Source organism: Ammodytes marinus (genome assembly GCF_949987685.1).
Source record: "Ammodytes marinus genome assembly, chromosome: 13".
Lineage (NCBI taxonomy): Eukaryota > Metazoa > Chordata > Actinopteri > Uranoscopiformes > Ammodytidae > Ammodytes > Ammodytes marinus.
Window position 1 is genome coordinate 25,894,698 of NC_137217.1, and position 51,040 is coordinate 25,945,737.

A 51,040-nucleotide genomic window follows, 5' to 3' on the forward strand; every position below is an offset into this window, starting at 1 on the left:
CGTAACATTCCTAATAGTGTTCAAAGTATAGTCTTATAATAATCTAATTAAAACAAAAGAAGAAGAAACAGTGAACTTTTTAAAGTGTATCCCATGCAATATCTCATTACGCATCCATTTCAGACATTACTCCAAAGCTTTAAGTTGATGTAAAAAATGCCTGTAAACATATGCAAACATAATTTGCCTGTCCAAAATACTGTGGAATCCAACACCATGACTACTTCAGAAAGAGAAATACATCTGAGCTCATTCCTATATCCCCCCCATCTCCTGACAGCCGGGGTAATACCTTTTGTGCTGATACCACTATTATGGGTGAGACACGAGCTGTATATTAGCTGTGTAGTTGTTAATGTAGGTTTGAAGAAAGATGTGGTACAAAAGGCATGAGGAGCATTGTATGTCAGATGGAATAATAAGACTCTTTCTGTCAGCCATTTTTGACAAGCAAGTATAACCTCAGAGCGAGAGAGAGAGAGAGAGAGGGGGGGGGGGGGGGTTGTGAAGTCAGCTGAGAGAGGACAATACATGCTCCTGACAGTGTGCTCCCATAAAGCTCAAAAAGCACAAAGGTACGACCAGCCTGCAGGACATGAAACCGTCGGCTTTCCAGCAGAATGTGTTGGGCAGCAGCGCAAGTTCAGTGAAAAATCAGTCAGCCGAACACAAATTAAAGGACTTGTTTCCAATTCACAGAGGATTCTACAGCAGGTGGCTCTGTCCTACCCTCCAGGCAAAACATGGAATCAGACATTTTGCTCAGTAGCCACCACACATCAACCTTTTTTTTTCCATCTCCATTAAGTATAATTTCAGCGTTAACAATTTATTGCTCATAGTAGGAGACACTTTTCCGTTTCCAATTAAAATATCAATTAATTGTAAATGAATTATCTGCACAGAGAGGTGAAAGTGTCATTGCCCGGCACACACTTCATATTACATTTGTTAGAAGAGGAACCCGAGGTGTCGGTATGCAGTTTAGGATTTCCTTTCCAAGCTGATTTCATTTCCACTTTGGAGAGATCTTACAGTTTTTTTGGGTGAAAGAGGCGGAGAGGCTGGCAGAGTAAGTATGTACCAATCAGAGAGATACGAGGGTTCAGAGATCAGTCACTTCAAACACAGACAGGGACACACGGACGCCTGCCTGGCTAGCTGTGTGTGTGTGCGTGTGTGTGTTTGAATGGCAGCTTACAAGCCTATAGGACAGTGGAGGGGAGACTAAACCAAGGTAAATTTAACATGTCAGTCTAATGAGTACTGACAGATTCTCTGAACTATAAATAGGGTAACTGCTTTTGGACGTATACAGCATTCCAGTGACTCTGCTCTTGAAAGATAATCCAAATCATGGCTGCTGCCTCTTTAAGAACAGCAGAATGATGCTAAAATGCCTTGACCTGCAGAGTCAAACTCAATCTCACTGAGGGCTTAGATGTGCCTTTTACCCACCATTGATCTTTCTCACCCAAGGTGCCCTCTGTGTGTTCAAACTACATACTGGTTTCAATTTGATCAGTGTGCTAATCATTCGGCTTTATGAACTAAAGAGTAGGCAGAAGGTTTACACTTTCTCCAAGGACATGCACATAATCCTTCAAGTTTGTTATTCAATAACAGAGGATGTCTAAAAAATGGACCTGCATTGAATTAGTGAGTCATGCTGATGTTTAAAAGAATATCAACATACCAATGTCCAGGAATATTGGTGTTTTGTACAATGGGTATTGGTGCACATTTTCAAAAGGAGTCAGACCTTCCGATTTGTGGCCATTTAAATGTATCATGTTGCTGCAGGGCCATACATAGGTGTAACCCCCTTCAATTTCTTCCCCCAGATCCCTGACTAAATGTGCTATTCAAATATAAATTTGGTCAAGTGTGGCAGCTCATCTCAAATTGGCCAAACCAATAGGAAGTTGTTTTAATATGTTTCTGTGTCATGTCGGATGCTTCTCATGTTTATTTCATGTTTTTTTGCAAACGGACTGTAGCATAGATCCCAAGAATAATTTCCCCTCTGTGACAATACTGTTTATTCTGATTCTGAAGTGCTGGGTGTTTGTATGAATTTATTTTTGATATTTGTGTTTTTGTCAGTTTTAAATAGGGTAGGGTCCTTTTGAAAAAAAAGTGATGTTGCATATGTCTGTTTACATATCAGGATTTAGCATTATTTTAATTAACAGTTGGTTAGTTTTAAGCGTTACCAGCACTGTTAATCAAATCTGATCAAACCACACCCACAGTCCTGTTTAAGATGATAAGCTAGTTTTTGATTGTTAAATCTTAACACAATAAAAAGGTGTGTTAGATGATATTCTAGTAACTAACATGAGACAACACAAGGGACTGTAAACCAATAGTAATCATTTTTCTATACGCCCAAGATCTACAGACAGACAGGTTATCAGCCAGTGAAAGTTTTATTTTCCACCATTTTACTTAGAAAAGATGTCTTACAATCTAACCTGAGAACAGTGAGGCTGCTACAGAGAGAAAAGGAGTCTTTTTCGTCTTTTGCCATTAAAAAAAAGAATTAGTCACGAGTGACCTTTTCGTTTGTGAACATCCATCTTCCAAAGCACTTTTCATGTTTTCACATTCACATTCTCTGCTCTCCTCTCACTGAGGTGTTAAAAAAAAAAATCTACTGCAGAACGTCTATCACTCAACTTTGGCTATGCGCCTCGTTTGATAGATCAGACACTATTCATATCAGGTTTGAATCTAGCAGTGGAAGCAGAACAGCACTTCCAAAAGCACAAGCTGTTAACTTGCACAGTCTGAGATATTAAAATGTGATAGCGTGCCTGATTTTGCCAGGGGTCTGAGTGTTGGTTTTGCTTTGCTGGATCCCGAGCTGTTGACACAGGGAGAAACAATCGCACTCTAATAAAGTGGTTCCGATGCTCGATATCTCTCTCTTCCACTTTCACTCACACCGCCAAAAGCAGAACAAAAAATACATCATGTATATTCATTCACAAAATCGTCAACATTGTTAATATTAGCTTTTTCTGTGTGTACAACCAATTACCGTTTACTTATTGTTTGCCTGAGTGGGTGGAAAAATGTGTGAGATCATTACCGGCTATCCCACTTTCCAACTATTCTGCCTTTTTCGCGGAGAACGAGTTGTGCTCTACTAAGACGTACAACACAGAATATCTATGTACTCCTTTTCCACAGTGAGCACAGAGTCTTTGAGTAGCGCTCTCCAGGGGGCCTCCTGTCCTTGTGCGTTGAGATCCATTTGAAGTGTTGCAATACCGAAATAGAGCAAACAGCTTAGAAAAAGTGTGGATTACTCTTACACGTATTAAGACACCGGTATCACGCATAAATGAAAGAAGAAAATAAAACCCATAATACCTAATGTAGCTTTTGGCAAAATTGGTAATTGGACCTTCAACACATCTTCCACACTTGTACTTTTCAATTTGTAATGTAATAACATTTGAACAAATATTTATACTTTTGAGTATTTTTTTTTGTTAAGCAAATGCCTAACAATTCAAGTATACCCCTCTTTTTTTCCAAATCAAGCTCCAAGATTGCACACGTCATGGTAATTAGAACAAAGGGCCAGCTTAAACTTAATGAGAAATTGATTGTTTACTCCCAGAGATAATCTGCTGTAACATTCTATGACATCTCTATTTAGACATGAGAAGTCATAAATCGGGCCAGAAACATAGGCCATTACAGCTTCTTGTTTGCCTTTGGGCCTAGGTAAGCTATGTGTGTCACATTATTCCTGAAGAATCATAATGTTTTGCATTCATTTGATGTTTCCACACTTAAAATTCAATCTGCTTCTCTGGGGTTCCATGAGCTTCAATGTAACTGGTCTCCATCAAGGCGTCTGTCAACATGCGCACTAATAAATTAAAGCAGCTAAAAACAACATATTAATACAGAACTCAAAAAACACAAACAGAATAAAAGCATGGACTAAGTCCAAATTAATAATTAGGAGGAAAACGCACTGAAAGGGAACAAAATTAAAGGACAAACACCATAGTGCAGGAGTGAGGCTACATAAATACAAAACAAAAAGAGCAGTTCAGCAGAGGGTTTTTCTTCATGGTGAGTGCTAGTAAAGCACTCTGAAGGTGGTGGGTGGGCATCTTTTTCTTAAGAGCACATTTCTACTGAGTTGTAATGATAGGTTATCTCAATAGGATTGGAACAGTCAAGTACAGCCGCAATTGGCCGGTGAAGGGATCACAACCTGGGAACCCAGGGGAGGATGCATTCACTAAAGAGAAAGTCCTTTTTTCTTCTTCTTCTCCATCATCTCGCCTTCTTTTCCACCGTGTGTGTGTGTGTGTGTGTGTCTGAGTGGTGTTGCCCCTCCCTGTGCATCTCGTCTGTGCTTCACTGCGGTGGAGTCTCTCCAACCATCTCAATGCCATGCTGCTGGAGTTGTGCTCGGAGCAAAGCGTTCTCATTCTTCAGCTCTTCAATCTAAGGAACAAAACAAATACGGGGAAATAAATATCTCATTATCAACATCTTCATCCCCATGACAGCTTAATATAGCTGCAGGTTTACAAACCAAACTTTTTCTTTCATTTGAAAGCTGAGAGCGCTGGCTGCGTGCAATGTACACACAGGGCTATTATATCCCAGGGATTAACGAGTAGTATATGTGCAGTCCTTTTAAAAAAAACATTCCTGTGCACAACCGAGTTGATAATCAAATCTTGAGGTATGTCATCTCCGCTGTATTCCCCTTATAATCCCCTTAGGTGAATCCTGAGTTCAATGCATCCCACCTAGTGGAATGAGGAAACGAGGTTGAGCTTTGAGCATTAAAAAAGGATATATTGCGAAGTGCCTTGCTGTAATATTTCATAATACTTTTAGTGCATTAGCATGCAGTTAGTTCTCACACAAACCCTGTGTACATTAGTCCGAAAGACTCTCAAACCACAGACCCATACTTCCCTGTTATTTAGTATGGTAGAAAAAGATTTAGATGTATGTGGTGAGATGCAGCATGCTTCTAAATGTGGTCAGGATTTTTAGTGTTCCAACCAGCATGCTTTTTGGGTTATTCTGACCCACAATCCACAGCACACCGGATGTGACGTCACATTGACTTACGCGCCCCACACACATCCTGCGTCTACCTCTGGAGCGCGTCGCCTTACCTTACTGCTGCCTCTCTCGGACTTTTCTCGGACACACATGCAACGTCTCAGCAGCTGCTGCTGCTTGTTGGAAGTTTTATTTTGAAGGGGACACACCAGGAAATGGTGAAACTACAGCGAAAGCTGCCAGTATGAAGTCAATATGACTCTCAGCAGAGTATTTCAAAAATCACTTTACTGATTTATACGGGAGAGAGAGAGGGGGGTGTGGTCGGGGAAGAAGAAGGCCGTAGACACATATAGAGCAACGGAAAACTGTTGCGCTCATCATGATCTTTTTTATTTCTTCACTATATTGGATCTCTATATGTGTCATTTATCCAAAAATGAAATGCCAGAACTAATTGAAAATTAGGTTTTGAATCCCTCGGATTTTGATTGCACAATTACATCGTGAAATAAAGGGATTATTTGCGTATACGACTGAGGGATGTTTTATTTTGAAATAAACACACCGGGTAAACGTGTAACTAGAGTGAATGCTGCTGGTATGACTGTCAGCAGAGTATTTCTCTATCAGTTAAAGCACAGAGACGCGAGAGAGACGCGCTGCTCTCAGAAAAAAATAGGCGAGCCTCCTGAGGTGAAGGGGAGCGGCGCTGCAGACGTGCCTCCGACGCGCCTCAGCAGTGCGTCTGAGGTTGGATGTGTGCTCGCTCTACGTTGATTTCACAGTCTGTGACCAAAAGTCAGACGCAGACGCGAGGTAGACGCGCAGTAGAGGTAGGATGTGTGTGGGGCGCGTTAGCCTGTGAGTGAAAACAACCAGCAATGCAATAGATTTATAAAGCGAAAGAGGCAAGTTCAAGGCGCCATGTTATGATGAAATAAAGAAGTGAAGTATGTCCTAATTGGATGCCTACTGCATGCTTACTACTTTTTATGTTTAACTGTAGTGTAGAATAGGAAAAAGAGCACACTGAAATTTGGAAAGCAGCCATTATTTTCTTCGATGATCAGCTACACAGGTGAAAGTCTCAGGTGGTTTGTATCAGAGCAATAAAGATGCGCACAGGGCTAAGTGGATTTTTAAAGGAGCAAGTTAAAGGATGTTGCAACTGACTCCAAAGCAAACGTATCTATTCAATTCAGTGGCAATCTTCACAGACACATTCTCAGCCCACTGTGGCCGCATTATTACACGCAACTGTATTCATCTGCTACACTCTCCCACCTCAAAAGGAGGATTTTTGACATTATCATTCATAGGCCTTCTTTAGCCATTACTGAACTTCTTGAAACCTCCCTTGACACCGATATTTGTATAGGCTAGAGAATAGACTGATATATTCATACCTGCTGCCTGCACAACTCATTGTCCACTTGTATCCTCTCCACTTCCTTCAGACTCTCCTGCAGTCGCTGGTTGCTTTGCCTCAGCTCGTGGATGTAGTCACAGGCTTTGGACAGGATGCCGCCTTTGCTCTAGAAGGACAGTGAGGGTTGAATGGTGACCCGTTTGAAACAGACACAGTCAAAGATAAGCCAGCAGTGCAGTGCAGTCAAGTACGGCCGCTGCACTCACCGCTCCAGTCTTCGTGCTGTCCATATTGCAGTCTGGGATGATCTTGGAAAGTGTGACAATCCAGTTGTTGATCTTGTCTCTTCGCCGCCTCTCAACTGAAGCAATATAATAAATACACACGTGTATATATATAAAATAAACTGATTTACATTTCCATACATCTTGCCATTTCAGCATTTCAGGAGTTGCACCACAGGTACCAAATACTGCCCGACTTTGACAGCTCAACAGCAGCCTCTAGTGGCAAGGCTCTGAACATCTGCTATATAGTCTAAATGGAATATTGTATTTGCTTTTTTTTATATCAAGTCAAATGCTCCATTTAGGCACCACACTCAATTGTGTTGCACTTGTTGTCTTTTGAAATTAAAAGCCACCGTCATAGCTAAATCGACTTTGAGTTTCTAGAAATGCGCTATGTAAATACAATATATTATTATAAATGACCCACCTTCATTATGTTGCGCTCTTCTCCTTTCATCTCTTGGTGTTCTCGGCCCATCCATTTTCCTGTAGACAGACAGACAAGAAATCAAGCACTTTTCATACATTGTAATATCTCCCATCTCCAACTACCCATCAGAACAAAACCACCAAATTCACCTGATCCTCTGCCTATTAAAACTATTCTTATACCCCGTTATCTTTAAATTCAAGCATTTTGTAATCCCTTGCCCCTAACATTGTGCCATTTAAAAAGAGAGCCTTTGGTAGCAATACTGAAAGCTGCACAGTCATATGAAGCCGCATACAGTATGCAGTCCTGATGCCCTCAACGGCCTGAAGCTTGGGGGGCTTTGACTGGAATACTGAGAGCCGTCCAACCTTCCTATTCTTATTGGCTGTCCTCTTCCCAGGTGTGGCCCGAAGGGAGCTTTCTCTGCTTTATTATGCTGTAAAATGACAGCACTGTAGGAACACCAGATGCTGGCTATTGGAGTCTGGGCGTACGGTTAATGACACAACTGTCTCCTGTCTGTGTCTTCCCTGAGGTATTTTGTTAATTAAGTCCCTGAGATGTGACAGTGAGACTTATCCAACCCCCCACCATGAGAGACCGATAACATTATTGTATAGGTGGCCTACTAAGTAGCTCAACCGTGTTTCTGTCTCACTAAAATAACAGGGAATACTTCACTTTTTAAAATGAATCAATACCATGCCAAAGAACGGGAAAGGTGCAGAAAAATATTTTAAACAAAATGAATGATGTAAATGTTGTTTATTGGATGCATTTCCGCCATTCCGCCTTAAGTTAATAATGCCCTGTAGGGTTATTATTGTTCCTTGTCTGACCACCTCTGATACAACGTTATTCTAAAGCAGTGAATGTGTGACCCATCAACACAACTCGACTGCTGATATCTCAGTTTGAGACAGCCAAGCCGAACTGCAGTCTCTCTTGTATCGCAACGCATCTTAATGGGATTTCAGCTGTATAATGGATCCCGCCCAACAGTACTCTTATACAGTGTTGAAAAAATATCTGGATGACTTCTATGAATAACTAAAAAGGTGCATGCTTAGAGGAACGTCTTTTTCCACTTTCTCCAAATGCTGAAGTGCTGTATCCATGTAATTTACAGACTTGGTGTAGAAGAGGATTTGTGTAGTCTAATATTGATCCTCCAAAGAGAAATGCAATAGTCACTCTTGCCCTCCCCTATCATTACGCTACATGATTACACCAAGCCAGGGCCTGGAGAATGGCTCAGTTAGATGACTGTCGCTTGTCGGGCTTGATATTTGCTCAATGGATGATATAAAAAATATCAGCCTTGAAGTGAAGCGAATAGAAAAGGTGACACTGGGAACACATGGCCTTCATATAATTATAATAATACCATTATGTAAATACCTAAGAAATCTCTCCATAACCGCTTTAAAAATAACTCTTTTCCAAACTGGGCTAAATGAGAACAAAACTCAAACAGGAATGACAAAAGGACACTTTGAACATTATACTAAGTGTGGAGCAAGCCATTTGTTTCCAGATGGAGAACAATGACCTGATTTCTAAGTCCTAACGGAGAAAGACATTTGCCACAAGCACAAACTAACAACAATGGATCAGGGTCGGCACTGAAGACGCGCTACATTGGTGTCTCACATCAAGAGCAGGGAATCACCAGGGAGTTATGGGAGGGGAGGGGTGGAGAGGGGGGTGGTTGGGGGGTGGGTAGAGGTTTGTGTGCTTCTTCTTATGGTGTCATTTGATTAGTTCATTTGCTGTAGGAGAAGTGTGGAAGAAATGTGGAAACTGTCCTCACCAGTTTAAACCTTCCTGCTGCAGCAGCTCGTTTTCATCTCTGTCGAAACGGCAGACAGGGGGGCAAGTTTTCATTCATTTTACTCACACGTCAACCATAATGTCACTGTTCATTAGTTAACACCTGAATAGAACTATGAGAATTGTGTCAAAAAAATTATCATAAATTATTCATGTAGGAGGACATAAATAGAAACAAACATATAGCAGATTCTGAGAGATGAAAAGACAATTCACTTTGCATTTCAACACATGTAAAGGCTGTGATGTACACTTCAACAAAGCTCGTTCGTTGCGCTTGACTGGAAAGAAGTGTGTTATATGCTGTGAATATCAAGCAACGTCAAAAATGACTTCTGCCAACTTTCAAGACAGATCCAAAACTCCCTATAATCATGCTCAAAACAAAGGAGCTTAAAACTTTGAGAAATCTAAAAGTTCTTAAAAAAAGTTCTACTTCCTTGTTGTCGATCCACACACTATATATACATACCCAAACTAAAAACTGATCAATGAAAGGCTGAGACAGTTGATAGTGTGGTGTGTCTCTCCGGTTTGGGTATTTTTATTTTATTTCTTATAACAATCATAATGAGGATGAGATTTTGAGGTAATGTGCTACCTAGAACAACTAGTTAATATTGTTTTCCCTTGTGTAGAACAACTGGTTGTCACTCCTTATACTGTAGGCGTTCTAGCTAACTAACTAAAATGCAGTCTGTTTCACGAGTTAAAAGGTTAAGTATAAGCCTGGTGGAAAATGGAGGAATATTCACTTAGGTCAATGTTAACTCAATTACATCATGGGTCATGTGTTGTTGTTTTTTGGGAGACTAAACTAGCAAATGGATGTGCTTTAAAAAAAACATGCTTACATGACCTTAAATAATATAGTATCCCTAAGCACAATGGCTCATGCATGTGTGGTGAACTGTGCTTGTTGGAATTCTTTTTCTGAATGAGTATCCGTAGTCGGCCATAGCCAGGCTGGGTATCGTGTAATTAAGATGACAGCTCAGTTTGTCTTTGCTCAGGTGAGTCTGCTGATGATCTTAATAACAGCAATCACCAGCATGTGGCTAACAGTTGGAGAGAGTCTGAGATGGAGCCCCTTTTTTGATGCATGATTATAATGATGCATGTTGGGAAATTTTAGAGATAAACAACATCAAAACATTTTGGAGAAGGGAGAAAACAGGCCAGCCAGGATGTGTATAAATAAGTCTTATGATATACAATCAAACTCAAGAGAGAATTGAGGAAGACTCCCAGAGCAAATACACAGTGTGTAGTACCGGATATGATATCTATAGTAGCACTACATGTTTCAAGAACTATAGTTTAAAGTTGTTTCAAAGTCACGTCAATTTAACATCCAGTCATTGATTATTAACTAAGCAATACAGAAAGTGTCAGCTAAAATCACCAAACGGCCCATTTTAAGTTGCATTTACATGGAGGATGAAACATTTTTTTTTTTTAAAAGGTACTGACATGTGGTCAGTTTGTTTTCAGAAGTCAATGACATTGCTTGCTGTCTCCTTTCCCCAAACATCAACTAATAGAGGTGATACTCACGCAGGGTAGGGCTGTGTGCGTGGGGCAATGGATCGCTGCGTGCCTGTCTGAATGACATCAGGGGGGGTCATCATCACATAGAACTGACCTGTTGACGGCATGGGAGTCATTAGATAGCAACGAGAAAAAAGACAGTGGGGCATCATGACATGAAAAACAAAACAAACAAACACACAAAAATACTTTTTTACCCCAAATCTGCACGGACACACACACAAAACAAAGTTTCTTGCTCTCATGTATAATCAAAATGTAAACAGAAAAACGCAGACTCCTTTCTCCCAGCTCATAAAATACATAGCAAAAAAATAAAATATACATAGGATAGAAAAATGCTACCCCATTGCAGCTCTGCCACAAGGCCTGTGAGATACAAACAACTCATCTTGTTCCTGCGTGTCAGCCAGATAACCAACCTGGCCTGCCCAGACAATTATTTTACCAACGCAATTTTCTTCCATTTTAAAACACATCAGCCCAAACATTAAGGTCCCTTCCCACAAAAAAACATCCACAGTAATACGGAAAAATGGTACATGCAGCTCCCTGACATAGCCAATAACTGAATTGTTCTTTTCCTATTTGTTGGGGTGGAAAAATACAGTTTAAAAAAAAGTGTTATCTAAAAATGATGATCCTTGCACAAGGACAACACTTCGGTATTCCCTAGAAAGGTCGAGCACTTTCCGCTACTGGATCTAGTTTTGCCATAGTTTGGTTCACTAGCAGAACCCCGGCACTGTCCTCCACCATCACCTCATAGGAGATGACAGCTTGGAAAGCACTCTCCACCTAATGCACAGACAGTATGTCATGCCAGCTTAAACTGCCCAGGATCACAGAAGAGAGAGAGAGAGATAGAGAGAGAGAGCCCACTTCCTCCTGAAAGGCCCTGGTTTCAGCCATAACCCACAGCAAAGAGACCTCTGGGCCTTCATCCCCTTCTGTGGTATCAGTACGCAGCCGCTCACAACCCATACAATAAAACACACAACAAGCACCCAAAACAAAGCAGTTTTTCCTAGTTTTCTGCTGATGTGCCTGAAGTGTATTATACAAGTTATAATTGAGGTGCGCTTTAATCTTGATACTCTGTGTGAGTCATGTGGTTCAAACACACAATGCTCGAGGGGCGACCCAGACAGGCAGGGTGTGTGGATGTGCTGTATAAAGCGAAGCGTTACTGATGCAAACATGAGAGAAACCTTGTGTATTTGCTGTTCAGCTACATTTGTGTCGTGCCCAGCTCTCGGCTTTTAACTGTGTATGCCTCACATAGAGCTGCAATGAGTCATTTGACTAATTGTTTAATCAATTACTATTTTGATATTTGATTAATTGTTTGTTATTTTTAAAGGCAACGTGCCAAATAGTCTCTGGTTTTACGTTCTCAATTGGAAGTATTTGCTGCTGTTTCTTTTCATATGTGAAAGCCATTCAAAAGGTTTGGCTTCTTTAGCCCGACCAAACAAGCAAGTTGAATATGTAATGTGAGCCAAATAGCTATTGACACCTTTTTTTTTACATTTTATAAACAAAATGGTTAATCAAGGACAGAATCAGGAATCGGCGCATCAATCGATAATGAAAAGAATCATTAGTTGCAGCCCTTGAAGTTGCTTGCCCTTAATTATTTATTTGCCGCAAGCATTCCCCACTGTTAAAAAGTAATAACTCAAATATAAAATCAGTTTAGATTTGGGTCTTAAGATGCAGGTCTGGTTTACCTGCCAGTGCTGAGCCAACAGTGCAGTAGAAAGCACAGACACCGGCAGGAACAGCGGGTGATTAATAACAAGTTCCTCCTGTAACCACTGTCCAGGCTCAACGCGCTACCATTAAAGCCACAGAGAACACCGACAATCCTCTCCTTAAAACTGTCAAGCGGTGTGCCAGAAGAAGCAGATGCTGGTTGTGTATAACAGAGCCAGAGGGCTACATCCAGCCCTGACCACCCTCACTGACAGCGATATACTGTAGAGTCAGTCCACCAGCCTCCTCCACTGGATCACCACCATGAAACCGCCAAGGACAGTTAGCACAGCCAGACCGCAACATATGGCAGTCAAGAGGAAGAGAGGCAGAGTGGCTGGACATGTGACAAGTTGACAAACAGTCAATATGACCAGCGTGACTAATTTGATTTTGGCCTGTTATAATGTTTGACTTGGGTCATTTACAAACTGTTTAGAGGAAGCATATTTTAGCAATGACAAAAACATTATTAGTGAGCAGGGAAACAGACTATGTTGCTGGATTTGTAAGACAGAAATGTTTTCATTATCTTCAATGAAGTAAAACCTCAGTTAAAGGTGGAGTCAGCGATTTCTTTAGAACGCTTGTTGTGAAAATACAGTTTTTCAAAATCAGTGAATATCTCCTCACAATCCGATACCTGTCCGTAATGTTTGTGTGCTGAAAAAAATATCAAGTGTTTATACACAGCCTAGGCTCTGTATGGCTAGCTATGGTGGGCCTACTTTGTTATCATACCAGTTTACAGAGCCTAGGTTGTGTATTAACACCAGAGTTCACACAGTACGGAAGGGTAGCAGATTGTGAGGAAAAGTTCACTCATTCACAGAATCGCTGATTCCACCTTTAAGATAACTTGAACACCCCTTAAGACACATTTCAAAATGCTGACGTACTAACATCAGCCAAAGCTGTGAGGATCATGGTTCCGTCCTAATACTGAAAAAAGGGGCTGTTGTTCTCTCACTCCTCAACACACTCCTGTTTGTCTCCCAAAATGATGGCTAAATTAGCCAGTCGGCCTGCAGCACTGTGGTAAGCCTCGACCCAAATTAAGAGTGAGAACTGACTCACCCCCTGCCTGTGTGAGTGTGGGGTCCGTAGTGGCCTGCACCGACACAGTCCCGTCGCTCACTGCGGTCGCGGGGAAGTAAGCGAATCGCGTCTCCCCTCCCGCCGCCTCTCCTGCTGGGCTTCCTCCATTACTGAAGGGGTTTTGGATCACAGCCTGTGACAGATAAAAGAGAGAGAGAGAGGGAGAGAGAGAGAGAGAGAGAGAGACGCACACCTTAGTCTCTGTCAGACAGACTTAATACTGGCGTCCCCTCTAAACCTCCTACGCATGACACAGTGTAGTTTGACAGCTGGGATAAAAGGGATGAAAAAGAAGTAGTAGTGAGCTTGTTAGAAAAGGTAACGGCAAGATCAGTAAAGCCATCACTATACTGCAAATGAAAACGAATTTGGTCTGTTCTTCTTGCAGAGAACAAAAAAAAAAAATTTGAATTTGGTGATGAGCATGAAACTGTAGTCTAAAATAATGTTTATATTGCTTTGCTAGTAGGGCTCAACCGTTCAGTGATTTCAAATTAAAATCACATTTGAAACAATGTGATTTGCAAATTGCAAAGGATGCGATTTAGGATCCGACCGAGGATTGAAACTGTCATTTCAATGGTTTTACAACTGAATGCCTTCCTTGACAGTCGTGCTCATCAATCAGAAGTGGCCCAAAGCGAATGTGCTTTACGCCCACCTACAACAAGCATGTGAAGAGCAAAGAAAACTTCACATTCACGGTGCAAAAAAAAATTCTCTTCAGAAAGTCAAGTGAAACGAGGCCAGAAAGTCAAAACCAGAAGATGGGTTTCAAAAACGAACACTGGATAAAAGATATGCAATGCCCTCTCGCACTTACTTCAGTCAAGTTGCCCTCCCAGAACTAATAGAGTATACAGAAAAGTTGAGATGATCACTCAGAAATTACACAACCCCAATGTGTGATGAAGCAGGGCAACCGTGCCTTACCCCAGTCTCACCCGTACACTTCATAAATGATGACTTTCAGTTGAAGAGTGGCTGCCTGAAAAAGGCAATTTTCCAATGCCCATTCACCACGCTAGAGAGAATATTGGCCAACAAAATCAATATACCAGGCTGCAGTGTTTTTTTGCCAGGGGCTGGCAAATGGTAAGTCTCTCTCATTCTCATTCTCTCTCTCTCAAAAGCTCTACTTTAAAAAGTTAAAAGAATTGAATCGCAAATCACATTCCACATGCAATATCTATCTAGAAATGTTTTAGGTATTCTCCCCAAATTTGTTTAACAAGCACAGATGATTTACCTGGACTTCAAGCTTTAATCCCAACAAAGAAATATGTCATCCAGTGCAATAGCATGGCTCTTTGACACATGTTTAAAAGTGCTGGGATAGAATTGAAGTTGTCAGGAATGAGCGACATCAGGCTGTGACTGCAGAGACGAAACTTTGAGCTGAAAATATCACTGACATAATCCTTTAAGACTGTGGCATTACTTCCAGAGTCAAGCATGCAGTAAGTCTTTAAAAGAGTCCATATAACCAGCGGGTTTTCTATGATCAATAATAAGGAGGTGGATGTTGGTACCTGAGCCACGGCCTGAGGAGCCCCAGTGAAGGCGGCTGTAGAGACAACACTCACTGCTCCTCCTCCATCATCTCTTCCCTCAAGTTGCTGATCAGTCAACTGAACGACACGATACGTCACCTGCAAGGTAGGAGAGAAAGAATGAGAGGGTAAAAAAAGCTGTTGCATTTTAAGAAATGTAGTATAGTCCCTATGACAAGTGTAGCGTGCCCAGGTCAGACCTTACCTGACTTGTAGATTTGTTTATCATCTCTATTTTGTTCAGTATAGCCGAGCCTAGAATCTGACACTAAGGGTGTATTCACACTGGGAAAGTCCGCTAGTGCACTTGCTTTGGTCCAGACCAAATAGAGTTTTGATTTTTTTTGTTTGGTGTGGTCCACTTTCATATTGCCCCTTTTGCAAGTGAACCAGCATTACGAAGCAAAACCACACGTGATCTGAGGTCATTCATTCATTGGACAGACATTCTGGGGTGGAGAGAAACAGGAAGCACGAAGTTTAAACTGCGAAATATATATCATTGATATAATATGGGGTTAAAAATAATAAAAGGGCCTACATCTAACCTATAAATAAAGAGGAAAAACATCAAATTATTGTTGTTTCATATGGTCATAATGTGTAGCCTTATGTCAATGCCACGTTATGTGGCTTGTAGCCTACGATGTGAAACATCATTTTTACTGTATTTTTGGTGCTGGATGCGCGTCACGCGAGAAGAATAGGCTCAAGCTGACACTCAGCTGATTAAGCTGTGTATCAGCTGGGTCGGCGCAGTTCAGCTCCAAACTGACACGGGGATAGTATTGACGGTCCCGTACATGGGAAGCAAAATAAAAACACACACTTCTTGCGCAGCGTGAACCTGTTGGCACTGTGCGAGAGACGCTCCCCTCTCCTTCATCTGATCGCTGAACACATTCAGCATTTATATTGTTCTGGGCTCCCGGTCAAACCACAACTAATCTTCCTAATAATGGTGACAACAACACTTTCCCATAATGTGAATCTGACGGCTATTTATTAAAAAAGAAAAGAAAGAAAAGGCACAGTGCCTCCTGCATTTGGGTCGGATCGAGTCCGAACAAATTCACACCACAAACGAACTGCAGCAGAGTGCGTTTGGAAACGCATCGAGACTACCTCTTCAGCTGGGTCTCGGAGCGTTTGTTTGGTCCGCACCCGAGTGCGATTGCTGTATTCACACCTGCCTGAAAGATGCGCACCGAAGGCAGAAGTGCATCTGAGTTCGTTTCAACCGAACTAAACACGGCATGTGTGAATACACCCTAACAGTCCTAATCCCAGTAGTGCATTTATTTCACTTCAGGCACATTCTGAAGCGAAAGCATATCCGACAGGATGCTAAACGCTTGTGCTTCAGAATGCGCTTGATTCAATTTTTAAAAAACAAGGCAAGAAAATGTGCTTGTTTGTCCGAAGAATCACTGTTTGTATTCCTCCATCATGTGACTCTCCTCCTGACTGACATGTGACAGCAGACCCGTGCCAATCCCAGACCAGAATTGGAATCACATGATCGCTCACGCTAGCGCTTGTTTACGCCAATTGAGCCACATGGATCACTGACTAAATTCCCTCCAGGGAAAAAAGATCCAAATAAAGACAAACCAACTTGAATGTCACAGTTGTTATTACATTGTTTTTATTATTATTTGCAAATTATGTGCCAGACATTAGTGGCCAGCAAGGAAACACACTTGACAAAGGTCAACCGTCAACAACGCGTCTAAAACAAACATTCAAACCAATTTAGAGTTTGACATCCTCTGGATTTGACTTTGGCTTAAAATAAAATTGCAAGAAAAAATAACCTTCCACAGAAAGGCCTGTCGGTGAGAGGAACTCTTTTTCTTTTCTCACTGTAAAGGTAATAACACGTACAACAACAAAGCACTCAGTATGGAAGAGCTTCAAGTGCCATTCACTGACAATCATTATCTCCCACTGCCGCAATAGTCTATGCATGGAAAAATCATTACAACCCTATATATCAATACATAATGTGAAGCTCTGTCTAATTATGTCCCTGCACCCCCCATGAACATTCATTCACCCAGACAACTAAAATATTTCTGCAATTTTCTGTTGTGAGTGCTGAAAAGGTGCAATCCAAACCGTAAAAACCTATGGCCATATACGATTAAAGGCACGTATTTATCTTTTTGAAATAGGCAGTAAAAAAACAACATGCAAGTACCATCACAATTGTATCCAGGAGTTACTCACCTGACCACCCTCTGTGCGGAACTGATATTGTATGTTATGGTCAGCACCTGCTATTGCAACCGTCTGTTCTTCTCCGGTTCCGTCTGGGGGGGGGGTGGAGACAATTTAGAGAATGATAGAGGAAGTAAACAAACAAGACAGATACCAAGCCTTAAGTTCAGCTGCAGAAAAGTACATGTACTGCAGCATCTTATATAATTTACCAAGCAAACGAAATAGATGAGTTATTCTGTTACACACCTGCTGTATCAGATACAGCAGTTTGTAAAGCCAACGTTAATACACAATATGCACGTCAATGCTTTTGAGGTGACAGTTGTTGCAAATGACAGCTTGCCTAGATTATTACCTTCAGATGTATGGACAACTTCTTCTTCTTGCTTCTCTTGGCTGCAAACCAGATGCACAAATAACTTTAAAAACAAAAGGCACCAGCTAATGTAGGGAGCTATTCTGGATGAAATGAGTGAAACCTCAACTTTGCCTTAACTGGTGGCAAACTTGTGCAAAAAAGCCAGTCATCCAAAAATGTAAAACCCAACATTGCCACTATCATATAGCCAGGTTAAATTCAGTAGCAAACAACACAGTTGTTTGTTTTTGTAAAGCTAGCCTAAGCTAACGTAGCTGATGTGCTGTCATTAGCTTATCAGTTCACATTGGTCTTCTAGTATACAATAATTCAGTCTGCAAAGTCCTCCATCTCTCTCGGACACTTCCCTAAACTGCAGTGTTTAGACTGAGTTCGTTTTGACAGCAGCTTTTAGCTCAGGCCTTGTTTAGAGTCGTAATCTAGCTCTCCGAAATAGCATGTCATTGCTAGCTTGTGTCAGTTAGCCATTTTGGCCAGGAGTCTCAGTTACCTTGAGTTGTCCAGACTCTGTTCAAGCATATCCATCAGTGTTACGATAGAAAAAAAAGTGATATTCGGTGTCACTGACGAGAGATGGAAGTGCTGATCACGGGAACAAACACTCGGGTCATGTGAGAAGAGACAGCCCAGGACACGTGAGGTATGGCTCGGTGTAGGAGTTAAAATGGAGGTCGCTGCTGCCGCTGGGTGGGTGATTCTAGGTGACTGCGCTCCTCCATATCAACACAACCAAAACCCTCTGAGAACAAAACAGTCTGAAACATTAACACCAGATCAGGTCCACATTAAAGAGACGTTTGCTTTTAGATTTCAATCTGCTATGTGTTTTTTGTATGCATCAATGACTGATACTAAATAAGTGGCACTGAAATAATTAATTTAACCCTTTCATGCTATGCATAGTGCAGACCTCAGTGCACTATTTAACAGCTGTTTTCTTATATATATATATATATATATATATATATATATATATATATATATATAATATTGGTATAAAAATGAACATACCAAATGAAAAAGTTTTTTTCGAAACATGTTTAGTAGGCTAGATCATCAAACGTTTGCACTGGACCAAAAAAGTCATACAACCAAAATGTTTTATGTCAGAATACACATTGTAACACAATTGTTCCTGGCAACACAGGCTGATGTTTTTCTTTTTTCATTTAATTTTGGTTGTAAAAAAGTTCATGTCAAAGTGGCATTAGTGTTATATCTATACTTCGTTCGCATGGACCCTGCACTGGTCAAGGAAACCCCTTTATGAATAATATATACAAATAAAACAATACAGTAGCCTATATAGGCTATATATTATTTAATTTTTTTATTTGTCAATTTCTTAACTTCTCAGAATTCTGATTCATGACTGACAACTCTCACAACACAACAGGCCACTTTTATCTTTAATTGGTGAAATAATGTATGAAGGATATGATATGGCTCAGAATGAAACAAATCAAACATAGGACACACACACACAACAAAAACAGTAAAGAAGGGGCAACTGTAGACTACTAGCCTAGGCCTATTCTTTTTTTGTATATGTATTACGTCATGGCTTTAAATGAGACCTTACTGTTATATCAGCATAGTATTTTTCATATTCCCTAATTTTAAATTATATAATGTACGTAGAAGAAAAGTGAAAGGGTTTGCCTTTAATCAAAGCAAAATGGCAATAGTGAACATACGAGTGGTCAAAAATCAACTGTCGGGTTTGCTAGATGTATTTCTCTCATCTATCCTCTCAAAATACAAAAAACTATTAACAAGACAAGAAATGGAAGCCAAATGAAGTGTACATTTGGTACACGATATGAGAAAAGTATGAGAGGAAAAAGATGATGAGAAGAGAAAAAGAAAAAGAATGGAAAAGAGCACGGCAAACAAAACATTTTGAAATAAAATAGGCTACAGTAGATCCATATGGTGTTTATTGTATTGTTTTTCACTCATCCTTGATATTTGAACATATTTGCTCTAAGGAACAGGCTAGCTGGACATAGTTAAAAATATATTTATAAAAACCATCAAATGTGACCTTTTGTTAGTGTACTGTGATGCTCAAGTGACGTTCTCCTCATTATGTCACTCCACCGTGAACTTTGCCCTACACAGAGCGGAACGTTTCTTCTGCGGGATTTGTTTAAGACCCATATATGATTAGCACCACCTTAGTGACAGGTAAACTTCTCGTAATCGGTCATAATTCCCACAGTTTGAGCATTTAAAAATAACTTGTAACTGGCATTGGGAAATTAAGATGGACCATAGACGCTTTGCCGATGTAAACTGCAGTTGTCATTCAGTCTATGCTCTGAAACCGCGGCAGCGACTCGTTGAATATAACAACGGCTTGCAGCGCGTCTCAGCCAATCACTTAAGAGAGCGTCTATTCTTACTGACTTCTTATTGGCTTGAGTGGTAGGCGGTCCCCTCGTGTTCGCCCCTGGACTCACTCTAAAATAAGTCCGGCCTCTCCTCCTTGGGTGAAGGTTCATTGCGGTGACTCTTTGACGTTAGCTGTCTAAGTTAAACACTTTTAGCTGCAATGTCTGGCCGTGTTCTCGTTGGAGTTAAGCGTGTCATTGACTACGCCGTTAAGGTAATTTACCTCTACTGTTTCAATGGGCTCATTTACCGTTTACAAATATATATTTTCTGTGCTCATTCTCTTGACTTTATGTGTGCTGCTAGCCGACGTTGTTAGCCTGCTCACGCCAGCTGTCTTGAGAGCTAAAGACCCCCACTTACACATATTTGACAGATTACCTGTAAATCTGCAGCGAAACTCATTTGGTCTCTCTGCAGGGTGCAGCATGAGCAATTTAGATTATTGTTAGAAACGCTACACTGTATAGCACCTTGCTGGTTACCCGAGTCACTGCCTGGCTGATGTTTTCAAGTTGTGTAACATTGTTTCATGCGTGTATCATGTCCTCCTTATTTTCACCAAATGGTCTGTAGGACAAGTATAGGTTACAGTCATACGATTATTGTAAACACAATATTTTACGTTATCACCTTTATCCTGTCTCTGAGTTGAAGCACAAAAACAGCACAATCTGTTATCAGCTGTTCCATGCTCCTGCTTCAGCTGCCCTCAGCAGGATCTGTACAGTTTCTAGTGCCCAATACTGACTCAACACAGCTCTAGCTTTTCCCTGTTCCCAACTTTAACAGAGGACATGAACGATGATACAAAATAGAATGAGTCACAGAAAGTATTGTTACATTTTCTTTTTTGGAAAATACACATTATATATTGATGTGTTTGCTGTTGTGTGAGATTGAGGTTATTATAAGTGTATTATTTGTGATATTAGGTTATTTATTGTCATGATTATTTATAGCCTACTCTTAGCATTATGTCACACACACTGTCGACACTGCCCTAATGTGTCTAATGAATTATATCTCCTCCCTTAGTGGCTTTTGGTGTTTGTCAGGCTGCCATTGTAAATAAGAACTTGTTCTTAATGACAAACCTGTTTGAAATAAGATAAATACAATCTTATTTTAAACTGGGTATTCTGTATGTAAAGTAATACAATACAGGTCGTTTTTAATAACTGTAGTTAGTCCCTTAGTTCTGTTTTACTGAAATCTTAAAGCTGTATCATAATTTTCAGTTGACAGACAATAGTATGGTAAATGGCAATATTTTATAGCGTGTGTATCCAAAGAATAAAGAGTTTACAAGGTTTTCTGTTCATTCGGCCATTCACACACACACACACACACACACACTCACACTCGCAAACTGATAGCAGCAAGCTACCATGCAAGGTGCTGGCGTGGCCATTGGAAACCATTTGTGGGTCAGTGTCTTCTTGCTCAAGGACACTTCAACAGGAGGACATTTGGATGTCTAACTGTCATCCCAGGTACCATCCTGCTGTAGCTCATGAGCCACAGCTGCCCAGAGTTATGCTTTCAAATTTGTAGCACCAGTGAGAGAAGACCTCCTCAGTTTTAACATGACGATGCCCCCTTGCTTAAAGTTTTCCTTTTTTTGTTTGGAAAAACTTGACTGGCCAGACTCGGAGCCCTGACCTCATCCACATGTAATGCCTTTGCCTTGAATGGGAACATGATCCGGGCCTTAGCGCTCAACATCAGCACCAGACCTCACTCATGCTTGTGACTAAATGGGATCAAAGCCCATCGGCCATGGTCCAAAATCTTCCTTCCCAGAAGAGTGGAGGCTGTTACTGCAGCACATCAATGCCCATTGTTTCGGAATTAGACATCCACATACTGATTTCGGCTGTCTGCGTGCTTATGGCCATATCATGTATCACTGGACAGTGTGCCTCTGAACAGTGAACACCAGACCTTTTATTACAAATAACATATGTCTCGCCTACTAGACATGCTGTTGTCTCACTTCATGTGTGAGTCTCTGCCACCGTTGGCCCTAGAAACCAGGCTGTCTTCTTGACCGTTTTTCCTGTTGTCTTCTTACTCTTCAGATTCGCGTGAAGCCGGACAGAAGTAGCGTGGTGACGGATGGCGTTAAGCATTCGATGAACCCCTTCTGCGAGATCGCCGTGGAGGAGGCGGTCAAGATGAAGGAGAAGAAGCTCATTAAGGAGGTTGTGGCTGTCAGCTGCGGGCCACAGCAGGCACAGGTGGGCCAGACTCTGCACCCCTGCCTTGTTAACCAACGTCCGGGAGAAATGTATTGTGGCGTGGCAGATTACCTACCTTTTTTAAAGAGTGGTTCTTTCTAGGGGATTTATTCTTTCTTAGTTTTTCTTTCTGGGCTTCAGCTTCTTTTAGCAGAATCATGCTGTGATTAAGTCTTGATATAAAGTCACAAAACGAATTCAAAGATCAATTATACAAACAAAGGAAGAGTAATAATACTGTCATGCTTTGCGTAATCAATCGTTGCATTTGCATAAAAATAACACTGCATATTTAAGGTGTTTTTTTGTCTGTGTTACATAATAATGGTAATGATGATTTGCTGTATATTACTTAACTTGAGTGCAGGCCTAAGTTAATATAGTTTACTTTTATGACAGTTTGCCCAATAAACTGAGGAGATTTACAACAGCCAGTGATATATTAATAGGATTTCAGGTTCATAACGTTAAATTAGTCATACTGTAATTAATAAACGCAATCTCCGATGCTATCTGACATGATAAAGGCAGTATGTATGTATAAAGTTAGTTATTGTTACATTTGATAATATGTAGTTATGTAGGAACAACTATATGAAGCCCAAGCACATTGTTTTTTTAATCATTTTAGTTTTTCATTAACTAATGTAATTGGGGATCACGTTCTATTCTCATTCTCCTTTTTATATACGTTCTTTAACTTGTATTTGTCCCTCACTTAGGAGACCATCCGTACTGCCCTTGCCATGGGAGCAGACCGTGGCATTCATGTGGAAGTGACAGGGAAAGAGTATGAAACCTTGGGACCCCTCCAGATCTCCAAGATCATGGCCGCTTTGGCCAAGAAGGAGGAGGCTGTACTCGTCATCCTTGGCAAACAGGTAGAAATCAGGATTAAATTAACTTTATATCTCGATTTAAAATCGGATCATATTTCATGCTCTCATGAATTGGGTTGCTTTTTATAGGCCATCGATGATGACTGCAATCAGACTGGCCAGATGACAGCAGCCTTACTGGACTGGCCTCAGGTGAGTTCTACCTTTTTGAAAACTTGAAAACGTATCACAAAAATTATATCAGCCCAAACATGGTCTGACTCCGAAGTGATTATACAATAAATTGGATTTTCTCAGTTTTCTACAAGTGCCAAATGTGTGACGTAGCTCAGCTTATATAAGCTGAGCTATATCAGGCATAGCAGCAGGCATAGCAACCTCCATTATCAAAGTTAGCCAAGACTAGTTTTGGTCAGTAAGAGCCACAATCATCCTGCTCAAGTAAACAAAGCAGGTCAACAGTTGCTTTGATGGTTTAGGCAAAGTGCCAGTGAAACAGCCAACACTTTAACATGAACATCTCACAGTGTAAAGGTTGGGTGCTTTAAGGCTCAGAATAAGATATTGTATATTAACCCACTGCCCTTTCAAAATCAATAGTTAATTTTAATGATGTCTTTAGCTTGGATGAATTACAATGAAAGTGTAGTTACACAGTCCAACCAGCAGACAGGGCACATTCACTGTTTATGACCTTAAGCAACCTCAATCCTTCTGTCTGCTCTTTTGCACTGCAGGCTTAGTAACATACAGTCTATGGTTAGAAAGTTAGAAACGATGATGTACAAAACTGTTTATCTGTTTTTGAGGTGCACCCTTTTGGCAATATTTTTTTTTTAGGTTAATACAGTTTAAAGTATCATAGTTTCTTGTATTGTTGTTTTTTGTCTATTACATTTGTATGAATGTGTACTGTATCTTCATCTTGCAGGGTACCTTTGCATCAGAGGTGACAATGGAAGGAGATAAAATTAAAGTGGTGAGAGAAATTGACGGTGGCCTGGAAACTATCATGATCAATTCACCAGCAGTGCTTACCGCAGACCTTCGACTCAACACCCCCAGATATGCCACCCTGCCTAATATCATGGTAGGTAGCAGGGCAATGTGGTCTGAAACTCAGGAAAACAAGAAGGCATGAAATACAGTTGTTTATATTCAGAAAGTAAAACTGTAAATCTATACAATCATGACTTGGAAATCTCTCTCTCTCTTTTTATAACTCTTGAATTCACAGGTACTGTTGAAAGTGCTTCAAACACAGATAGTTAGGTTACTGTTTTGTTGCACACAATCTGTACATGTACCCTTTTTTCCCCCACTTTCAGAAAGCCAAGAAGAAGAAGATTGCCAATGTGAAGCCTGCAGATTTAGGGGTGGACCTCACATCACGGTTGGAGGTGTTGAGAGTGGATGAGCCCCCACAGAGAGAGGCAGGGATAAAGGTGGAGACGGTGGCAGACCTGATGGCCAAACTGAAGGAAGCTGGGAAGGTATAGAGGTGTTAGGAGCACGAGCAGGGGAGCGCAGAACTCAGCAGAAGGGTGAGTATGGCCGTACAGTCCAATAAAGATTACTAGATTATAACAATATTAACCAACAGTTATACATCCCAATAAATGATGTACAATGATAAATAACTAAACTAAGGTACATATCATCACAACAATGAAGAAAGAAATAAGTTTTTAGTTATTAGAAAATTACTTTTATTTTAAATAGTTAAGCTAAGAGAAAGGAGATGCAACTTAAGTTTCCAATTGCCTGAATAATTTGTAGAAAAACATTATAAACCAAAAAATTTGCCTCAGGATCATGACTTAATACATTTCAATTATAGAATTGTTTGGGTAGAATATTAATGTCATATCTTTTTATATTGCTATCTCTTGTATACTAAAAATAACTTATTCATTGATTTTACAAAGAGTATTATGTGCATTTTTGTAAAGGAAGTGATACTAATTAATGACAATAATTGCTACTCCTGTCTTGAGTTACATATCTACAATTTCTTCTCTTCTTGCAGGAGTGTCTAATTAATTACTGGATTGTATTAACATAAGCACAGCTGGAGGACTAGCTTATGTGTCGGTCTAATCCCCCTGTTTGAGACTGCTACTCCTGAGCAAGTGTGTGGTGGTACGGACGGGAGAGAAGGAGTACTGAGAAACACTGTCCTGCAAGCAGACCCAGACAACACCAAATCCACCATCTTGTGTTTTAATAATATGCATTTTAACCGACATGGTTGGTTCACCTGTATCATAGGCTGCTGTTCTCACCTTGGCCATCTTTATGCAATAACTGAAACCCAGAAACTTGCTTTCATTCATGCTGCTTTTTGGATTGCACTGTACATTAACATCCGCCAATACGAAGCATTTCACCAATAGTTGCTTGACCCAGCCGTTTAATCTTGTATATTTGTAGTCACACATCTTAAGAGGTGCAGTTTTTGTAAATGATATATGTAAATATGGACCTTATCAGGAGGAGAGGATTTGGTCCTTCAAGATTAGTGTCAAGTCTACTGGTAATTTATATAGTAAGTGAAAGTGTAACTGGGTTTCAGGACTGCATTGACGGTGTCTCTCAGTATGAGCAAGGGAAGATGGTCATGAAGCTGAATTTTACCATAAGCGCCTCAACTCTCTGTTGATTGTACAAAACATTACCATGTCAATAAAGCAGCCAGTCTTTTTCATAACTTAAGACAGATGTGAGTGTTATTTTGGCTTGAAATTACACTGACAACCCCTCACATGTTATGAAGTCTGCAAGAAACAAAATATTACAGAACTTCTAATTTCCCTAATAAGACGTTACTGTTCCTGTAACGGAGAGAACTGATGAAAGAACCCGTAATATGTGTGTCATTTTGTGGTTCTTTTGAGTTATTGGGGTGTTATATTTAGTCTGATATAAATGGGGTGATCATCAAAATATTACAAATACAAGCACCAAAAAGAACATTTACCCATGAAGTTGAATTAACGCCTCTTTAAAACAGTTCCAACATTAGCCAAACATTTGTAACCTTTATGGAAATGGACCCCCAAAGTGTTCAATACTGCATATTACCATGACTCGACATGATTTGTGAACAGTGAAATTATCACAAATATATTTTTAGGGCTGTCAAGCGATTAAAACAATTAATCTAATTAATTACAGGCTCTGTGATTAATTAACCTAAATTAATCGCATACTTTTATGACACTTTTATACCTGTTTACAAACAGCTGTATAGCCTGCTACAGTCTCTCTCGCTCTCCGTCTCTCGTAACTTCTGTCTCCACAACAGACAGCGCTGCACTGCCACAGATGCCTATGCCGAGCCGATTCATTCACCATCGTCGTACTCTTAGGCAAAAATATTGAGACACACACACATATACACACACGGGGCGGGTGTCTGTTTACGCGGGAGATGAGACAGCTAGCAAACAAAATAGAGACACGGAGGAAGATTGAGAGATACTTGAACCTACATTGTTGCACCCACAAAATCAATAATGCACAGACACTGCGGAGAATAAAGTAAGATGTCTTCCTACCTTCATGCTTATTTGCCCGAAGCATCCCATAAACCGTCCATAGAGCCCTCGGTGGCCCCTTTCCCTTGCTTCTCTCTTTACTTTTCTCCCTTTCACCCGTGCGGGCTGTGTATGCAAGCTACAGGTGCAGCTGCGCACCACTTTTGCACCGGGTCAAAGGGCATTATAGAAGTGCGATTAATCTGCGTTAATTTTTTTAATCGCGTTAACTTTTCTGTGATTAATTAATCGAAATTAACGCATTAATTTGACAGCCCTAATTTTTTTTATTAATAATTATTTGAAACTCAATTTATTTAAACAATATATTGCCCTGTTTCTTTTAACAATAGCTGAATGTATTTCATGTAATTTTTATTTATTTTCAGAAACTTTTCTTTCAAATACTTGTCAGGCTGTTGGAAAAGGCCTAAGCAACTGCCTCCATGTAGTTTATTTGATCTATTTTTGTTCAATTTAAAAAGGGGTTTGTGAAATGGAAGCAAATTTGTGAAAAAAATAAAATTCAGTAAATAATCAGCAGGATTAAACAACATTGCTATTGTTTTAAATATTTACTGGATTATTTCACAATGTCATGGTTGTCATATATATATATATATATATGTTGTTATATATATATATATATATATATATATATATATATATATATATATATATATATATATATATATATATATATATATATATTAAACACTGTTCATGTCCAGACATGTAGGCTATTGCACTTTACAGACATGTTTACTGCACTATTATTTTACAACATAACTAAATAAAACCATGAAATCATAAACACATCATTATATGAAGTTTTTCAAGGAGATAATATTGGCTTCCTCACAAAACATTCATAAAGCAGGTACTGTTAGAAGAGGGGCGGGGCCTCACGTGCACAATCAAGGCTTTGATGGAGGCCAGGTGAGCTACTCACGCGCCCCTCAGACAGCTCGAGACCGCACAGGAGGACACGGCGGTTCAGTCAAGGGCATTCCTTCGCTTGTGATTTTATCCGCTGAGAATAAAACCTTAAAAAAATAAGCAAACTCTTTAGCCTACTTTGTTGGTTAAATATGTTTAGGGTTGATTACCAAGGTAGAATGAGGTGGCTGGGTCAATTTGGGAGATTAGGCGCAGTTTTTCTGGCCATTTTACTGGGCTTCACTTTTCAAGGTAAGAATACAAACTGATTTTCAGGTTTCAATTTGCACGTTTGACGCTTTTTTGCTCTTCTGCGTTGTCCTTATACATGAAGCTTAGGCCTATATAATTAGCTCTGTGTGCATATTGGTGATATTGTTCTTTTTTTCTTCAGGATTCACGTTGAATCGTTGTCATATAGCCTACTATGTATTCGTGCTTATTGTTATAGGAACAAAATATGTATTGCCTACTGTCAACCTTTAGACAATTTCATACACTCTTCTGCAAAGTTTCCCTAGATGGGCTCACAGGCCCTTTAAAGGTGCACTATGTAACTTTGGGTGTGTCAGAAAAGTGAAAATGTTCCAAGGTATACTCATACCTGAATAAACAAATGTTCCTAAATTGGAATTGTGAAACACTCTTTGAAGTTAAGAAGCTTCCTAAAAAGTTGTACTGTTTGGTTAACAAACATATTCTAGTCTTAAATTTGGTTCCTGGTGCCTCAAAATAATTTTGTTTTGATTTTTGATGATATAAGAATAACATGTAGAGAAATATGTTTTGAAGTCTAAACATATTTCCCTCCCTTGAAACTGCAGAGTGCACCTTTTTTAAGGATTTAGTAAGACAAGGAAGACATGACTATTTCCTTCTTTTTAATGACTTGGCTCAACGCTTACAGAAGCTGAGTGTGCGCTGCTGGTTTCTCCTGACGGGCCTTCTCTGGTGGAAGCTGAAGCTGGTAAAACAGTGACTCTGGCTGTGTCCTTCAGTGGCGCCCCTGACCCAACGCTTCGCTGGTATATGGGAAGATCCCTTGTCGTTACATGGACTATTGGCTTGCCTACTACCGACGCAGATATACCTGTTGACAAAAAGGATGTGCTGAGGATTGAGCCAAATGGATCGTTAACCTTTGTAAATATCCAGCGTGATTATACCAGCAACTACACCATTGAAATGGCAAAGGCTGGACAGGGCGAGTCCTCTGCGACTTTCTCTCTGACAGTATATGGTGAGTACCTGACTGAACTCTGATTTTGGTGCTGTTGTGAGGTCTGGGTGTAATGCTGGGTTGAACCTATTCATAACGTATATCTGAACTTCCTTAACAGTTGACACCGTCACACACAGTTTATATTTCTTGGAACATTGTTTTGTCTGAATTGTGCAGACCAGAAGTGTGTGTGTCTGTCTGGCTGGATGAAATGGTTGACCAAAGCCACTGGCTGTGTTTTGCAAAATCTCCCCCGTTCTCCTCAAGTGAAGGTGGACTGCCCTGGAATTGTACGCAGATCCCGAATGTCAGTCAAGCCACACACATGCTTTTAGTAGCTCACTTTAATTGTTGGTCGTAAATACCTTTTAGATATTAAAAATGCTAAGCAGCATATGTTTGGACAGCAGGGTGGTGGGGGCCTAGGTTCAATCCCTGATGCTAGCTAGACCAAAACTCTGAATACCTTCCAGCTTTGCATTATCTCTGCACTGTTATGTGGTCAAAACATAAAGGAAAACAAACGTGTTCCTTAGAAATCTTTCAGGCATTCACAAAGTTTCACAATGGATTATCTTTAGAATCCATTTTTTTTGTATTGATTTGTATCATTTCGGTGCATTGAAAGCAAATTGTGTATATCGGCCACAAGGACGTAATCTCTTCATCCACCTGTTCCATCTACACTTCATCTTCTCTTCCCCAGAAAAATTCCAGAGTGTGATTTTGAGCCCAGAGCCTGAATTTGCCAAAGAGGGAACTGACCGGTTCACCCTGAACTATAAAATGGAACAAGGAGTGGTCCAGCAAGAGACATGGTTCTTCAATGACATCGAGATAAAAACCAACTCACACTATAGGGTGGAGCGACAGAGCCTTGTTATCCTCAGTCCAACCCGACGTGACACTGGACAGTATACGGTGTTACTGAAGAACCCCTTCAGCAGTGTCACAACTCGTTTGAATGTCACTGTGCTTTGTAAGATTAATAACTTCGATTGAAATTCTACTTTGCCACATTCATTCTGTGCAGGAAATGTCATTCTTCACCTATGTCTCTGTTTCTATCCCTTCATTCAATCTCTCCTATTGGTTGTGGTCTGCTGTAGATGGCCCAGATGAGCCGGTACTTGAGGCCCGTCCAGCTAAGCCTTTCTATGTATCAGGAGAATCTCTGAGCCTCTCCTGCAAAGCTGAGGGTTATCCACAGCCGACTGTCCAATGGGTCTTTGATGGTCAAACCCTTAATCATTCCCAAGGAGTCCTAAATCTAAATGATGTAAAGACCAGTCAAGGAGGCGTTTATACATGCACGCTGGTCAATGAGCAGACTACAGATCAGAGCAGAAAGAGCATGACTTTAAAAGTTTACGGTATGCAAAAACACAAGTGTTATCTTCTTTGTGTGTGTATGTATGTGATAGGGTTCAGCATTTTTCTAATTTACTGTAATTTGCCATAAATACTCATCAATAGGTCTCAAAAATTATATTATGATTTGGTTACACCAAAAAAACACAATATCTACCTAGCCTTACTTTAAAACCTTGTGCACCTAGCATGCTAAAAGAGCTATAAAATGACAGTCTTCTACAATCTTTGCACCTATTTAGACCTTTTTGTATGAACCTATTACATAAAAACAAATCACTGACACAGTGTGACTCTAAATAAAATAAGCAGACTGCTTGGCTGATACGTTTTTCTCTTTGGACAGAGAGGCCTTCAGGAGACCCGATGTGTGCTGTTCAGGCGGAGAATGACACCAACCTGCAGTACCATTGTCGTTGGTCGGGTGGAACCCCAGAGGCCCGGCTTTGGTTCCCAACACTGAGCAACACGAGCATTGGAGCAGGGGACTTCAGCCAGACTGTCAACACCCCAAATAACTTAGACGGGAAAACTGTCACGTGCATGGCAGATCACCCACTTGAACAGACTAGGTGCAATATTACTGCACGTAGGTTTGAGATTTATTTATTTATTTCAATTTAAAATGTTTTGTACTTTCTCCACAATCTGTCGTTCAAAAATAAAACTTCTGCATACAGTGACTTCAGTTGCAAAACCCAAACAAAAGTGTTCTATTTCTCAGGTAGCCCAGCGAAGTTCCTGCCAGTTGTTAATGTCACAGCTGATGGTGAAATAGTGGTCACTATCGACTGTGACAGTAAGGCCTCACCTGAGGCTGTGGTGTCATGGTCCTTAGGCAGCGAGGCTATCACCAGCGGGACTCCATACCAGATCAGCAGGGACACCACACAACTCGAGATTCGTTATTACAATGTCAGCAACTTCCTCGACAAAAGTTACTCCTGCACCTGCCGCAACCCACTGGGCAGCCAGAGCAGAGTCATTCAGTTAAAAGGTATAGAACTGCTTTTTATGGTTGGTTGGTAGCTTGTCACCATAAAGTAGAGGTGGGAATTGACTAGGTAAATATACAGCTTTGAGGTACTTGCACTTTACTTGATTGTATTAAAATATACAGGCCCACATGAACCAGCTAATTTAAATATCTAAATTTCAAATAACCACCCATTTAGATGATGGGTATTGAAGACGTCACCTTGGGCATAAACGAACATTTTTTAATTTGCTTGTTGTAATCTTAAATTATTTGCTCACATGTTGTGGACCAAACATTGAATTAATTATTTGAGAAAACAATATGACAACAAATGTAAAATGCAGCCCTGCGTCTATTTTAATATTAACTTACCCTTTTTTCTTTCTACTTTTAATTAAATATCAAATATTGAAAGACTTTATTATAACATCATAATGTGATATTGTTGTTTGTTCTTAAGTAAAATATGAGGTAACTTCCTGAACCACAGCCACACGTACAGTGATCATTTGTGCCATCTATATACATACTTTGATGGTTCTGTTACCTTTGGCTCCTCATTGGACTACTACTAGCTTCACCAGAGTAAAGGGGAACAATGGGCCCCTCAGACAGAGTGCTGAGTAAAACCTGAGTCTGCTCTTTCCCTTTAAACAAAGCTCTCCAGTCTTGGCTTATTCCCTCACCCCCCTCTCCTGCCCTCTCTTCATCTCCCCCTCGCTCACAATCCCTCTCTTTCCAGGACCGTCCATCTCAGATTCCAGTGTGATGGTTAATCAAGATCGAACTGTCGCCACATTGACCTGGGAGGTCCCGCCTACCGCCATTGTTACAGGTAAAACGGGAAGGCAGCTTTGGGAAGCACCCATGTCTTTCTGTTTTCATCAAATAACTTGTTCTGAAATTGTACATCTCAGCAAGTGATCTCAGCCTAGGACAGAATGCCAACACAGAAAGTCAACATAAACCATAGGGGTGTAAATAGTGTGGAATGTGTGAAGCATAGAGTTTCAGCTGACCAGTGCAAAATGAACAACAGTACTGTGAAAAGCTTAGTCATTGGGTATTATATCTCCCTCTCTTGTCAGCTTGGTTGAACATAATCAAACAGGCCCTTAACATTATTTACTGAACTCTTGACTTCTGGTATATGGTTAACGATTGTCATTGTCAACTTTGATGCAAGTGTCCTACAAAACATAAATGCTTGTGCTTTTTCAAAGGGTTTGACATTCAAATAAAAGGACCAGACCTCCTGAGCAAAAATCATAATGGCACCCAAACTAGAGGCGGGTCAAACAAATTTCTAACCATCTATCAGAAACCTGGCTACGTCAGGATTGCGGACGTCTTTCCCCTTGATCCCAAATCTACATACAGGTTTCGGATAATTCCCAAAGCTCGTCTGACTGAAGGAGAGCCATCAAAGGAACACAGAATCGGCCCAGGTATGGCAAATTGTTAGATTGATCAAAGCATGCTCAGTTCTTATCACAGGGTCAGTGATGGTGCTGCAGTAGTAAAAGCATTGCATATTGTTCATCCTGGTGTGACACTAGGAGGTTTGAGTGGTCCTGCCATAGCTGGCATTGCTGCTGGAATCCCCTGCAGCATCCTCTTCCTGATCCTGCTGGGCGGCTTGATCTACCTCTGTTTCTACTTGAGAAAGAACAGAAGTAGGTGATTTATTCTTATTTAGTCCTTAAACATGGTGACCTTCTGTTATAATAGTTTTTTTCCTTTCATTTCGTAGGTCGACAGACCAGATATCCAGTTTCCAGAGCAGTTGAGAAGGTTAGAATCACTTAACTTGTCAAAGTCAATGTAAAGGTTGAGTTTCAAGGCCAACAGATAAGTTGTGGAATTGGAAGTTGTGATGTGTAAAATATGGATACCATAACGTGTTGCCATGCTCCAGATACAGATTGTATTTATTAATTAACGTATTGTTGCACAAAGAATTCTTCTTCTGTGATTTTGTTTGGATGTTTTTAGCTTCTTTCTTGTCATTCTCAGGCAATAACAACCAAAACAGAAATAACTCCTCATAACCTGCTGGCAGCAGGGCTGAAGCCTCCTCCTGATTATAACAGAATACACCTGGTATTATCTCCATTGACAAAAATATATTAAAGTGATAGAATATTTCTTTAGTTGATTTCAATAAATATCTTGGTTCATTTCTTTCAGGCTCCCTCGGAAAGATCAGTGGCTCTCCCCAGCTTTGTCCCTCCACCCCCTGTCAGAATGGCTACAACTGTCTGAGCTCCAACATTTGCTTTGATCTGTACATTCATTTTTATAGGTTTTATTTAATTGTGTTCGTATTTGAATGTATAATATTTTTCTATATTTGCAATATTATTTTAATGCATATGAGGTTGAGAGTGATAAATATGTCGGTTGCGATGGATTTTTGTATAACTGTATAATCTTCAATTTTAAATAATTTAATATTTTTTTTCAGTTGATATTTTTTAAATCTATTTAGCTAATTATCAAGGCAAGCCTAACTGGTTCCTTCCTATCTTTACAGTTGTTGTAATATTTTCTTTAAGACACAACTACTGTCCCTCTAGGTTGTTCAATACATTATTGAAATAAAATGCGCTCCTGCACAAAATATTCCCTTTGTTCTGCTTTATGATAAAAAATATTGATCAATGTAGTTTTTTTACGGTTAATAGTATTTTAGGACTACAATGAACCACTTTCATGTTTTGATCATTTAGAAAATATATCTGCCCAATCTGATTTATATATTAAGGACATTATACTTGTAGATACTATATCTGACATGGAGGGATGTTAATCTGGGTGTGCAAATTAGCATGATTCAGCAGATTAGCTTTGTTTCCATGAACTGAGTTGTGCATCATTATTGTGTGTTTATTCTCAAATCCCCAGCAGTAACGAGCCAACATAAAACGGGTCCATCAAGTTCCATGATGTGTCAGAGTGACAGTATTGGTGTGACAACACATGGACAAAGCAGTGACAGTGCAGAAAACATTGGATCAAGTGTGAATTGTTTATCCTTCAAATACAACTTCAAGCTTTGAGTGGAGTACAGCATTCAGATTTTTTTTTGTTAGATGTTTGCTTATGTTTAGGCTTCCCTCTTGGCCATAGCCTTTCACTCAAGGTTTTTCCCTTCTGGCAAATTATTATTTTGACTCTTAACTGTGTTCAACCTACTTTGTGACAGTGATCTGCGTGCTGCATGAAGGTTCAGTCTAGGCCATGAGTGGGTGGATAACAAGAGAAACCATTTGTAAGGATCTTTCCTGCAGGGACATAGTTTGCTGTGCTCAAGATAATCATGCTGTGTGTCTCAGCGTTTCATCTCCCCCACTGTTTTTCATTTGATGTACTTTGATCAGCTTCCTTTTTCGACTGATGTGGTGGAAGATGACATGTGGAGAGCAACTCGGCACAGTCAGGTGTCTGACTTAACAGGGTCTCCTTAGATCTCCACCTTGTTCTTTATCCAAACCAAAAACACAGCTCTTCCGGTACAACTCAGTGTCTAGCCTTTACTGGCTAGCCATGCAATTGAGTTCTTCGATGCATGTGATGGAGCATTGTCCTGCATAAAAATCATGGTCTTCTTGAAAGATGCAGACTTTTTCCTGTACCACTGCTTGAAGAAAGTATCTTCTAGAAACTGGCAGTAGGTTTGGGAGTTGATTTTGAGGCCATCTTCAACCCGAAAAGGTCCAACTAGCTCATCTTTAAAGGCAACTATTAGTATCTTTAAAGATGAGCTAGTTGGACCTTTTCGGGAAAAGAAGACCATGATTGTTATGCAGGACAATGCTCCATCACATGCATCGAAGTACTCAATTGCATGGCTAGCCAGTAAAGGCCTTAAGGATGAAAAAATAATGACATGACCCCCTTCCTCACCTGACTTAAACCCTATTGAGAACCTGTGGGCCCTGCTTAAACGGGATATTTACAGTGAAGGAAATCAGTGCACCTCTCGGAACAGTGTCTGGGAGGCTGTGGTTGCTGCTGCACAAAAAGTTGATCGCCAACAGATCAAGAAACTGACAGACTCCATGAATGGAAGGCTTGTGACAGTTATTGAAAATAAGGGTGGCTATATTGGTCACTGATTTTTTTTTTGACATGTCGGAAATTTTTATTTTTAGTTGTTTTATTATTCTCACTTTAACAGATGAAAATAAACAAGTGAGATGGGAAAATGTTAGTTTTTTTATTTAGTTGCAGAATAATTCTGCATACCAATAGTTGCCTAATAATAGCAAAACATATATATATTCTCGCAAGAAAGACAAAACCTCACTTTTACTTTCGTAAACATTCAGGTTTAGGTTCTTTAACATTTTGGATTGACCGAGAGCACTGTAGTTGTTCAATAATAAAATTAAACCTCAAAAATACAACTTGCCTAAACATTTTGCACACAGTGTATAAGTGATATACGAATGATCCTCTGAATCCATTACTTGTAATACGTTCTCTTTTAACATTGGTGTTTTTACAGCAACTTAACCAGTGATGCCAGCCAGATGTATCCTGCAGAAGGAGATGCTAGATGTCAGGTTTACCTATGATATCAGAGCCCCGTCCCTCAGCACTTCCCTCCCTCTCCCTTGGCAGACACTGAGTTGAAGTCGAACAACGCAATTGATGAAGATGGCTAGTGACGCCTCCACTCAACATTAATGTTTGTTGCCTAAACACAGGATGGTGGAAAGATAGGGTCAGGTCACACTCTGCTGGGAACAGTGTGCCAACCAGGACACAATGCTAAATGTTAACTGTGAGTCAGTACTTGTATTACCCTGATGCAGATCGCCTCCTTTTGTTGAAAGGGGAAACACATTCAAATAGTTGTCTAGTGTTTCCATCATGGTGACCTTGGTGTTTTTATACATACGTGTGTGCACAGCAGATGGTGCTATTGTGCACTGCTAGAGGCAATAACTGTTTTGGACAGCTGTTAAGACGAATTAAATTGTTTTAAAAATAAATATAGATAATAATTGTTATGATAATTGAAAATGCCCCTGTCTATTGCTTTGTCTGTCTGCATCTCTATTTGCTATTTCATCTGTAATTTGCTTTTAGTCATGCTAATACTACCATAATTGCTGAATGAAGGTTAGACAAAGTACCCATTATTAGCCACTTCATAGTAAAGGCTCAATAGTTGATCCCCAACTGATGAGTATTATACAGTAATTATAATATCAGTCAACAGTTAAAAGTTAAAGGTTTTATAATACTGGGAAAGTTTTGTCTTCCTCATTTTTAAAACGTGCAGTAATAGGTACATTGTTTTCAATTTTGATCAGATGAAAAAAAGATGAAGTTATTTCCATACTCCTTTTTCAGTCTATACTTTGAGGAAGTGCATTGGTCATGAAAAGAGCAAGTGTTCATTCTAAATGGGGAAAGTGTGACATACTAGATCGTCTGTAGCCTTAACAGAAATGTTGGGTGCAAAATAAGTAATCGCAGTGAAAATGTTGTTATGTCCTGCAATCATGCAACATCAGAGTTGGTAAACCCCCTGCTAGCTACTTCCTGTGGAACAACATGAAGGGTGAACATCTCACAGCTCTTAACCGGAGTAACACACATTAACTATTCACTACCCAGAAGTCAGTCAACGCCCTGGGAGGGTCAACAGTGCAAAAACGCCGCACTCCGTAAATAAGATTATAAGATTGTATGTATATGGTCATCACCTTTTTGCACATTTACAAATGGAAAATATGTACAGTATTTATCATGAAAATTCAACATGCTTTGGGATTCTAATTCAGACAAGGCAACCATTTTGCCTGAGGGCAGATCTCTCTATTATTTTGGTCACATGGTTTGCATGTGTGCTCTCTGGGTTCATCTTCTGGCAGCATTGTAGTGGAGGTTATATGGTCAAACCGGGGCTCACCTCTGTTTCAACGGCCTCTTCTAGAGTAAACATAGTCAAATGAGGGTAATGTGCATCTAATCTGTTTGGGCAACGGCACATTTGACAGCAGGAAGTTCACCTGCAATGGAACCAGTCTTTTTTGCTTAATTTTCTGAAAGTTATTTTATCCAATGACATTTTTTCCACAATGAAGTAAAAAGCTGAATGTATGAATATTACAGTATGCTCTGAAATCCTAATGAGTGATGAATGCTCCAACCTCAGTGATGCCAAACCAATGACTATCCTGTATTTGACAAGGAACAACACTGAAAGAGGTCGATTGCTCAGACACTTTTTCCACCAATGAACCAATCAACATAATAACATAATAGTAAATAACTTACACCATGCTAAGACAGACATCTGCAGTACATCACAGCGTTCTTGACATACACTTACCACATGTTTGGTGGTAAGTGTGGTCATCAGGTTTGACATTGGACACTGCTGCACAACACTCAAGGTAACTTAAATAGACTTGAAAAGCTCAAATGCAATTGAGATATGAATCAACACTCTTTTTGTAATATCATTGCTGATATCATTGCCAAGGAAGTGACTGTAGACCACAGAAATGACACATCAACCCATTTGACATCAGCGTCTTTTTAACTTTAAGCAGTTTCTATTAATGTTCATTGCACTGCCACATGAAAAGAATCCTCTACGTGCAAAGATTGATAAGGCCGTTCATTACTCAAAGAGGGAATCATTGCTCAGATGTCCCATGAGTCAGATTTCAGTGAATTTTGATCCAAATCATAAGCAATCTGTAATTTGGGTTCATATAACTTGATCTTTTTTCTTGCATAACCCATCCATTGTAGCACCTGCAACTGTCTATGCAAAAGTGTACAAGCCCTGTGAATTTTGTTAATGCATGCCAAATGGCTTTCAGTGTTAATACTAATATTCTAATTACTATGGTGTACATATGTTCAATATTAATGTATCATGCAGCCTTGGGCAGGCTGTTAAAGTCAGTGTTTCCACAATGTCATTACATATTCAGGGTGAACATGTATTGTGCGCTCTACATGCAGAGTATAATTTTAACAAGCAGTTCTTTGGTCATGTGTCTGTTCTAAGGGTGTATGTGTCCCCATGACCACACCCCAGCCATCACTGAAAGAAAGTGTGCGCTTCAGCATGTTCTATTGACCACAGCAGTACTGCAAGCCTCTGCACATCCACAGTTCCAGAATACCTAATACAACAACAGACAAGGACTGTGGTGCAGCGGCCTCATATCCCAGAACCTCCCCCATCCCTAAACAGCATCCCCCCTCCCCTCTCCACTAGCCCCCCAAAATACTCCCATGTAGTCCAGTGAAAAAGAGTCACGTGGCTTTTGGCCCACCAGCTCAAGTGTATTTGTTCTGTGCTGATTGTTTTAAAGGATTTTGCCTCCATCAACAGAAAAGTGGAGGGGATAACTTTTTGGAATTCAGCCTAGGGCTTCCTCTTTGACGTTTCGCTCACTCCCGGCTTGCACTCTCTGTCACTCTTTCCCTGAGGAAAGCCTGATACTTAAGAGGTTTGACTTGTCCAGAGGAATTCAGGTAAGAATATACTTTGCTAATCGCTGATGCTAATAAGGTGTTAAGAATTCGGAGGAAAAAAATGAAACATTAATAAGTAATATGCATATCATGGCACGCTATCCAATGAGTGTATGTCTTTCAGGTGGGCTGAAGGGCCTTCACTGTGAGAAAGTGACAAGTATCCATGATTAAAGCTCACATCATCATCTGTATCGTGTTATATTTGTTGTTTTTCTTTTTCCAAATTCTCCATTCAGTATTTCCTATTGATTGTTTTTACTTGATACACTTGCCCACATTTCTCAAGATATGAGGCCAAACCTGAGATTCAAAATGTATCTCCTTCCTACCATATGTACATAGAACTCTGACATGGTCTGCTATTGAATGCTTTGGCTATTTCATATCATTTTGTTGTTGTCATGCTTTAAAAAAGACAATTCATGTCCAATTACAGTGTGTGCAGCTTCGTGGAGAAACAGGGTTTAACCTGTTAAAAGGTCATCTTTGAGGGGTTGGTCTACTTCAGGAAAACATCCCATTTGTTTGCATTGAAGCTACTGTCATTATTGTAGTTCTTAAACGTTCTTCAACATGTAATTCAAGGCTTCATCTCACAGCATTATGCGTTGCCTGTGATGTTCTTAGTCTAGTTTCTGATTTGGGATATTTCTGGTTTGAATGGGAAATACATACAGTGTATTTGTGGTTTGTTTTACTGCAGTAGTGAGTTCACCAAACATGGTCAAACAGGGAGAGAGCACATGTTGCTAAGAGCTGATTGTATTATGTTTGGTATGATTACTCTGTCCAGACCAGCAATGCTCACAATGACTTTGGTGCTTTGCGGTTACAGCTAACTGCGTTGTCAAGACCAATTGATATGCGTACATAGAAACATAAATAGCTCTTACATCCTCTCTTATCTTCAGATCGAATTTCCCTTGGAAGAGGAACCGCAAATATGTCTCTGAGGAATTGTGTAGTATGTTACACTGTTGCCGAGAGGTGGTGTAATGTTTGAAGAAGATGGTGTTTGACAGCAAGGATGTAGGCTTAAACCCCTAGTCCTGCTGGGTAAACCTAAACAGGAAATGTAAATGCATTCAGCGGATACCTTAATCATGGTGGCCTAGCTGTAACTCAAACATATAAAAGATAAGCCCTCATTTTTACCTGTGGCGATCCCGGCCAACATCACAGCGGACTGACTGCATTTGGCAGCTCTTGGATGTGCACAATCTTTCCCTGCCTCTACATGCACTCTTTCAGGCCTTTCTTGTCCCCTCAATCCATTTACTACTAAACAATTAACCCCAAGCTGTTGTAGAAAATGACTAACTTTTTCCCACTAAGTTGACGGGCACTACTGACTTCCTTTTTGTTTTCTTTTTCTGCACAGTGCATTAAGCCTTTACCACCGTCAGTGTCACTCATGATGTACAGCTTCATGGGAGGGGGCCTATTTTGTGCCATCGTGGGGAACATCCTGTTGGTGGTCTCCACAGCAACAGACTACTGGATGCAGTACCGTCTGTCTGGCAGTTTCGCCCACCAGGGCCTGTGGAGGTACTGCATGTCTGGCAAGTGCTACATGCAGACTGACAGCATTGGTAAGTCGGAAAATATCTTCTCGGACCCCTCAAAAAATGTACTTCTGTCTCCCTTAGGCACAGCAACTCCCAACAGAGTCAACGTTTACTTATTTAAATACCCTGGGGATTTTTATTTATAGTTTTGGAGTACAATAAACAGATTTGAATGAGATTGCTTTAATATGATGACATAATTATGTAAAGGCTTAAAAGACAGCAACAAAGGTGGATAAAATAATATCTCCCAATAAACAAGACTAAGAACCTACAGCCAAGCTAGTGGCTCTGTGAGGATGTTTCGGCCATGGTTAATGCTAATTGCCGTGTGAGAACATGCTCACAGTGACAATAAAGTTAGCTCATGCTAAGCAGCTATGTTTACCATGTTCACTGTGTTAGTAAACCATCTCAGTATGTTACATCTGCTAAATAGGACTAAACACAAAGTACAACAGAAGTGTATGTGAATGTTTTTAGTTTTCAATGCATTTGTTGTTAAATCAAATTACTTGATACAATTAATTTGAAAACAATTGATGCAATGATGGTTCAAGTTGGGGTTCAAATTTACATAATCTAGGAACTATGTATTTCTGATGTTTTTGGGATTCAGTTAATAGTAATATTGTGTTAACCTGTTAGTAGCCTAGTTAATGAACTTCTTTCATTTCGTCCTTGATTATTTATACACTGTACGTCTAGAATAAGTGTGATCAAAGTCTGGAACAAAGTGATACAGAAAACACACAGTACAATTAAAGTCTGCCTGCTGGATTTATTGGTGGATAAGTATAGCGCTAGGCCTACATCATACATGTTACATCTTATTTTACTTCTGGAAGTACCTCTGAATTAAATGCACAAAAAGTTTAGTAATATTTAGTGCAACTTGACCAGTCAATGACTCTAAATTTCATTCAATCTATATACCTTCACTGTTTAAGGATTGTCTGCCCTCAAACAGCATGTCAGCATTAGTAAATGCTGATGTGAGTGAGTCTATCAGCACACTTGTCAAAGGAACCAGTAGAAATATTAGGAAATAGATTCATACACAGCGAGAGTGCAATCGCAGAGTGCATGAAACTGTTCATATCTAATGAAAGGTTTGTCATGTGTATTTATATTTTTGAACATATCTTTATTGTATGTTCTCTCCTCTGTGCTACTCCTCCCCAGCCTACTGGAATGCCACTCGTGCTTTCATGATCCTCTCTGCCATGTCATGCTTTGCTGGCATCATCGCAGGAATCCTCTCCTTTGCACACTTCTCCGCCTTTGAGAGGTTCAACCGCTCATTTGCTGCTGGAATAATGTTCTTTGTTTCAAGTGAGTCATTAAAAGTGACTTATAGTGAGTCATAATGTTGTATCCATTTATATTTTTGTTGTGTTTGCATGTGATGCAAATCTCAGTTAGAGTTGCCCATGCCTACCATCGACTTTCTGAGATGACCTTTATTCCCTGTATTCATTTTCGTAACACTCTGTTCCCACCATGCCAGCTCTCTTTGTTCTGCTTGCAATGGCTATTTACACCGGAGTGACTGTGAACTTCCTGGGCAAGCGCTTTGGTGACTGGCGCTTCTCTTGGTCCTACATACTAGGCTGGGTGGCCCTGCTCATGAACTTCTTTGCAGGTTCGTACAGAAAAAAAGCGCAGTAAGGTTTAGTGTATTCACTTTATCTTATTGATAAACAACATCTGTTCTTTTAAGAATATTAAGCAAACCGAATAAATATTTTTCCAAACAATAAAAGCAACAATACAATGCAGCCACATGACCACTTAGATTTTCTTGACATTTTATAGGCCTATACATTAATTCCTAAAGTTGCTGCTCAGCAGATTTGGATTCATAAAAATTACCACTTTATATTTTTAAACAAAACATATATATAATTTTTAATACAACAGCAATATAAACCCTACACCAGAAAACTATAAGATGAAACACTACATCAAAAACACATTTTATTTAAAACAATTTGTTAAGGTGCGTTTACTTGCAATATATGTGTGTATTTAAATGGCCTATAAATTGTATTATAGAAATGGTAACTAAACCCTGTACCACCTTACAGCTGACCTATGTTTTGTTTTGCAGGTATATTCTACATGTGTGCCTACAGAATGCATGAGTGCAGAAGAGTGGCTGGCCCACGTTAAACAACAGGAAATATCTTTTTTGCTGGGGTGCAAAGGATTTCAATTCCCCAAAATTCAAGATTCAAATAGGGAAATTACTGTGAAATAATAAAAAAAAAATGTTTTGCATATGCACTTCATGTATCTTGTTTTTGTTTCATTAAATAATCTGAATTTGTATCGAAATGGGGCTCAATACATTTGAGCATGTTTAAATATTTCTGCAAGATATTTTGTTATGCACCTAGCCAGCAGACCCTAGATGTGATTTATACATGAACTAAACCAATCTTAAAGCAATCTTTACAGCATTTCAAATACACTTTCTGACATCATATCCAGTACTAATAAATATGTACATATTGTATTGAAGGTGTTTTTTACTCTTGGTTAGAGCTTGGCACTTGCCTGGGTACTCCTAAAATATACTTCCTGAAAAGTGACTTTTTACCAGTGCAGCGGAAAGCGGAGGAGGAAAAGTAGAAGATGATGGGATCAATACAGGTGTTGAAGGTGCTTAGCAACAAGGCGTAGTACCTCCATTTTGGGCTCTCTCCCTTGAAGTACCCCACTACATGAGAGAGGTTGTATGGCACCACACAAATCAGAAACATAGCAAGAGTCCCCAAGGCCATGCCAATGGCCTTCTGCTTCTGCATCATGGGGATCCTGGGCCGGCTGTACAGGATCAAGATGCAGCTTGCGTAGCAGTAAACACAAATGACTAGAGGCACAAGGCAGAGCACAATAAAAGACTCCAAACGTACTGGGAGGAGGATCTTCAATTGGTTTTCTGTGAAGTTCTCGTAGCAAATGCTAGAGTTGTTGGTGGACAGGTCTGGGTGGTGCTGGGTAATGAAAATAATGCTGCATTGAGCTGTCGAGATTAGCCAAATAACAGCACTGATGACTACTGCGTAAATGGGTTTTTGCAGCCGAAGATAGATGACAGGGAAGGCTACAGCGATATAGCGGACCACACTGACTGCGGTCAGCAGCAAGGAGCTAGTGTGGATGGTGGAGAAGAAGGTGAAGGCGGTGATGGAGCACAGGAATTTTGGCAAATCCCAGTTCATGCCTGACGCTGCCTCGTGCATCTTGAGTGGGAGGATGATCAAAAAGAGCAAGTCAGAGACAGTCAGGTTGACGAGCAGGATGTCTGTTGCAACTGGCTTGGAGGAGATCTTAATGATGAAGGCACAGAAGGCTAGGAGGTTGGCTGGCAGGCCTATCAGGAAGGTGACGATGTAAACTGAGAGGATGACCTCACTCCTCACCACTTGCTCCATTGTCCTCTAAAACAAAGACATAAAAAAAATAAAGCTTGAATGTGTCCAAATAGAAAAATTCAGCTTGTTCCTAACATTATTCATAAGAAAAATATAAAAGCTGTTTGAACAATCAGATCATCTGAAAACCACCTTATTGCAAACACATTGTTTCTCCACTACCGAAACAACAATTGGAACCTACGATCAATCCCAAAAGATTCAGGGTTCTTCACTGACAGCTAAAACCATTTGTAACACTTTGGTAGTCCACAACTTAATTATGCACGTTTCTTCAATTAAGGGTTAATATACATCTGCATATTTTCTGTATCTCAACACCTTACTGATTTTAAAGAAGTTAAATCAGCATCATTGGGTCATGGTCTTCCATCTTGTGGATATGGTTAATACCTCCGTTGTGTTTGCAGAAAGTGTTTTCCACGTCTCAGCTCTCCAGCTCAGATTTAAATAGCAAAAAGGATCTGCAATGTTCAGTCTAATAAGGTTAACATATTTACTTACCGAGAAGAGGATGGTTCTCAAAAGTGTTGAGGCTTTGACGAAAACTACTAAAGCTCTGTCTTGTTCGCCTTGTTGTGCCTTTTACCATAGGCAACCAATTTATAACTTGTGAGTTCAGATATGATTGGATATGATATCAGATATCAGCCCCCGTGTGACCTGACCTATGTACCGCTCTTCCTTTATACTTAGCAGAGAGCAGTCACCTGCTCTGTAATGTTTACCAAAATGCAAAACTAAAGCTTGTATTGACTTTCATAATTGGGTGTGGACCCGATCCAAGTATAACTCTCTCCTGGAATATGTTTTAAACATGATAATTAGGCTTGTATTTCATCAAACTTCCTCATTGTTTCCTGAAGTAGCTCTTACTCATAGTTACACCTTAAACACTGGCTCAGAAAAAGAGTAATTATTTCCTCAACAACAACAAAAAAGGCACCACATTGAATAATAATTTAAGACTACTAAATAGATATTCAGTGCTGCTTGAAAGTATGTGAACCCCTTGAGCATTTTGGAATTTTATTCAGTTTAACCATTAATCATTCATTTTTATCAATACCAGTATCTTTTTGTATGAAATAACAGATGCTTGTTTATCAATTCAAAATTTTTATTTTCTGGAAATCGATTGTTAAAACAAATTATTTGACAACTATTGTATGTGCAAAGGTTTGTGAACCCTGAGCTGCATTGCTCCTTCAGCCCCACATTTTTTCTGCTGGGCAACATTTTTTTTTAAAAACTGATTCAGACTCCTCTTCAACATAAAAACAGGGCCTGTGGAGGAACTGTATGTCTGGCAAGTGCTACATGCAGACTGACAGCATTGGTAAGTCGGAAAATATCTTCTCGGACCCCTCAAAAAATTTACTTCTGTCTCCCTTAGGCACAGCAACTCCCAACAGAGTCAACGTTTACTAATTTAAATACCCTGGGGATTTTTATTTATAGTTTTGGAGTACAATAAGCAGATTTGAATGAGATTGCTTTAATATGATGACATATATAAAGGCTTAAAAGACAGCAACAAAGGTGGATAAAATAATATCTCCCAATAAACAAGACTAAGAACCTACAGCCAAGCTAGTGGCTCTGTGAGGATGTTTCGGCCATGGTTAATGCTAATTGCTGTGTGACAACATGCTCAGAGTGACAATATAGTTAGCTGATGCTAAGCAGCTATGTTTACCGTATTCACTTTGTTAGTAAACCATCTCAGTATGTTAAATCTGCTAATTAGGACTAAACACAAAGTACAACAGAAGTGTATGTGAATGTTTTTAGTTTTCAATGCATTTGTTATTAAATCAACTGACATACCCACATTACAATCCACACAAATGTGTTTGAAAATATCAATACTGAAATGTATTACAGCAAGTACTCCAATTAAAGTAAAAGTCTAGCATTTTACTTGAGTACAAATAATAAAACACCATGTGATTTATTATCAAAAGGCCTGATTTTGAAGATGTGTCCCTCTGGAGTAAATATAATATATTATATACAATCTAGTTAATAGTGATATTGTGTTAACCTGTTAGTAGCCTTGTTAATGAACTACTTTAATTTCGTCTTTGATTACTTATATATGTCTTGAATAAGTGTGTTCAAAGTCTGGAAGAAAGTGATACAGAATACACACACAGTGCAAATAAAGTCTGCCTGCTGGATTTATTGGTGGATAGGTATAGCGCTAGGCCTACATCATACATGTTAAATCCTATTTTTCTTCTGGAAGTAACTCTGAATTAAATGCACAAAAAGTGGAGCTCAATATTTTACCAAAATACCATACCAGAGTAATATTTAGTGCAACTTGACCAGTCAATGACTCTAAATTTCATTCAATCTATATACCTTCACTGTTTAAGGATTGTCTGCCCTCAAACAGCATGTCAGCATTAGTGAATGCTGATGTGAGTGAGTCTATCAGCACACTTGTTAAAGGAACCAGTAGGATTGTGTATTCGGAAATAGATTCATACACAGCGAGAGTGCAATCGCAGAGTGCATGAAACTGTTCATATCTAATGAAAGGTTTGTCATGTGTATTTATATTTTTGAACATATCTTTATTGTATGTTCTCTCCTCTGTGCTACTCCTCCCCAGCCTACTGGAATGCCACTCGTGCTTTCATGATCCTCTCTGCCATGTCATGCTTTGCTGGCATCATCGCAGGAATCCTCTCCTTTGCACACTTCTCCGCCTTTGAGAGGTTCAACCGCTCATTTGCTGCTGGAATAATGTTCTTTGTTTCAAGTGAGTCATTAAAAGTGACTTATAGTGAGTCATAATGTTGTATCCATTTATATTTTTGTTGTGTTTGCATGTGATGCAAATCTCAGTTAGAGTTGCCCATGCCTACCATCGACTTTCTGAGATGACCTTTATTCCCTGTATTCATTTTCGTAACACTCTGTTCCCACCATGCCAGCTCTCTTTGTTCTGCTTGCAATGGCTATTTACACCGGAGTGACTGTGAACTTCCTGGGCAAGCGCTTTGGTGACTGGCGCTTCTCTTGGTCCTACATACTAGGCTGGGTGGCCCTGCTCATGAACTTCTTTGCAGGTTCGTACAGAAAAAAAGCGCAGTAAGGTTTAGTGTATTCACCTTATCTTATTGATAAACAAAATCTGTTCTTTTAAGAATATTAAGCAAACCGAATAAATATTTTTCCAAACAATAAAAGCAACAATACAATGCAGCAACATGACCACTTAGATTTTCTTGACATTTTATAGGCCATTAATTCCTAAAGTTGCTGCTCAGCAGATTTGGATTCATAAAAATTACCACTTTATATTTTTAAACAAAACATATATATAATTTTTAATACAACAGCAATATAAACACTACACCAGAAAACTATAAGATGAAACACTACATCAAAAACACATTTTATTTAAAACAATTTGTTAAGGTGCGTTTACTTGCAATATATGTGTGTATTTAAATGGCCTATAAATTGTATTATAGAAATGGTAACTAAACCCTGTACCACCTTACAGCTGACCTATGTTTTGTTTTGCAGGTATATTCTACATGTGTGCCTACAGAATGCATGAGTGCAGAAGAGTGGCTGGCCCACGTTAAACAACAGGAAATATCTTTTTTGCTGGGGTGCAAAGGATTTCAATTCCCCAAAATTCAAGATTCAAATAGGGAAATTACTGTGAAATAATAAAAAAAAAATGTTTTGCATATGCACTTCATGTATCTTGTTTTTGTTTCATTAAATAATCTGAATTTGTATCGAAATGGGGCTCAATACATTTGAGCATGTTTAAATATTTCTGCAAGATATTTTGTTATGCACCTAGCCAGCAGAACCTAGATGTGATTTATACATGAACTAAACCAATCTTAAAGCAATCTTTACAGCATTTCAAATACACTTTCTGACATCATATCCAGTACTAATAAATATGTACATATTGTATTGAAGGTGTTTTTTACTCTTGGTTAGAGCTTGGCACTTGCCTGGGTACTCCTAAAATATACTTCCTGAAAAGTGACTTTTTACCAGTGCAGCGGAAAGCGGAGGAGGAAAAGTAGAAGATGATGGGATCAATACAGGTGTTGAAGGTGCTTAGCAACAAGGCGTAGTACCTCCATTTTGGGCTCTCTCCCTTGAAGTACCCCACTACATGAGAGAGGTTGTATGGCACCACACAAATGAGAAACACAGCAAGAGTCCCCAAGGCCATGCCAATGGCCTTCTGCTTCTGCATCATGGGGATCCTGGGCCGGCTGTACAGGATCAAGATGCAGGTTACGTAGCAGTAAACACAAATGACTAGAGGCACAAGGCAGAGCACAAGAAAAAACTCCAAACGTACTGGGAGGAGGATCTTCAATTGGTTTTCTGTGAAGTTCTCGTAGCAAATGCTAGAGTTGTTGGTGGACAGGTCTGGGTGGTGCTGGGTAATGAAAGTAATGCTGCAGTGAGCTGTCGAGATTAGCCAAATAACAGCACTGATGACTACTGCGTAAATGGGTTTTTGCAGCCGAAGATAGATGACAGGGAAGGCTACAGCGATATAGCGGACCACACTGACTGCGGTCAGCAGCAAGGAGCTGGTGTAGATGGTGGAGAAGAAGGTGAAGGCGGTGATGGAGCACAGGAATTTTGGCAAATCCCAGTTCATGCCTGACGCTGCCTCGTGCATCTTGAGTGGGAGGATGATCAAAAAGAGCAAGTCAGAGACAGTCAGGTTGACAAGCAGGATGTCTGTTGCAACTGGCTTGGAGGAGATCTTAATGATGAAGGCACAGAAGGCTAGGAGGTTGGCTGGCAGGCCTATCAGGAAGGTGACGATGTAAACTGAGAGGATGACCTCACTCCTCACCACTTGCTCCATTGTCCTCTAAAACAAAGACATAAAAAAAAAATAAGTTTGAATGTGTCCAAATAGAAAAATTCAGCTTGTTCCTAACATTATTTATAAGAAAATGTAAAAGCTGTTTGAACAATCAGATAATATGAAAACCACCTTATTGCAAACACATTGTTTCTCCACTACCGAAACAGCAATTGGAACCTATACGATCAATCCCAAAAGATTCAGGGTTCTTCACTGAGAGCATGAAGCATAAAACCATTTGTGACACATCTGCATATTTTCTGTATCTCAACACCTTACTGATTTTAAAGAAGTTAAATCAGCATCATTGGGTTATGCTCTTCCATCTTGTGGATATGGTTAATACCTCCGTAGTGTTTGCAGAAAGTGTTTTCCACGTCTCAAACAAAAAAAAAGCTGCAGCTCTCAGCTCTCCAGCTCAGATTTCAATAGCAAAAAGGATCTGCAATGTTCAATCTAATAAGGTTAACATATTTACTTACCGAGAAGAGGATGGTTCTCAAAAGTGTTGAGGCTTTGACGAAAACTACTAAAGCTCTGTCTTGTTCGCCTTGTTGTGCCTTTTTACCATAGGCAACCAATTTATACCTTGTGAGTTCAGATATGATTTGATATCAGATGTGTAAAAAAACAGCTAGTCATTTCAGCCATATCAGCCCCCATGTGACGTCTATACTTAGCAGAGAGTAGACACCTGCTCTGTAATGTTTACCAAAATGCAAAACTAAAGCTTGTATTGACTTTCATAATTGGATGTGGACCCGATCCAAGTATAACTCTCTCTTGGAATATGTTTTAAACATGATAATTAGGCTTGTATTTCATCAAACTTCCTCATTGTTTCCTGAAGTAGCTCTTACTCATAGTTACATCTTAAACACTGGCTCAGAAAAAGAGTCATTATTTCCTCATCAACAACAAAAAAGGCACCACATTGAATAATAATTTAAGACTACTGAGAAGATATTCAGTGCTGCTTGAAAGTATGTGAATCCCTTGAGCATTTTGGAATTGTATTCAGTTTAACCATTAATCATTCATTTTTATCAATACCAGTATTTTTTGTATGAAATAACTGATGTTTGTTTATCAATTCAACATTTTTATTTTCTGGAAATCGATTGTTAAAACAGATAAAACAAATTATTTGCCAACTATTGTATGTGCAAAAGTTTGTGAACCCTGAGCTGCATTGCTTAAATTGAGCAGGTAAACACAATCAGGCCAGATTGAGTGATGAAATGGACCAATGTAATAAGAATTGGGCGTCACTAGATAAAACAGAGATAAAACCAGGTCAGTTTAGGCCCACCAAAGTGAACCCATGCAGGTCAACATGCCAAAAGGGAAAGACAATCTCAGAGGATCTCAGGAATAGAGTTGTGATGTTGCACATTTGTCTGGGGACAGCTATGAATTCATTTAAAAAAATAAATAAACAGTGTCATACTTTATATGCCCAAGCCAATATGTTGTCAAGAAAATTGTGTTCTGTTGTGTTCTGTTCATGTAAAAATATGTCTCTTTAGAGCATATTGTACTCCGCTGTATACTGCCCCCTTATGGGATAAGTTCAAAAAATCAAGTATGCGCAGACTGCATTTTGCTTACAATGATTGTTTTCGGATATTACTTAAAAGACCAAGGTGGAGCAGTGCAAGTGAGCTATTTGTGAATGCAGGAGTTAACACCTTACAAGCTTTATTGAGGAACCATATGTACCGATTTATTGGTCGCTTGAATGACTCAAAGAATGAAATTATGATGCTGCTGTCGAACCCAAGTTTATAGTGCAGTACGCTACCAGTCATACATTTGGAGACATTGGTATAAGTGCCTTTTATAATTGGTCGTAATGTTTTTAATTCTTATTTATGTTTGTGTTGTCTATTTTTTGTATTGTATGTCTTTTAAATGTAAAGTTAATAGATAATAAAGTTGATGATGATGATGATGATGATGATGATGATGATGATGATGATGATGATGATGATACTATATGCTTGAGACTGAATATTTATACAACTAGCCTTGCTCAAGTCTGAGAAAGTTGTGTAAAAGTAGGATGTGCAGTACTTAAATTTTTTCTCCAAGTAATTTGTCTAAAGCAAAACACTTAATTGGGAACCTACTTTGTGAGAACAGCAGCGGATGTCCTCCGATCAGGAGTTGAGATAGTCGTTCATGTCACAATGCACACCCTGAGGGAAGCCAAAAGTAACGGTTTTAATAGTTAGCAATGCTTAAGTAATACAAGTTACAGAAGAAAAACACAATATACTATATCAAAATGTTGGTGACTTGTCATACATACATACAGTGACAGAGAGACAGAGCAATCCCTGACACCAGTTCCAAAAGCAAAACATAATTTGATTTGGTGAATTTGGTTCCACGTGTCATGGTCAACTCCACATCTATATCAATAGTATCTTCATGTGTGTATTATGTATACAATCATTTAAGGTCTGTTTTGAACCACTGCATCACTTGTCATATTCATGGCACCTTTGCGAGTGGCTGTAGTGCGTGTTCTCTTTGGTGGGCTGTTAAGT

General features: G+C 39.6%; 7 protein-coding genes across 8 annotated transcripts; 4 read left to right on the top strand and 3 right to left on the bottom strand.

The window, feature by feature from the left end:
* Positions 1–2,423: 2,423 nt before the first annotated feature.
* Positions 2,424–18,183, bottom strand: usf2l (upstream transcription factor 2, c-fos interacting-like). Of its 2 annotated transcripts, XM_080040008.1 has the most exons (11): positions 18,039–18,183; positions 17,525–17,565; positions 17,176–17,258; positions 14,923–15,042; positions 13,370–13,523; positions 10,541–10,628; positions 8,964–9,002; positions 7,145–7,203; positions 6,694–6,788; positions 6,465–6,593; positions 2,424–4,479 (listed from the first exon to the last, which is right to left on the bottom strand). In XM_080040008.1, exons 1-11 carry the CDS (start codon positions 18,071–18,073, stop codon positions 4,390–4,392), a joined length of 933 nt encoding a protein of 310 aa, XP_079896134.1. In that variant the 5' UTR covers positions 18,074–18,183; the 3' UTR covers positions 2,424–4,389. The 2 variants fall into 2 exon arrangements, with proteins under 2 accessions (XP_079896134.1, XP_079896135.1); XM_080040009.1 differs by lacking the exon at positions 8,964–9,002.
* A 1,846-nt stretch (positions 18,184–20,029) lies between these two features.
* Positions 20,030–27,064, top strand: etfb (electron transfer flavoprotein subunit beta). Its single transcript, XM_080040318.1, has 7 exons — positions 20,030–20,159; positions 22,030–22,188; positions 22,911–23,069; positions 23,157–23,219; positions 23,959–24,117; positions 24,356–24,571; positions 25,057–27,064. The coding sequence occupies exons 1-6, from the start codon at positions 20,106–20,108 to the stop codon at positions 24,524–24,526; spliced, it is 765 nt and encodes a 254-aa protein (XP_079896444.1). The 5' UTR covers positions 20,030–20,105; the 3' UTR covers positions 24,527–24,571; positions 25,057–27,064.
* A 490-nt stretch (positions 27,065–27,554) lies between these two features.
* Positions 27,555–33,680, top strand: vsig10l (V-set and immunoglobulin domain containing 10 like). The gene is made up of 12 exons (XM_080039251.1): positions 27,555–27,757; positions 28,413–28,745; positions 29,434–29,706; positions 29,837–30,100; positions 30,445–30,687; positions 30,823–31,095; positions 31,820–31,912; positions 32,301–32,525; positions 32,637–32,753; positions 32,831–32,871; positions 33,094–33,180; positions 33,268–33,680. Exons 1-12 carry the CDS (start codon positions 27,658–27,660, stop codon positions 33,340–33,342), a joined length of 2,124 nt encoding a protein of 707 aa, XP_079895377.1. The 5' UTR covers positions 27,555–27,657; the 3' UTR covers positions 33,343–33,680.
* Positions 33,681–40,009: 6,329 nt separating this feature from the next.
* Positions 40,010–42,338, top strand: LOC307259802 (lens fiber membrane intrinsic protein-like; the record flags this gene model as incomplete). The annotated part of the gene is made up of 4 exons (XM_080039807.1): positions 40,010–40,187; positions 41,349–41,498; positions 41,674–41,808; positions 42,277–42,338. The coding sequence occupies 4 exons, from the start codon at positions 40,010–40,012 to the stop codon at positions 42,336–42,338; spliced, it is 525 nt and encodes a 174-aa protein (XP_079895933.1).
* A 359-nt stretch (positions 42,339–42,697) lies between these two features.
* LOC307259680 (free fatty acid receptor 3-like) lies at positions 42,698–43,606 on the bottom strand (the record flags this gene model as incomplete). The annotated part of the gene is made up of 1 exon (XM_080039624.1): positions 42,698–43,606. The coding sequence occupies one exon, from the start codon at positions 43,604–43,606 to the stop codon at positions 42,698–42,700; it is 909 nt and encodes a 302-aa protein (XP_079895750.1).
* Positions 43,607–44,230: 624 nt separating this feature from the next.
* On the top strand, positions 44,231–47,214 carry LOC307259681 (lens fiber membrane intrinsic protein-like; the record flags this gene model as incomplete). Its single annotated transcript, XM_080039625.1, has 5 exons — positions 44,231–44,278; positions 44,891–44,945; positions 46,230–46,379; positions 46,555–46,689; positions 47,153–47,214. 5 exons carry the CDS (start codon positions 44,231–44,233, stop codon positions 47,212–47,214), a joined length of 450 nt encoding a protein of 149 aa, XP_079895751.1.
* A 359-nt stretch (positions 47,215–47,573) lies between these two features.
* Positions 47,574–48,482, bottom strand: LOC307259682 (free fatty acid receptor 3-like; the record flags this gene model as incomplete). Its single annotated transcript, XM_080039626.1, has 1 exon — positions 47,574–48,482. One exon carries the CDS (start codon positions 48,480–48,482, stop codon positions 47,574–47,576), a length of 909 nt encoding a protein of 302 aa, XP_079895752.1.
* Positions 48,483–51,040: the final 2,558 nt, after the last annotated feature.

What these genes read in the sequence shown, in the direction of transcription:
- usf2l (XM_080040008.1), bottom strand. Translation starts at nt 18,073, where the DNA reads ATGGATATGCTTGAACAGAGTCTGGACAACTCAAG. An exon ending in TCCGCACAGAGGGTGGTCAG is followed by an intron (nt 15,043 to 17,175) that starts GTGAGTAACTCC and finishes CCTACCTTGCAG; the next exon opens with GTGACGTATCGTGTCGTTCA. An exon ending in AAGAGCGCAACATAATGAAG is followed by an intron (nt 6,789 to 7,144) that starts GTGGGTCATTTA and finishes ATATTGCTTCAG; the next exon opens with TTGAGAGGCGGCGAAGAGAC.
- etfb (XM_080040318.1), top strand. Translation starts at nt 20,106, where the DNA reads ATGTCTGGCCGTGTTCTCGTTGGAGTTAAGCGTGTCATTGACTACGCC. An exon ending in TCATTGACTACGCCGTTAAG is followed by an intron (nt 20,160 to 22,029) that starts GTAATTTACCTC and finishes CTTACTCTTCAG; the next exon opens with ATTCGCGTGAAGCCGGACAG. An exon ending in CCACCCTGCCTAATATCATG is followed by an intron (nt 24,118 to 24,355) that starts GTAGGTAGCAGG and finishes CCCCACTTTCAG; the next exon opens with AAAGCCAAGAAGAAGAAGAT.
- vsig10l (XM_080039251.1), top strand. Translation starts at nt 27,658, where the DNA reads ATGTTTAGGGTTGATTACCAAGGTAGAATGAGGTGGCTGGGTCAATTT. An exon ending in TAGGTGCAATATTACTGCAC is followed by an intron (nt 30,688 to 30,822) that starts GTAGGTTTGAGA and finishes TCTATTTCTCAG; the next exon opens with GTAGCCCAGCGAAGTTCCTG. An exon ending in CTACTTGAGAAAGAACAGAA is followed by an intron (nt 32,754 to 32,830) that starts GTAGGTGATTTA and finishes TTCATTTCGTAG; the next exon opens with GTCGACAGACCAGATATCCA.